General features: G+C 59.7%; 5 protein-coding genes across 17 annotated transcripts in view; 3 read left to right on the top strand and 2 right to left on the bottom strand.

The window, feature by feature from the left end:
* Positions 1–14,809: 14,809 nt before the first annotated feature.
* HRAS (HRas proto-oncogene, GTPase) lies at positions 14,810–19,597 on the bottom strand. Of its 4 annotated transcripts, XR_637010.4 has the most exons (7): positions 17,978–18,145; positions 16,796–16,954; positions 16,335–16,513; positions 16,024–16,183; positions 15,847–15,928; positions 15,201–15,325; positions 14,810–15,090 (listed from the first exon to the last, which is right to left on the bottom strand). XR_637010.4 is itself a non-coding variant. In XM_017948116.3 (6 exons), exons 2-5 carry the CDS (start codon positions 16,904–16,906, stop codon positions 15,206–15,208), a joined length of 570 nt encoding a protein of 189 aa, XP_017803605.1. In that variant the 5' UTR covers positions 16,907–16,954; positions 19,488–19,597; the 3' UTR covers positions 14,810–15,090; positions 15,201–15,205. The 4 variants fall into 4 exon arrangements, 3 of the variants coding, with proteins under 3 accessions (XP_017803605.1, XP_003909368.1, XP_009183458.1); XM_017948116.3 differs by lacking the exons at positions 15,847–15,928; positions 17,978–18,145 and adding an exon at positions 19,488–19,597; XM_003909319.5 differs by having other exon boundaries at positions 14,810–15,325.
* Positions 19,598–20,065: 468 nt separating this feature from the next.
* Positions 20,066–37,702, top strand: LRRC56 (leucine rich repeat containing 56). Of its 5 annotated transcripts, none has more exons than XM_009185207.4 (14): positions 20,066–20,216; positions 21,141–21,478; positions 21,897–22,038; positions 22,993–23,183; positions 23,856–23,943; positions 27,436–27,496; positions 32,882–32,978; positions 33,047–33,247; positions 34,092–34,263; positions 34,626–34,802; positions 34,877–34,941; positions 35,064–35,206; positions 35,394–35,527; positions 36,738–37,702. In XM_009185207.4, exons 4-14 carry the CDS (start codon positions 23,007–23,009, stop codon positions 37,049–37,051), a joined length of 1,629 nt encoding a protein of 542 aa, XP_009183471.2. In that variant the 5' UTR covers positions 20,066–20,216; positions 21,141–21,478; positions 21,897–22,038; positions 22,993–23,006; the 3' UTR covers positions 37,052–37,702. The 5 variants fall into 5 exon arrangements, with proteins under 5 accessions (XP_009183471.2, XP_003909369.2, XP_009183472.2 ...); XM_003909320.5 differs by having other exon boundaries at positions 21,892–22,038; positions 22,996–23,183; XM_009185208.4 differs by having other exon boundaries at positions 21,892–22,038; positions 33,047–33,154.
* Positions 37,624–41,858, bottom strand: LMNTD2 (lamin tail domain containing 2). 3 transcript variants are annotated; one of them, XM_031653853.1, is made up of 13 exons: positions 41,645–41,858; positions 41,396–41,548; positions 40,965–41,052; positions 40,717–40,872; positions 40,393–40,461; positions 40,220–40,308; positions 39,656–39,918; positions 39,309–39,405; positions 39,011–39,194; positions 38,815–38,934; positions 38,553–38,749; positions 38,125–38,323; positions 37,624–37,879 (listed from the first exon to the last, which is right to left on the bottom strand). In XM_031653853.1, the coding sequence occupies exons 1-13, from the start codon at positions 41,830–41,832 to the stop codon at positions 37,748–37,750; spliced, it is 1,935 nt and encodes a 644-aa protein (XP_031509713.1). In that variant the 5' UTR covers positions 41,833–41,858; the 3' UTR covers positions 37,624–37,747. The 3 variants fall into 3 exon arrangements, with proteins under 3 accessions (XP_031509713.1, XP_021781051.2, XP_021781052.2); XM_021925359.2 differs by lacking the exon at positions 38,815–38,934; XM_021925360.2 differs by lacking the exon at positions 40,717–40,872.
* Positions 41,859–43,266: 1,408 nt separating this feature from the next.
* RASSF7 (Ras association domain family member 7) lies at positions 43,267–46,913 on the top strand. Of its 4 annotated transcripts, XM_017948114.2 has the most exons (6): positions 43,798–43,887; positions 44,617–44,747; positions 44,969–45,666; positions 46,075–46,203; positions 46,282–46,363; positions 46,443–46,913. In XM_017948114.2, exons 2-6 carry the CDS (start codon positions 44,624–44,626, stop codon positions 46,469–46,471), a joined length of 1,062 nt encoding a protein of 353 aa, XP_017803603.1. In that variant the 5' UTR covers positions 43,798–43,887; positions 44,617–44,623; the 3' UTR covers positions 46,472–46,913. The 4 variants fall into 4 exon arrangements, with proteins under 4 accessions (XP_009183459.1, XP_017803603.1, XP_017803604.1 ...); XM_009185195.3 differs by lacking the exon at positions 43,798–43,887 and adding an exon at positions 43,267–43,371 and having other exon boundaries at positions 46,282–46,913; XM_017948115.2 differs by lacking the exon at positions 46,282–46,363.
* Positions 46,914–51,582: 4,669 nt separating this feature from the next.
* Positions 51,583–58,985, top strand: part of PHRF1 (PHD and ring finger domains 1) — a 46,900-nt gene continuing 39,497 nt past the window's right edge. Inside the window, exon 1 of the mRNA XM_031653980.1 lies at positions 51,583–51,824. Coding sequence (XP_031509840.1) covers positions 51,583–51,824 — 242 coding nt within the window. The remainder of the gene's footprint in view (positions 51,825–58,985) is intronic.

The raw sequence follows: 58,985 nt of genomic DNA, 5'->3' as shown, positions 1-58,985 counted from the left end.
TCGGGTCTGTGGGCTGAGGAGGGCATCGGTAGGGGACTTTGAGCAGTGCTGCTCCGGGGACACGAATTACGGGATGGGAGGCTCTCCCGCATCTGCCGAGAGCACAGCACCCCATGACTCCTGGGAGCTCGTTGTAGATGCTGAGATGAGTCCTTCCTCAGACGGGATATTTGCTAATGCCTCCGCCAGCCCGGGCTTGTCTTTCTTCTCAGAGCCTTTCAAAATGCACACACCCTCCATTCCCATGAAGTCCAGTGGATCAGGTTTTCCTTTATGCATCATGCTTTTAGTGTTTACCTAAGAATCATTTCCCTAACCTAAGGCACACTGACATCCTCCTTTTCATTCTTACACACATTTTACAGTTGTAGGCCTTACATTTTGGCTTATAACAAGTTCTAAGGCTGGGCACAGTGGCTCACACCTGTAATCCTGGCACTTTGGGAGGCCGAGGCGGGTGGATCACCTGAGGTCAGGAGTTTGACACAAGCCTGACCAACATGGTGAAACGCCGTCTCTACTAAAAATACAGAAAGTAGCCAGGCGTGGTGGCAGGCACCTGTAATCCCAGCTACTCAGGAGGCTGAGGCAGGAGAATCACTTGAACCTGGGAGACGGAGGTTGCAGTGAGCCGAGATCGTGCCACTGCACTCCAACCTGGGCGGCAAAGTGACACTCCATCTCAAAAAAATTAATAGTAAGTTTTGAATGGATTTTTTTATGTACTGTCATGTATAGATTGAAGCTTCTGTTCATATGTGTAGCCCCGTCGTTCTAGTACCATTTGTTGCTAAGATTCTCCTTTCTCTGCTGAATTTGCTTACGCTTATTTCAAAATCAGTTGAGCATATATGTGAGGGTCTACTCTGGATCCTCTGTTCTGTTCCACTGATCTATTTGTCTATCCTATTACCGATGCCACACTGTCTGGATTTCTGAACCTTTATGACACATCTTGGGCCAGGTGCAAAGGTTCACGCCTGTAATCCCAGCACTTTGGGAGGCCGAGGCGGATGGATCACTTGAGGCCAGGAGTTCAAGACCAGCCTGGCCAACATGGTGAAACCCGTCTCTACCAAAACTACAAAAACTAGCCGGGCATGGTGGTACACGCCTGTAATCCCAGCTACTCGGGAGGCTGAGGTACAAGAATCACTTGATTCCCAGAGGCAGAGGTTGCAGTGAGCTGAGATCGCACCACTGCACTCCAGCCTGAGTGACAGAACGAGACTCCATCTCAAAAAAAAAAAAAAAAAAAAACCCACATCTTGAAGTCAGGCATAGAACGCCCTCTCACTTGACTATTCTTTTCCAGAGCTATTCTGATGATTGTAGGTGCACTGCATTGCCACACACTGAAACACAGGCCCATGAGCCCACATACATGTACAATACAAATACAAGTAACTGCACACCATGACCCAGTGAAATTTATCCCAGGAATGCAAGACTGGTTCAACATGAAATATGAGCCAATGGAATTCACCATATAAACAGATTGAAAGACAAAAACACGGCCGGACATGGTGGCTCACGTTTGTGATCCCAGCACTTTGGGAGTCTGAAGCAGGAGGATTCTCAGGGTCAAGGCCAGCCTGAGCAACATGGTGAGACCTGGTCTCTAAATAAAATAAGACAAAAATACATCATCATTTCAGTAGACTTAGAAAAGGCATTTGACAGAATCCAGCAGCCTTATGAAGCTTTTTTAATTTTACTCTTTTTTTTCTTTTTCTTTTTCTTTTTTTTTGGAGACGGAGTCTCGCTCTGTCGCCCAGGCTGGAGTGCAGTGGCCAGATCTCGGCTCACTGCAAGCTCCGCCTCCCGGGTTTACGCCATTCTCCTGCCTCAGCCTCCCGAGCAGCTGGGACTACAGGCGCCCGCCACCTCGCCCGGCTAATTTTTTGCATTTTTCGTAGAGACGGGGTTTCACCGTGTTAGCCAGGATGGTCTCGATCTCGTGACCTCGTGATCCGCCCGCCTCGGCCTCCCAAAGTGCTGGGATTACAGGCGTGAGTCACCGCGCCCGGCCGCCGGGTCGTTTTATTACTTGGGGACTGTATTCCATTCCCATAACCCGGGGGAGGCGGCACGCACGAGCCGACACTGGCAGGTGGGGCGGGAAACGCAGCCAGCGCGGAACCCGACGCCCAGGAGCCGGCCCGGGGCTGCCCGCGGCGGGGCCGCCGGACAGGACTCGCGGCGCCCCCTCCTGGACGCGGCCGGCGGCGCGCGAGGAAGGAGCCGCCCCGAACGCACGAGCGAGGCCGGGGACTCGGGCGCCCTCTGCCGGCCGCTTCCGCCTGCCGCTGGGGGGGCGGGGTCTCCCTGTCATGTGACCTGGAACCCCCGCCCCAAGCGGAGGGGAACTGCGGCCCGAAGACGCCGCGCGCTAACGAGGGCGCGGGAGGCGCTGCACCGGGGAGGCTTCTCCGAAAGCCGCGCGGGCCGCTGCCGTGTGCCACGCGGTGTGTAAACCGGTCCTTCCGCCAAAAGCCTGCTGTCTGGCTTTTCTCAGGTAAGAACGACCCAAAAGCTAGACGACGTTTTCAGAACATACAAGTACAAATGAGAAGAGGGAGAATCGGCCGCACGCATTCCTTAGATCTCGGTGTTTCTTCATAAAGGGACGTGGGCAGATACACATATGAGCTTTATTATTGGATTTTTTTTTTTTTTTTTGAGAGGGAGTCTCGGTCTGTGGCCCAGGCTGGACTGCAGTGGCGCGATCTCAGCTCACTGCAACCTCCGCCTCCCGGGTTCAAGCGACTCTCCCGCCTCAGCCTCCCGAGTAGCTGGGACTACAGGCGCTCGCCACCACGCCCGGCTAATTTTTTTGTGTTTTTAGTAGAGACTGGGTTTCATCATGTTGGCCAGGCTGGTCTCGAACTCCTGGCCTCAAATGATCCACCCACCTTGGCCTCCCAAAGTCCTGGGATTACAGGCATGAGCCACCGCGCCCGGCCTAGTATTGAATATTTCAAACATACAAACAGGTTTTTAAAAAATAATGAGCCCCAGGCCTGACCTTTCCCCCTAAACACATGCCCGGTGCCCCCCCGAGTCGCCCTCTCTCCTCCATCCAGGGCCTCCCGGAGGCCTCCGCCGCCTGAGTTGGGTCTCCATCCTTCCCGTCCCTCAGGCCGTCCTCACCCCTGCGCCTTCCCAGCCTCTCCTGGGCCTCTGAACGCCAGTCGCTGGTTCCATTCAACAGAATTGAGGTGGGAATTGTCCATATTGAGAGGGCGTTGGTTATTCATCTTAGCTGCTGTTGACTGCTCCGCTGCCTGAACACCGGCATTTACTCACCAGTGCTCCCGTTCTGTCGGACTTTATGCAAACACTGCCAACGCCAGCGCACTCCGGACCTGTGTATGCCCGGGCGCGGGGCAGACGCCCTGCCAGGCCCAATCGCCCCCCAGCAGTGGCTCTCAGAATTTACACTCCCGCCCCAGAGCACAGGCTCCCTCCCTGCTCCAGACCTACACCAGGCACTGGTTCGACTGCTTCAGGCCTCCCTGTCCCCACCCCAGTCATGAGAATATGAACTGGTAACTCACCGTGGATCTAGCTGGCATTTCACCAAGTACTAGTCAGGCGTATTTCCACTTGGTCTTGCCTGTTCCTACCCTTTGCTTTATTGTGTGTGCGTTTTGAGACAGGGTCTCGCCCAGGCATGTGGAGTGCAGTGTCGTGATCGCAGGTCACTGCAGCCTCGACCACCTGGGCTCAAGCAAGCCTCCTGCCTCAGCCTCCTGAGAAGCTAATTTTTGTATTTTGGGCAGAGACAGAGTTTTGCCATGTTGTCCAAGGTGGTCTTGAACTCCTAGCTCAAGCAATCAGCCAACCTCAACCTCTCAAAGTGCTAGGATTACAGGTGTGAGCCCCTGCACCCAGCCAGGAGATATTTTCTTTTTTTTTTTTTTTTTGAGACAGAGTCTTGCTCTGTCACCCAGGCTGGGGTGCAGTGGCTGGATCTCAGCCCACTGCAAGCTCCGCCTTTCGGGTTCACGCCATTCTCCTGCCTCAGCCTCCCGAGTAGCTGGGACTACAGGCGCCCGCCACCTCGCCCGGCTAGTTTTTTGTATTTTTTAGTAGAGACGGGGTTTCACCGTGTTAGCCAGGATGGGCCAGGAGATATTTTCAAAAACACAATTACAGCCTGGTGCAGTGGCTTGAGCCTGTAATCCCAGCACTTTGGGAGGCCGAGGCCAGCAGATCATGAGGTCAGCATATCGAGACCATCCTGGCTAACACGACAAAACCCCCCGTCTCTACTAAAAATACAAAAAATTAGCTGGGCGTGGTGGCAGCGCCTGTAGTCCCAGCTACTCAGGAGGCTGAGGCAAGAGAATTGCTTGAACCCGGGAGGCAGAGGTTGTAGTGAGCCGAGATCACGCCACTGCCCTCCAGCCTGGGTGACAGAGCAAGACTCCATCTCAAAAATAAAACACAATTAAAATCAGCTGCCAAAAACAGCACACATAACGTAAATGAAGGCAGAAAAGGGAACACAGATACAGGAAACAAATAGCGTGAATGGAAAAATTAAAAAATCTAAATCCAAATATATCAATAATTACATTAAATGCAAATAGTCAAAGCATATTAATCAATGCTTTTTCTTTTTTGAGACAGTGTCTTGTTCTGTCAGGCAGGCTGCAGTGCCGTGGTGCAATCATGGCTCACTGCAGTCTCAACCTCCTGGGTTCAGGTGATTCTCACTTTATCCTCCAGAGTAGCTGACACTACAGGCACCCACCACAATGGCTGGCTAATTTCTGTATTTTTTGTAGAGACGGAGTTTCACCATGTTGCCCAGGCTGGTCTCAACTCCTGAGCTCAAGCAATCCGCCCACCTTGGCCTCCCAAAATGCTGGGATTACAGGAGTGAGCCCCCTCACCTGGCCTTTTTTTGTTTTGTTTTGTTAGGTAAATTCTGACATTTTCTGTATACATTTTCTTTTCTTTTTTGAGACAGAGTTTCACCCTTGTCGCAAAGCGCAAAGGCTGGAGTGCATTGGCACTATCGTCGGCTCACTGCAACCTCCACTTCTCGGGTTCAAGCAATTCTCCTGCGTCAGCCTCCCAAGTAGCTGGGATTACAGGCATGCACCACCATGCCTGGCAAATTTTTGTATTTTTAGTAGAGATGGAGTTTCACCACGTTGACCAGGCCGGTCTCGAACTCCCGACCTCAAGGTGATTTGTTCGCTTTGACCTCCCAAAGTGCTGGGATTACAGGCATGAGCCACCGCGCCCAGCAATATATAGTTTTAAAAAGCAATCTGGGGGCCAGGCGTGGTGGTTTATGCCTGTAATCCCAGCACTTTGGGAGGCTGAGGCAGGCAGATCATGAAGTCAGGAGTTTGAGACCAGCCTGACCATCATGGTGAAACCCCATGTCTACTACAAATACAAAAATTAGCCAAGTGTGGTGGCGTGCGCCCATAATCCCAGCTACTCAGGAGGCTGACGAAGGAGAATCACTTGAACCCAGGAGGTGGAGGCTGCAGTGAGCCAAGATCACACCACTGCACTCCAGCCTGGGTGACAGTGAGACTCCATCTAAAAAAGAAAAAAAAGGTGTTGGCGGGTGCCGGGCGCGATGGCTCACACCTATAATCCCAGCACTTGGGAGGCCCAGGCGGGCGGATCATGAGATCAGGAGTTCAAGACCAGCCTGGCAGCCGGGCGCGGTGGCTCAAGCCTGTAATCCCAGCACTTTGGGAGGCCGGTAGACGGCGGATCACGAGGTCAGAGATCGACCATCCTGGCTAACACTGAAACCCCGCCTCTACTAAAAATACAAAACTTAGTCAAGGCGGGCGGTGGGCTCTCAGGGTCCCAGCACGAGGCTGAGGTGGCAGGAGAATGGCTGAAACCCGGAGGTGGAGCTTGCAGTGAGCCGAGATCCGGCCACCGCACTCCAGTATCTGGTGACAGAGGAGACTGCCTCCAAAAAAAAAAAAAAAAAAAAAAAAGACCAGCCTGGCCAATATGGTGAAACCCTGTCTCTAAAAATACAAAAATTAGCTGGGTGTGGTGGCGCGTGCCTGTAGTCCCAGCTACTCGGAGGCTGAGACAGAAGAAACACTTGAACCCGGGAGGCAGAAGTTGCAGTGAGCTGAGATTGTGCCACTGCACTCCAGCCTGGGCAACAGAACGAGACCCTGTCTCAAAAAAGAATAATAAATAAAATAAAAATAAAACTACATGATCTGAAGAAAAAAATTTAAGAGACCTAAATAAATGGAGAGACATACCACATTCTTAGATGGAGACATTATATCATACAGGTATCAGTTCTCAGTAATTGATCTATGGATTCATGGCAATTCCAATCAAAGTCCCAGCAGGACTTTCTGTAGATATAGACAAACTGATTCTAAATGTACCACGCGTGGAAAAATGAAAGAAGACTCATATAACCAATGTTACACTGACTCTGGAGTGACAGCGTGAAGCTAGCTTGGTGTTGGAGAAGGGGCAGACACACACCAAAGGAAGGTGACTTGGGTCATGGATTACTGACCAAGGTACACAAGCAATTCAATAAAGGAGGATCTTTTCAACAAGCAGCGTGGGAACAACCGTACATTCTTATGCAGAAAAAATGAATCTTGACCTAAACCTCATAACTTAGACCTATGATCCATTTTGAGACCATCTTGTGTAAGTATAAAATATAAAAATTGGTGGGGCATAGTGGCTCATGCCTGTAATCCCAGCACTCTGGGAGGCCAAGGTGGGTGGATCACAAGGTCAGGAGATCAGGACCATCCTGGCCAACATGGTGAAACCCTATCTCTACTAAAATACAAAAACAAAAATTAGCTGGGCGTGGTGGTGTGTGCCTGTAGTCCCAGCTACTCAGGAAGCTGAGGCAGGGGAATCGCTTGAACCCGGGAGGTGGAGGTTGCAGTGATCTGAGATCTTGCCACTGCACTCCAGCCTAGCGACAGAGCTGCGGCGGGCAAATCACCTGAGGTTGGGAGTTTGAGACCAGCCTGGCCAACATGGCAAAACCCTGTCTCCACTAAAAATATAAAAATCAGCTGGGCTGGGCGCGGTGGCTCACGCCTGTAATCACAGCACTTTGGGAGGCCGAGGTGGGTGGATCACCTGAGGTCAGGAGTTTAAGACCAGCCTGGCCAACATGGAGAAACCCTGTCTCTACTAAAAATACAAAAGTTAGCTGGGTGTGGTGGCGAGCGCCTGTAATCTCAGCTACTTGAGAGAATGAGGTAAGAGAATCAGAGGTTGCAGTGAGCTGAGATACTCCACTGCACTCCAGCCTGGGAGACAGAGTAAGACTCCATCTTAAAAAGAAAAAAAAAATTTTATATATGTATGTATATGTATGTATATGTGTGTATATATGCGTGTATATATGTATGTGTATATATATGTATATATGTGTATATAGATGCGTGTGTGTATGCATATGTGTATACTGTATATATGTGTGTGTATATATGTATATGACTTGGGTTTTTTCCTTTGTTTAAACAGAGACAGGATCTTGCTCTGTTGCCCATGCTGGTCTCAAACTCCTGGCCTCAAGTGATCCTGCTGCCTCAGGCTCCCAAGTAACTGGGATTACAGGTGTGAGCCACTGCACCCAGCTAACTTTATTTTAGAGATGGGGTCTCCTGTGTTACCCAGGCTGGTCTGGAACCCCTGGGCTCACACAATCCTCCTGCCTTGGCCTCCCAATGTGCAGGGATTACAGGTGTGAGCCAACAAGCCCAGCCAATTTACAATTTTTACATAACAACATAGGAGAAGGTGGGCATAGTGGCTCAAGCCTATAATCCCAGCACTTTGGGAATCTAAGGTGGGCAGATCATTTGAGGTCAGGAGTTCGAGACCAGCCTGGCCAACATGGTGAAACCCCGTCTTTGTATCATCTACCAAAAATAGGGGAAAAAAATTTAGCTGGGTGCAGTGGCACACACCTATGGTCCTAGCTACTCGCTTGAGCCTGGGAGGCAAAGGTTGCAGTCAGCCAAGATTGCACCACTGTACTCCAGCCTGGGCAACAGAACAAGACCCCGTTTGAAAAATAAAACAACAACCAAAAAACCTGACACATTGGACTTCATTAAAATTTAACGTTTTGTCCTGTGAAAGGCCTTAATAAAAGAAAGAAAAGAACTACAGATACGGAAAAATATTTTTTTTCTTTTGAGACGGAATTTCACTGTTGTCACCCAGGCTGGAGTGCAGTGACACAATCTGAGCTCACTGCAACCTCCCCCTCTTGGGTTCAAGCAACTCTCCTGCCTCAGCCTTCCAAGCATCTGGGATTACAGGTGCCCACGACCACGTCCAGCTAACTTTTGTGTTTTTAATAGAGACAGAATTTCACCATGTTGGCCAGCTGGTCTTGAACTCCTGACCTCAGGTGATCCACCCACCTTGGCCTCCCAAAGTGCTGGGATTATAGGCCTGAGCCACTGCGCCTGGCCAACGGGAGAATATTCTCAAATCACACCTCTGACAAGGACTCATTCAGAATATGTAAAGAAGTGTTGGCCAGGCGCAGTGGTTCACACCCCTAATCCCAGCACTTTGGGAGGCCAAGGCGGGTGGGTCACTTGAGGTCAGGAGTTTGAGACCAGCCTGGCCAGTATGGCGAAACCCCATCTCTACAAAAAATAGAAAAATAAGCCAGGTGTGGTGCGTGCCTGTCGTCCCAGCTACTCAGGAGGCTGAGACACGAGAATCGCTTGCACCCGTGAGGCACAGGTTGCAGTGAGCTGGGATCGCGCCACTGCACTCCAGCCTGGGTGACAGAGGTGACAGCGTGAGACCCTGTCTCAAATAAAAAAAAAAAAGAATCTCAAAAACATAACCAAATAAAAAACCAGTTTCAAAAATGAACAAAAGGTTAGGTGAAGTGGCTCATACCTATAATCTCAACACTTACAGAGGCTGAGGCAGAAGGATCACTTGAGGCCAGGAGTTTGAGACCAGCCTGGCCAACACAGTGAGACCTGGTCTGTAGAAAAAATAAACAAACATTTAGCCAGGCATGCTGGTGCACGCTGTAGTCCCAGCTACTCAGGAGACTGAAGCAGAAGGACCATTTAAGCCAGGGAGGTCGAGGCTGCAGTGAGCTACCATCACACCACTGCACTCCAGCCTGGGGGACAGAGCCAGACCCTGTCTCCAATAAATAAATAAATAGGCCAGATATGATGGCTCACACCTGTAATCCTAGCACTGTGGGAGGCCAAGGCATATGGATCACACTGAGCTCGAGGCTCAGGAGTTCAAGACCAGCCTGGACAACATGGCGAGACCATGTCTCCAGGAAAGAAAAAAAAAAAAATTTAAATTAGCTTGGGAGGTCGAGGTTGCTGTGAGCCATGATCACTGCACTCCAGCCTGTCCGATATAAATAAAATGAAATAATAAAAAATAGGCCAGGCGGGTGGCTCATACCTGTAATCCCGTCATGATCCTTCCCTTTGGGAGGCCAAGGCAGGCAGATCACCTGAGGTCAGGAGTTCAAGACCAGTTTGGGCAACGTGGTGAAACCCCGTCTCTAATAAAAGTACAAAAAATTAGCCAGGCATGGTGGCGGATGCCTGTAGTCCCAGCTACTCGGGAGGCTGAGGCAGGAGAATCGCTTGAACCTGTGAGGCGGAGGCTACAGTGAGCCAAGATGTGCGCCACTGCACTCCAGCCTGGGCAACAGGGAGACTCCATCTCAAAAATAATAATGAAATAAAAACAAACAAAACTGGGCCGGGCATGGTGGCTCAAGCCTGTAATCCCAGCACTTTGGGAGGCCGAGACAGGTGGATCACGAGGTCAGGAGATCGAGACCATCCTGGCTAACCCGGTGAAACCCCGTCTCTACTAAAAAATACAAAAAAATAGCCGGGCGAGATGGCGGACGCCTGTAGTCCCAGCTACTCGGGAGGCTGAGGCAGGAGAATGGCGTGGACCCGGGAGGCAGAGCTTGCAGTGAGCTGAGATCCGGCCACTGCACTCCAGCCTGGGAGACAGCGAGACTCCGTCTCAAAAAAAAAAAAAAAACCAAAAATAAGATGAAGACTTGAACAAAAACTTCAGCAAAGGGGACCTGCAGCACACACAGCAGTGCTAAGGAGATGCCCAGGCTGTGGCCACCAGCAGACTGCAAACTGAAACCATAATGAGATCCCCCAACACACCCAAGATGAAAATCACGGGGGCAGGACTCCGATGCATCCTGGCTGAGAAGGCAAGGGGCCCGGCAAGCTGGAGAGTCAGGTGCAGAGTCAGGCATGCACCACAGGACCCAGCAACCCTGCCCCTGGTGTCTTCCCTAACAAACTGAAAGTCTATGTCCTCAGGGGCACGGTACGCAAATGCCTATGGAGGCTCCAGTCGTAACAGGCAAGACCTGGCAGCGAACTATTCTTTAGCAGGTAAACAACCTGTGCTACATCCCTACAAAGAAATACTACTCAGTAGTTGGGTGCAGTGGCTCACACCTGTAATCCCACACTTCGGGAGGCCAAGGTGGGTGGATCACCTGAGGTCAGGAGTTCAAGACCAACCTGGCCAACATGGCAAAACCCCATCTCTACTAAAAATTCAAAAATTAGCCGGGTGTGGTGGCAGGCGCCTGTAGTCCCAGCTACTGGGGAGGCTGAGACAGGAGAATCACTTGAACCTGGGAGGCAGAGGTTGCAGTGAACCGAGATTGTACCACTGCACTCCAGCCTGCGCAACAAAGCGAGACTCTGTCTCAAAAACAATTTTTTTTTGCAATGTGTGATGTGCCATTGCTAACCACAGGCACCATGCACAGTGAACTCCGGGACTCACGCATCTTCCCAGACTGAAATCTGTTACCAGTTGAACAGCAACTCCCAGCTCCGCTCCCCAGCCCCTGACCACGGCCACCCTACTTTCTGCTTCTGAGTTTGATTATTGCCTCACAGCAGAGGAATCATGCAGAATTTCTCGCTTAGCAAAACGGTAGGGTAAGGTTTTTGTTTGTTTTGTTTTGTTTTTGAGATGGAGTCTCGCTGTGTCGCTCAGGCTGGAGTGCAGGGGAACCATCTCGGCTCACTGCAAACTCCGCCTCCCAGGTTCACGCCATTCTCCTGCCTCAGTCTCCCCAGTAGCTGGGACTACAGGCGCCCGCCACCACGCCCAGTTAATTTTTGTATTTTTAGTAGAGACGGGGTTTCACTGTGTTAGCCAGGATGGTCTTCATCTCCTGACCTCATGATCCGCCCGCCTCAGCCTCCCAAAGTGCTGGGATTACAGGCGTGAGCCACTGCGCCTGGCCTGTTTTTTGTTTTTGAGACAAGTCTTGCTTTGTTGCCCAGGCTGGAGTGCAGTGGTGCTATCTCAGCTCACGGCAACCTCCACCTACCGGGTTCAAGCGATTCCCCTGCCTCAGCCTCCCGAGTAGCTGGGATTATAGGCGCCTGCTACTACGCCCGGCTAATTTTCGTATTTTTATTAGAGACGGGGTTTCACCATGATGGCCAGGCTGGTCTTGAACTCCTGACCTCAGGTGATTCACCCACCTCCGCCTTCCAAAGTGCTGGGATTGCAGGTGTGAGCCACCGCGCCCGGCCTGAAACCCTGCATCTTTATCCAGGCCTCCCTGGATGGATGTTGGGAGAGTTTACGCGTGGCTGTGGGGGATGGCTGTGGGAGGCTCTCAGCTATCAGAGGGCTCCATTGCGAGGAGGCAGCTGGTGGCGAATCCTGAGCAGCGATGTGATCCGAGGGGCAGGCGGCAGGTGGGACGGAAGCTGATGTCACACAGGTGAGTCCCCCATCTCCCGCCAGGCTTCCTCCACCCCCTTGGCAGCCCAGCAGGGTCAATCAGTGGGACCTGGTCAGTGGGCTGCTGGGGGACCTCAGGCAGGGGGCTTGTCCTTGGGACCTTGCGGCCTCCAGCAAGGGGGACATTCACGGCACCCAGGAGGGCTCCTCCAGAAGGTGAGACACGGGCACTGAACCCAGCCCTTTACACAAGACCTGAGTCCACCGAGGGAGGGGGCGCGTCTGCATCCCCATGACCACCCCAGGTGGAGAGGGCTGAGTGTGGTGCCCCTGCGGATGCTCTGACGATCGCCTCAGGCCACGGGGGTGACAGTGACTTAGACCTGTGTGCATGTGAGTGGGACAGCCAGGCCTAGCTGGAGAACACACACACACACGTTCACCCACATACATGTGCACTCACACGCTGACAGTTCAGGGGGTGGACACTGACTCCAGGCCCAGTTGACCTGGGCAGGGCGCTGTTGTGACGTCTGCAGCCACCCCACAATGTCACCGGTGCCAAGTGCCCAGCATGTGTGGAGCAGGTGGGGACACAGCGGGTGTCTGAGAGGGGCTCTGCATCCAAAGGTGAGAGGTGGGTCTCAGCACAGCTGCCCTCCCCCATGGTATGGCGACGGTCACTACCAGGTGGCCTGCGCTGGCCTCCATGTGGCTGCCAAGGGTCATCCCTGAGCACTCAGCGGGTGCCCGTTCCACGCGGACTGTGCAAACGACTGTCTCATTCACCTCATGGCAACCCCATGGGGTGGATACGAACGCACGCATTTGACAGGTGAGACATCCGAGGTCAGGGGGGAGGAGATAGACCCAACCTTGGCCGTGCTCTCCAGCCCTGCCCTGCGCTGGACCCAACCTAACCTCTGCAGCCTCCCTGCCCTGGACACAAATCTGGCTGAGACCCCAGACCCTGATGGGGCAGAGCCTGGCACTGCAAGAGCCACCAGGATGGGCCCCCTGGGTGTGGGCAGAGGGTGGTCCTCAGTCTAGGTTTTTGCCAGAAGATGGGTCCCTGCAGGAGGGGGTCTCAGCAGCTCAGACTTCAGATGCAGTCACTGCTGCTTGCTGGGGGACGGCCAGACACGGAGCCCTCTGTTCTCCGGCAGTTGTGGACAATGAGAGATCCGTGGATTTGCGGGTCAGGGTGCAGGGACGGGCTCTCCCCACACAGCCCTCCCACAGTCTTGTTCTCTGGGATTGGCAATTTGCAGGGGCGTCCCCAGCATCAGACCAGGGGGGGCTACACAGGGACCCAGATCCATGGGGCCCAGCCTCCGCAGGTAACCCCAGACATCAAGACCCTCCTTAAGGGGATGAGCTGGCTCTCCGCTGCCCATCAGCGCAGCTCCGGAATGCCAGGGGGCAGGGCTGGAGAGCACGGCCAAGGCAATGTCCGCTCCCACATGGGGGCCTGGTCCTCCCACACACTGGCCTGGCCGGGCTGTCCCCGAGGCCAAGGCCTAGTGGCATGAGGGGGCTTCGTGGAGCCCAGGGCAGTGGGCTGCTCTCTGGAGTCCCCAGGACCCTAGCTGTGGCTGGCCAGAGTCCCTGGACCCTGGGTATCAGGACAGACGCCAGGTTGTCCAGTGGTTCCCGTGCTGGAACTCCTGTCGAAGCCACCCAGGGACCTGGTGCTTTCCACAGTTCAGCATGGAGCATCGGTGCTGGGCCCTGTCCCCTCCGCGTCTGTCCTGGATACCCCAGGACCACAGCACGGGTCAAGCCCTGCAACCCCAGTGGGGACCTGACACCAGGCCCTGCCCAGCCCCATAATGACCAAGAGGCAGGTCCAGAGACACCCCCTGCACAGGGTCACCTGCATCTGACCCCCTCGGCAGGCAGTGACCGGCACGGTGTGGAAGGAGCCAGGGCGGTACCTGGCAGCCCCAAAGGGCTCCTGGCCTCAGGAAGTCTGTATCGATGGGGAAGCTGGTCACTTGGAGGCTGCTGGAGAGAAGGGCAAGTGTGGCATCTCCTGGACAGAAGGGTGAGTGTGGCGTCCCTGCAGCCCTGGCCGGCCAGCAGCACGCCCTGCAGTCTCTTGCCCAACCTCTGCGACGGGGACCCCTGACAGGGCACAAGTCCCCATCCCAGAGAGGCCTGGCCCAGCCTCAACCCGAGCCCTGGGAGGGGAGGGGCACCAGGGGTGCCGTGGGCCTCCAACAGCAGCCAGAATGACCACACGGGTGACTGAGCACTCCGTAGCTGTGGCCAGACCTAGAACTTGGCCCAAGGCAGGGCAAGCCCCTTGGAGCAGAGTGGATGGCTGAGCCTGTGCGTACCCAGCAAGGCCGAACCAGTGACGCTACCAGGCTCCAAGAGCAGCCAGCCATGAGGCAGGGGCGGGGTGAGGGTGGGGTGAGGGCAGGGGCGGGGGAGGGCGGGGCGAGAGCAGGCGGACCAGCTGCCAACCTCGTCCACTCCAGGAGGCAGGGATGGCCAGGCTCCCACGCCCTAGTGGCCGCCACCCGACCACCAATAAGGCAGAGGCCTGAGGCCAGTCGGTGCTGGAGCCCTAATTCCAAGGTCCACAGACTGCTCCAGGCCAGAGAGATGAAGAAAACTGGGCATGTGAAGGCCCAGGAGGCAGAGTCCCTATGTCTGCCATTCTTGGCAAGTGCATTTCACCATGGGAAAAAGTCAGGAAAAGCGATGCCTCTCACTGCCAAGGCTCCCAGGTAGAGACCAGAGGCGCCGGCACAGATCCCCAACCCCTAAAATCACCTCCCTCTGGAGGACCATGATGCCCTCCTAGTTGGTAGCAGCACAGTAAGCTCTCCTTATGATCTGCCTGCTTGTCCAGAGCTCTCTGCCGGAATCCATGGACACTCTGGGGCAGGCAGGAGGAGACAGCAGCACAGCCCAGACCCCTGACCAGCCTCTCCCAACCTCCCCCTCCCAAAGGCTGTGGAGAGCCCAAGGCTAGACAGGCCCGAGGTTCCGACATACCTCACGCCAGGCCACACGTGCACCGTGTCCCACCCTCAGCCAAAATCCAAGGTCAAGACCATCCAATAATTTACTGCGATCCCATCTGCGCCTGACAAGGGCCCACAGAGGCCTGGGAGGGGAGCTAAGGGCTGGGGTTCTGGTAGCATCTGGGATGCTCAAGACAGTCTGTGCAAAGCATCCCTGGGAGGGTCTGCGGTCACTTCAGCCCATGGTCCCTGGGTGGCTGGGCTCCAGCAGCCCTTCCTTCCTTCCTCGCTTCCGTCCTTCCTTCCTCCTCTTTCCGTCTGTACCTCCTCCCTGCATCCGGCACCTCCATGTCCTGAGCTTGTGCTGGGCGGGGCACAAAAGAGGCTGCTGATCGCAGGCGAGGAGACCGGCAGGGGTGGGGAGCCCGGGGTCATCCGGTGGGCGTGGCGGCCGCCTTGGGAGCCCCCCCTCACCTGCGTCAGGAGAGCACACACTTGCAGCTCATGCAGCCGGGGCCACTCTCATCAGGAGGGTTCAGCTTCCGCAGCTTATGCTGTCGAATCTCACGCACCAATGTGTAGAAGGCATCCTCTACTCCCTGGAAAAGGAGGAATGGGATCAGGAGGGACAGGCCTGTGGCCCCCTGCCTGGGTGAGGGGTTCCCTGCTGTGCGATCAAGCCGTGCCTGGCCCAAGGCTCCTGACTCCACCAGCCACTTCCCCAGGCCCACCACACACACAGGAAGCTGGGCTCTGGTCATCTCGAAGAGCCCAGGGCCACCTGCACCACGCTACAGCAGCCCCTCAAAGGTCAGGGTGGCCCAGGACCCTCCTGAACTCCAGATCTGGCCAGGGTTTGACCACCCTGCACCCAGCTCTCATCTGAGCTATGGCCAGTGTCCCTGGCAGCCTCACTAAGACTCAGAACCAACAGGTGCCCGTGGGACACTCTGGGGACAAGAGGGGCTGGGCCCCAGGGTCACCGCTCCGGCCTGGCTCAGGGCAGCTCTCCCCAAGGACCTCCGCCTTCCCCGGAGCTGTGTCGGCCCAGGACTGCAGGGCGTGAGCCCAGACCCCGGCCCTTGCCTCCCTCACTGCCCTGCCGTCCCGGGAGACTTACAGCGCGAGGGGCCGCTGGGTCACATGGGTCCCGGGGGGTCCCAGAGGGTCCCGGAGCTGGAGCCAGAGCCAGAGCGGCTGCCCTGTGTCAAGGGAGAGGGGTGAGTGAGTGCTGCTCCCTGGCTGGGGCGGGGCGGGGCGAGTCCCTGGCTAGCTGTGGGCTGGAGAGCTGCCTCACCTGTCGCGTCTTGGCCGAGGTCTCGATGTAGGGGATACCATAGCTTCGGGCGAGGTCCTGAGCCTGCCGAGACTCCACGGTGCGTGCAGCCAGGTCACACTTGTTCCCCACCAGCACCATGGGCACGTCGTCTGAGTCCTTCACCCGCTTGATCTGCTCCCTGGGAGGAAAAGTGAGAGCTGGCTACAGGGGCTGCAGGCACGACTGCATCCAAGACATGCACAGAGAGGACAGGAGGCCCCTGTGTGGGCACAGCCGGCCTGACCCCACTTGTGCCTTGTGGGCTCCCGGGCCAGCCTCACGGGGTTCACCTGTACTGGTGGATGTCCTCAAAGGACTTGGTGTTGTTGATGGCAAACACACACAGGAAGCCTTCCCCCGTGCGCATGTACTGGTCCCGCATGGCGCTGTACTCCTCTTGGCCAGCCGTGTCCAGGATGTCCAACAGGCACGTCTCCCCATCAATGACCACCTGCTTCCGGTAGGAGTCCTGCAGGAGGACAGAGCTCAGGGACCCCTCAGGACCCTCCATGCGGGGAGTTCACAATGCCAGCCTCTCCCTGTACCTCTCATGCCCCTCTCATGCCCCCTCATGCCCCTCTCATGCCCCTCTCCTGGGGTGCTGAGACGAGGGGCTCCCCTTCTCTGGAGGAAGCAGGAGACAGGCCCAGAGCACCATGCAGGGCCAGGGGCCACAGCCACCCCTATCCTGGCTGTGTCCTGGGCTCGCCCACAGCAGCTGCCGGGACCTGGACGGCGGCGCCAGGCTCACCTCTATCGTGGGGTCGTATTCGTCCACGAAGTGGTTCTGGATCAGCTGGATGGTCAGCGCACTCTTGCCCACACCGCCGGCGCCCACCACCACGAGCTTATATTCCGTCATTGCTCCTCAGGGGCCTGGCCCGGGGTCCTACAGGGTCTCCTGCCCCACCTGCCAAGGATGGCCCTGCTCAGCCAGGCCCAGGCCCCACAGGGCAGCTGCTGGCAGAGCCATCTGAAGAGCAAACCCATAGCGGGCCCTGGGTCCCAACGCCAGGCAGCAAGGACTGCAGCGTGCCTACCTGTGCAGCTGCAAACCAGCGCGGGGGAGGGCTGTCGCCTCGCCCCCACTTGCTGTTAAGGACCCAGTGAGGGGAAAAGGGAGCCAGCCTCCAAAGGCAGGGCTGACAGCTGAGCGCTCTCAACCAAATTAGAAGCTGCTGGGTCGGCAGAAAGACTAAAGGGAGGCGCCCGAGGGCTGAGGTTACCGTCCTCCTAAACAGGTCTGGCCACGGCGGAGCGCGCCACGGCGTGCCCGGGCAGGCCAGTGCCAGCCTGCAGGCCCCGTGGCGCTGGTGCCTCCGACAAGTATTTGCTGAGCGCCTACTGCGTGCTAGGCGCCGCTAAGGGGAGGGCAGACCCGGGCAGCGCCCCGCGCCCCCGGCGGGGAACCGGGGGCATCTTTCAGCCACAGAAAGCTGGAGAAGACAGAGGGGCTCCTGGGAAGCAGGGGCTGAGCCACAGGAAGGGGCCGAGAGGCGGCGCGGGAGACCCGGAGAGGGGAAGGGCCCTGGGGCTGAGGCCCCCGGCCTCGTCCGCGACCTGTGATGCTGAATCGGGGGTGCCCGGGCGTGCCGTGGCCGCCTCCGCCCAGACGCGCCTGGTTACGAGGGCGCCGGGCCCGAGGCTCCCGGGGACGCCGGCGTGAGGACCGTGCCCAGAGCGAGGCCACGGGCGGGGCCCGGATTCCCGCAGGCCCCAGGGACTAAGGGGCCTCAGCCCGCCAGCCGCAGCCCCCGACGCCGGCTCACCTGTGCCCGGGGGCCCCGCCCGGCCCGGCCCCACCCACCCACTACCGCCGCCGCCGCTGCCGCTCACGCCCGCCGACCCCGCGCCCCCGGCCCGCGCCCCGCGTATGGCTGCCGCCTGGGGGCGGGGAGGGCGCGCGGCCCGGCCGACCCCGGCCCGCACTCACCGCTCACTGGCGCGACTGCCCCCGGGGCCGGGGCCGAGGCCGGGGCGGGGCGGGGGCGGGGGCGCGCGGTTCTCCCCGCGCATGGGCTCCGTCCGCGGCGGGTGCGGCTGGGGGTGCAGGCGCAGGGAGCGGGCGGCGGAGACTCGGCCGGGCCCGCGCACGCCCCACCCCGCGCCCGTCCGTCAGCCCGGCGCGACCTACCATTGGCCGCGCTCCACCAGGCCCCGCCCCGCCCCGGTTGGCTGAGCGGCCCGTCTGTCAGGAGCCGCGGTCGGGCAGGGCTTCCGGGAGCAACGCGGGAGGCGGAGCCAGAAGGGCCGCGGCCTCGGGGGGCTGGGCTCGGCCGGCGAGCGGAGGCAAGCTCGGGGTTGCTCGAGGAGGGCGAGGGAGCAGGTGTCTGGGGGCCTGCGGCGGCATATCCGAGCAGGGCCGTGGACTCTCCCGGGAACAGGCCGGCGAGAGAACCCGACTCAGCGGCGCCCGTGCACTCGAGGCCCTCCCTGCGCCCGCAGCGCGGCGCCGCCCACCGCGGAGGTCCCGGGGCTCCGGGCTGAGGAAAGGCTGGGATCCGTCGGGACCAAGGCGGGCCGCTCGGAGCTGGGGGCCCCCGGGTGGCCGCGGGGTCCGGTTGCCCGGCTCCCCTTCCGCGCAGGTGGAGTGGCCCCGCACCCGGACGGTGCGCACCCCGCCTCCTCCGCGCACCCCACCTACCATACGCACCCCAGCTCCCCTACTCCCACCTCAGCCCACTCCGAGGACGCTTTGCAGCCCCGGTGGGGTTTCAAGCGGCGGGCGCAGCCGTGCGCCCTGGGGCCAGGCGTGAGAACGCCCCCTCCACTACTTCTCTTACTTGGGCCTGCGTGGCAGGCGATTCTCCCGCTCAGTCCCCCCAGACTTGAGGTTCCAACCATGCAGAAGCTCAGCGTGGTGCAGTTAAACGGTACCTACAGGTTGCCACAGGAGAGCGAAGTGCCCAGGGCTCACCCCAAGCACAAAGACCACATCCTAGCTCTTTCAAACCCCAAAAGACGTGGTTTTTTTTTTTTTTTTTTTAACATTTTTTTAAATTGCAAAGGAATCAGAAATACGTTCTCATTAAAAAGCAAAAGGGGCCGGCCGCGGTGGCTCACGCCTATAATCCCAGCACTTTGGGAGGCCTAGGCGGGTGGATTACTTGAGGTCAGGAGTTCAAGACCGGCCTGGCCAACATGATGAAATCCCGTCTCTACTAAAAATGCAAAAAATTAGTCGGCTGCACTGGCGCGAGCCTGTAGGCCCAACTACTCAGGAGGCTGAGGCAGGAGAATCGCTGGAACCCGGGTGGCGAATGTTGCGGTGAGCCGAGATCGCGCCACTGCACTCCGGCCTGGGCGACAGAGCGCAACTTCGTCTCAAAAAAAAGATGTTTAAAAAAAAAAAAAAAAGGCGTTTTACGGTCAGGCAAACCCTGCCTCTGCCCAACCCAGTGCCCGCCCCGCCGCCACGCCCTCCTGCGCCGGTCGCCGCTGACCCGGGGCTCCACCCACGTGCGGTCCCGGGGGTCCCGCCTGCCGTCCGTCCACCGCGCGGTCGCAGTCAGAGCCCGGCTCGGGGCGGACGCGCATGAACGCAGGTGAGAGGCGGCGACTGAACGGCGGGCGGCGGCGTGTCCCACGGGCCGGGCACTCGGGCGCGCTCCGGCATCCGGTCTGTGTTTCCTGGTCCTCCGGGGCGCTTGCCCCGGTGCTTCCTTTTGCTGTCGGCCTCACTTCCAATCGAAGGTCAGGGCGTCAGGCCTCGACCCCAGGGGCGACCCTTCCACGTGGGAAAGGTGGGCGCGAGCCTCCAGCAGAGACCGCCCTTGCCGGCCCCGCGTGGGAAGCGCCGGGATCGCGAGGAAACGCGACACGTGCACCGCGACGGCCCGGGCACGGAGCCGCAGGGAGCTGGCACCTGACGCGCCTGCGCCCACCCGACTTGGTGGCGCGTCACCTCCCCCGGGATCGCCCATCCAAGTGCCAACTCACGTGGCCCCGCCCTAGCGACCGTTGCTAAGGGGCGTGGCTCAGCCCCTCAGAACCCGAGCCTCCTGCGGCTTATAAATATTTGCGTATTCAAATGAGGACCCGCCCACGTTGCCATGGGGCCCAGGCCGCAACCCCGCAGCCGGAAGAACAGCTTGGAGTAGGAGACAGCGCCTGGCGGCGGAGGGCGCCCAGGGCCGAGCTGCCAGGGCCGGACACCTGGGCTGAGCCCTCAGGTGAGAGCCGAGCACACCCTTGGGGTGGGAGCCACAGGCCTCGCCCTATGCCTGGTGGCAGGAGGGAGCCTGCGCCGAGGCGAGGGCGCGGGGACTAAGCAGCACAGCCAACGGGGACCCAGTGAAGGCCCCGCACGTCAGATCTGGTCCCCTGGGGACCCTTGCCTCCACCACCCCCTGGCCCTGCACTGAAGGGGCTCCCTGTCAGGAGGCAGGAGGGGCCCCAAGCCTTGCCCCTGAGGGAGATGCAGAGGCAAGGACCCAGGGTGCTCGGAGTTCCAGGGTGGGGCTCAGAAGGGGAGCGGGCTCTGCCCTCCCAGCGTCCATGGTGAAGGGGCAAGGGCTGCAGGGGACCAGAGGTGATGAGCTACCCACCAGGGAATGGCACTAGCTGGGGTGTGGAGACAGAATTCCTCCAGTTTCCAATTTGGGGAGCATGGGGGCTCGCAGAGGGGACACAGGGTAGGAGCAGGACTGCGAAGTGTGCGGATGGGTTCAGGCCTGGGCGAGAACACCAGGAGCAGTGTCTGAGGTGGGAGTCCAGTGGGGGCTTCGGACTCCACAACCTCCAACCCCTGGTCCTTGCACCCCTAGGCCTTGCGGCTCAGACCAGCCTGATACTCGGGCTCTTGGGCACAGAGGAGACAGGGGTGGCTGACTCAGCCCTTAGTGCCACCCATAGATGTTCTGGGGCTGCGCATGACCCGGCCAGCTCACGCACTCCATGAGGCTCAAGACTGGCAGGCCTGGGATGGAGGTGGCCAGAGTCTTTGGGGGAACGCAGTGGTGGGGTCCTGCTGTGAGGCCTGGGACCTTCCACCGTCTGGAGAAAGGCAGGCAGTGGGGGAGATTCTGGCTGGAAACTCCTTGAGACTCTAGTTTGAGCTTACCTTCTTTGATTCTTGGTGCATGGTCACCTTCCAGACCAGGCCACTGAGGCACCCGGAGCCTGAGCCGCTGCCCTGCTCCAACACTCCCGCCCACCACCTCTGTCAAGGGCCGGCCAACTCGCCTGGCGCAGGGGCAGCTGTAGACAGGATGGAGAGGATACATCTTCAATGTCCATATGTGGTCAACAGATGAAAGCCACGGCCAGAAAGTTCTAAGTGGCTACATGTGCATCTGCCTGTTCACGGATTCCTTCGACAAATATTTGAGCGTCGTCTCCTGCGGCTGTGGATAGCAGAGGAGCACCCAGGCCACGTGCAGGCCACGTGCAGCCCACAGCGCTGGGGCGAGGCAGGCCCTCAACCGAACACATAGTAAGACACACAGGGCTCCAAAGAGAATTTGTCTCATCAGGAAGATAAATCTGGGAAGGCTGGGTGGGGAGAGGCTGGGTGAGGAGTGCTGTCAAGGAGTCAGTCCAGGTCCAGACTGAACAGAGGAAGGTGGTCAGGGAGGAGGATGCTGGACGCTCCAAGCACATTTCTCACTGCACCCCTGGAGCTCGTGATTCCAGGGTCTGCGGCCGAGGCAGATGTCTGCTTTTTTTTTTTTTTTTTTTTTTGAGACAGAGTCTCGCTCTGTCGCCCAGGCTGGAGTGCAGTGGCCGGATCTCGGCTCACGGCAAACTCTGCCTCCTGGGTTCACGCCATTCTCCTGCCTCAGCCTCCCAAGTAGCTGGGACTACAGGCGCCTGCCACCACTCCCCGCTAATTTTTTGTATTTTTAGTACAGTCGGGGTTTCACCGTGTTAGCCAGGATGGTCTCCATCTCCTGACCTCGTGATCTGCCCGCCTCAGCTTCCCAGAGTGCTGGGATTACAGGCGTGAACCACTGCACCCTGCCAGACGTCTGCATCTTTAAGGGGCAACACTAGGTAAGCCTGGTGCAGGTGGTCGAGGGATACACTGGGCTTAGAAAGAACGGGGTACAGGAGAGGGACACACTGGGCCAACACCCTCAGAGGCCTGGAGAGGGGCTCAGGAAGAACGGGGTGCAAGAGAGGACCCCTGTGGAGAAGGAGGGAAGTGGGATTTGGAATAGCAGCAGGCATCGCGTTGGGGAACCCAGAGGTAACCTAGCATCGGTCACACACCTGACTCTGTCTTCCTCCTCGCCAGCTGGGCCTGTGGATGGTCAGGTCCTGGGCTGACCTGCTCACCTCAGGGTGCTGTGACCTCAGCCCGGCCCATTCCAGGTTCCCCTGGGCACAGTAAACTGGCCAGGAAGCCACCCTGACTCTTGCAGGTACTGCCTGAGGGCACGTGCCGCCTCCTTGCCTGGATGTTTGACCCACAGCAGAAGAAAGCAGCTGCCTGCAGGAGAAGGGGTTTGGCTGGCACAGGGGTGGGGTAGGGGAAGGCCTGGGACCTGATCCTGGACCCCAGGCTCAGAGACCATCAGGTGGAGAAGGACCCATAGCCCACAGATTGAGGCAGCCCCGGGAGCCCCATAGCCACAGGCAGCTGGCCTGGCACCATCAGGCTCACAGCCCTCATGGTCCTCAGGTGGGGAGGCATGGAGTCAGCACTCCCTGCATGGACCCTGAGGATGGGCAGAAACATAGGGAGGGCGTCCTACGGAGCAGAGGGGGTCGAGCCAAGGCTGGGGGAGGGGAGCGTGAGGCCCTCCAGGCTGAAACTAAGCAGACTAGGGCTCCATGAGGCCCAGCCAAGCTAGGAGCCTTCTCTAGGCTCGGGGTGGGGGTGGGTGCCAAGGGCTTGCTGTGTGTGTTGGCGGGGGCAGGGAGTTGAGGGCTGTGCCAGGGTCTCAGCCAGGCTACAGAGGAGGAGGAGCAACAGCTTGGAGCTTTGCGCTCTGCCTCTGTCAGCAGGTTACATGTGAATGGACCCAGGCTGGGACAGATCCCGTGGGCCTCGGCCGAGCACCTCCAGCTTCCGGGTGCGGGAGCTGAGCTGGCAAGGCCTGCACAACCCCTGCCCACAGAGCAAGGGCCCTGGCAGCCAGAGGGACAGCCTTGGAGAGCAGCTGGTGGAAGAGTACCTGTCCCCTGCCCGACTGGTGAGTGTGGGCACTGGGGGCTGTGGCCACAGAGGCCTGCGTGGGGTGACATCCCAGGGCTCCTTTCTGCTGATGGTCCAGCCTGCCCTCTGTCCCCCTCTTGCTGGTCTTGCCTGCTGATGGTTGGCCTCAGCCTGGCCCCTGCAGCTGAGTCCACTCCGCCCACTCTGCCCTTGGGACCCCTACCAGACCCCAAAACACCAGCAACACCAGGTGCTCGGTGACACAGATGTCCCCAAGCATTTGGGTCACAGACAGGACTGAGCCAGGCCAGAACCCACAAGTAGGGGCTGAGTGTCCATTATCCTCCAACCAAAGAGGGGGTTGGTCCTTCACTCAAGCAGGAGACCAGACGGCTCAAAGCTCAGGGCAGGGCCAGGCGCGGTCCGGGCTCTGGGTGCCGGATGTGGTGTGTCTGCCCTGGGAGTCTCTTTGGAGATGGGCAGCCCCCAAGGCAGGTCCTTCTCTGGCAGTGGCCCTCCAGTCAAGTGCAGCATTGCTCATGTCACGTCCATTTCCATCCCACCACCCAGACCAGGGCCAACATGGCCAAGGCAGGGAAAAGTCGGTGCCCACTCCAGCGGGAACCCCAGAGTCCTGCAGCCAGAAGCAAGGATGGAACTAAAGTGGGGAGAGCCAGGATCAGCACTGAGTCCCAGTTGGTTTCTACAGCAGGCCCTGGCCCAGGTGGATGACCTTCGGCTGGTGAGGGCGCTGGAGATGTGTGTGGACACCCGTGAGGGCAGCCTGGGGAACTTTGGTGAGCCTCATCCCACCCCACCATGGCCATAGCCATGGCCAGGCCTCTCCGTAAACAACGCACATTTCCTGGTTATAACAAAGCTGTTCTCACCTCTTGGCTGCCTATCGGCTTCCTTAGGGTTGATCTCTGACCTGAGGTCTGTGTCAGGTACAGGCAGAGGGCAATGCACTTAGGACCCCGCACACCACGCCAGTACCCCCAGCACGCTCAGTACCCCACACACCCACAATACCCCAGCACTCTCAGTACCCCACATACCCATGCCAGTACCCCAGCACGCTCAGTACTCCACACACCCACGCAGTACCCCTAGCATGCTCAGTACCCCACACACCCATGCCAGTACCCCAGCATGCTCAGTACTCCACACACCCACGCAGTACCCCCAGCATGCTCAGTACCCCACACACCCATGCCAGTACCCCCAGCATGCTCAGTACCCCACACACCCATGCCAGTACCCCAGCATGCTCAGTACTCCAGACACCCACACCAGTACCCCCAGCACGCTCAGTACTCCACACACCCACACCAGTACCCCCAGCATGCTCAGTACTCCACATACCCATGCCAGTACCCCCAGCACGCTCAGTACTGCACACACCCACGCCAGTACCCCCAGCACGCTCAGTACTCCACATACCCACACCAGTACCCCCAGCATACACTCCACACACCCACACCAGCATCACAGAGGAGCAGAGGACAAAATGGTGCCGAGTGCCACATGGCGTCTCCTGAAACTCATCTTGAAATAATCTCAGCCAGGCACAGGGGCCACGCCTGTGATCCCAGCACCGTGGGAGGCCAAGGCAGACAGATCACTTGAGCCCAGGAGTTTGAGATCAGCCTGGGCAACATAGCAAGACCCCTGTCTCTAAAAATAAAAAATTAGACAGGCATGGTGGCACCTGTAGTCACAGCTACGCAGAAGGCGGGGAGGTCAAGCTGCAGTGAGCTGAGACTGCACCGCTGCACTCCAGACTGGGCGACAGAGCAAGACCCTGTCGCAAAAAAAAAAGGAAAAAAAAAAACCGCTCCCTCCCCACCCCCACCAAGTTCCTTCTCCTTCGCCGTGTTCACGGTGCTGCTCGCCCCTGCTCGCTCCCATGTGTGCACAGCACATCAGGCCGCTGTTCTTTTTCCTGAACTAGTTGAGAGTTGCACATGCAGCGCCCCTTTATCTACTGACACTCCAGTGCGTGTTTCCTGAGAGGAATAGACGTTCTCTCAAATGCAGTACAATGGCCAAAGTCAGGAATTACACCTGTATGTGAATCTCAGCTGTGCTGAAGACCACGTCCAAACGTCACCAGCTGTCCCAACAGGCCGGAGGGCAGCGGCGCGATCTCAGTCCCAACAGGCCGGAGGGCAGCGGCGCGATCTCAGTCCCAACAGGCCGGAGGGCAGCGGCGCGATCTCAGTCCCAACAGGCTGGAGGGCAGCGGTGCGATCTCAGCTCCCTGCAACCTCTGCCTCCCAGGTTCCGTTTTCCTACCTCAGCCTCCCGAGTAGCTGGAATTACAGGTGTGCACCACCACGCCCAGCTAATTTTTGTATTTTTAGTAGAGACGGGGTTTCACCACGTTGGCCAAGATGGTCTCAAACTCCTGACCTCAAGTGATCCACCCAACTCAGCCTCCCAAAGTGCTGGGATTACAGGAATGGGCCACCGCGCCTGGCCTGTTTTTCTGTTTTTTGTTGTTGTTGTTGTTGTTTTGAGACGGAGTCTTGCTCTGTCGCCCAGGCTGGGGTGCAGTGGCCGGATCTCAGCTCACTGCAAGCTCTGCCTCCCGGGTTTACGCCATTCTCCTGCCTCAGCCTCCGGAGTAGCTGGGACTACAGGCGCCCGCCACCTCGCCCTGCAAGTTTTTTGTATTTTTTAGTAGAGACAGGGTTTCACCGTGTTAGCCAGGATGGTCTCGATCTCCTGACCTCGTGATCCGCCCGTCTCGGCCTCCCAAAGTGCTGGGATTACAGGCTTGAGCCACCGTGCCCGGCCAGTTTTGTTTTTTTTTTAAGACAGAGTCTCTTTCTTGTTGCCCAGGCTGGAGTGCAGTGGGACGATCTTGGCTCACTGCAACCTCCGCCTCTTGGATTCAAGCAATTCTCCTGCCTCAGCCTCTTGAGTAGCTGGGATTACAGGCAGGAGCCACCACGCCTGGGTAATTTTTGTATTTTTAGTAGAGATGCGGTTTCACCATGTTGGCCAGGCTGGTCTTGAACTCCTGACCTCGTGATCCACCCACCTCGGCCTCCCAAAGTGCTGGGATTCCAGGCCTGAGCCACCGCGCCCGGCCCCACGGTGACCTTTAGAGCAGGGAAGGGTCTTCCCACCCAGGATCACTGGTTGTCTGCATTTCTCCGACCGACTGAGGTGAAACAGGCCCATCTCCATTGGTCTTGTTTTCTGTTTTGCAATGGCCTGTGAGGTCCCTGACCACTGTGTGTGGCCACCCCGCGGCCATCTGCACTCACTCGAGCCCTGTCTATAGGCACGGTCTTAGAGCGCCTGTGCCCACACACTCTGCACCCCTTATTTTATTTTATTTTATTTTTTTTGAGATGGAGTCTCACTCTGTCACCCAGGCTGGAGTGCAGTGGTGCGATCTCAGCTCACTGCAAGCTCCGCCTCCTGGGTTCACGCCATTCTCCTGCCTCATCCTCCCGAGTACCTGGGACCACAGGCGCCGCCACCACGCCCGGCTGATTTTTTGTATTTTTAGTAGAAACGGGGTTTCACCGTGTTAGCCAGGATGGTCTCGATCTCCTGACCTCGTGATCCGCCTGCCTTGGCCTCCCAAAGTGCTGGGATTACAGGCGTGAGCCACCGCGCCTGGCCACTCTGCACCCCTTCTCACGATGCAGGGATTCTGTCTGCCTCACAGGAGCATGCCCCATCCTACAAAAGACTCCGAACGCAGAGCCTTTTCCTGGGGCGGGGGCGTGTCATGGTCTGGTCCTGTGCTGTGTGTGCGGCTGTGCATGATGGTCCGAGATGCCAGGGGAAGGGTGTGGAGGCAGCTCGGGGGTGGGGCCCAGACATTGAGTCAAGGGAGCACCACCCAGCCACGCCAGCCTGGCCCCAGTTTTCTGAGCCAACTCTTGGAGCCCAGTGGCCTCGTGCAGTCCAGGGACAATGGTCTGAGCTTCCCTGCTGTGTGGACACCCCTCCATGCTGTGCTGCGTTCAGGCTGTCTACAGATGGGGGCCGCAGAGCTATGAAGCTTTGGGGGCTCAGGGCCGCTGGGCCAGACCCTCTACCAGGCCCCATAGAATCAGCAGAGCCCTTTGGTGGCCAGAGGAGCCCGCAGCCCTGGAGCAGCTCCTGGGTGCCACACAACCCCTCCTGTGGTGTGGGGAGCGGCTTGTGAGGCTGGCCCACTAGCAACGAGGGACCAGGGGGGCTGATGCCTCGGGGTGAAGGAGGGTGCAGACGTGGGCAGGGGTGAGGGGCCCAGCCAACCTCCTCCTCCTGTGGCCCTACAGGAGTGCACCTGCCCATCCTGGACCAGTTGAAGCTGAACGGCAGCCACCTGGGCTCCCTCAGGTGAGCGCCTGGGTGGGGTGGGCTGGGGCCCTGCCATGAGGGTGTCCCATGGGGCAGGCCCTGCAGGGATGGCAGGAGAACTTGGTGGGAGTAGAGGGACTTGGGCTGGGACAAGGGACCCAGGGGTCTAGAGAACTCCATCCTGCTGGCTGCCTGACTGTGAGTGACCCTGTGGAGGGTGGATGGGCAGTTGGGGGGAGCCTGGGACATTCAGGCAGGTGTGAGGGGGTCTCTGAGAGGGTCTTTGTTGAAAGGACGAGGTCCTGGGCCAGCCTGACTTCCGGGGGTCCTGCCTATGCCCTGCAGCCTCTGGCTCAGCCCAGATGCACCCCCCTTGCCGCGTGACCCCTGCACATGGATCTCTTGTGTCTACAATGGGTGGGAGCCCCCTGCGGCAGGTATCACCTCACTCAGAGCTGGGGCCAGGGTCAGGGCAGTCATGCCAGGTCGTGTGGCAAACTCCCCGAAGGTGCCCCTGACCTGGGCCCAGAGCCCCCACTGTGAGGTGTCCCTGGTGAACACCCAAAGCCAACCAAGGACTAGGGGCCAGGCCCCCGCACTGCTCATTGCAGCCCAGGACTTTGGCTGCACCATGCGGCCACCAGCTTGGGGTCTGGGCAAGAACAGCAACCACCTGCCAGAACCTGCGCATAGAACCCAGACCAGATGGCAGCCGCCGGGAGAACCTCCAGCCAGAACCTGTGCACAGAACCCGGATCGGCCCCCAAGAGAAGCACCGGAAGCTCCGTGCCCCGCAGCAACTCACAGCATTCGGAGCTGAAGACCTCAGCAGCTCTCACGTCATCAGAAGGGAAAGAACGAGGCTGAAGGAACATCCAACTTTATTCTGGGGGTTTGGGCAAAGTGGGTTTTGTGAAAATGCTGCTGGTTTTATGTAGCCTGTTCCCAGCAGCATAAGGCAGGGGAATTCCAGGGAGAATTCTAGAACATTCTCCAGCTGTGTGAACTGGGCTCCAAGGGCCACATCTCGTTATTTCCAGATGAGAAACAAATATCAAAATGGGCTGGGCACGGTGTCTCACGCCTGTAATCCAGAACTTTGGGAGGCTGAGGTGGGCAGATCACCTGAGGTCAGTAGTTCGAGACCAGCCTGGCCAACATAGAGAAATCCCATCTCTACTAAAATACAAAATTAGCTGTGCATGGTGGCGCATGCCTGTAATCCCAGCTACTCGGGAGGCTGAGGCAGGAGAATCGCTTGAACCCGGGAGGCAGATGCTGCAGTGAGCCAAGATCGCGCCACTGCACTCCTGCCTGGGCAACAGAGCGAAACTTGCCTCAAAAAAATAAAGTAGGCTGGGCACAGTGGCTCACGCCTGTAATCCCAGCACTTTGGGAGGCTGAGGTGGATGGATTACAAGGTCAGGAGATCGAGACCATCCTGGCTAACACGGTGAAACCCCGTCTCTACTAAAGATACAAAAAATTAGCCGGGCGAGGTGGCGGGCGCCGGTAGCCCCAGCTACTCGGGAGGCTGAGGCAGGAGAATGGTGTGAACCCGGGAGGTGGAGCTTGCAGTGAGCCGAGATAACGCCAGTGCACTCCAGCCTGGGTGACAGAGCAAGACTCCATCCCCCCCAAAAAAAGTAAAATAAAATAAATATCAAAAGGAATTTAATAAAATACATGAAAATCTGGAAATGGAAGAAAATTGGAAAACACTTAGGGGGCAGACATGGTGGGCAGCCCACAGACTGGAACAGAGAGGCCTGGACACGAAGCCAGGCCTGCAGCAGGCACCAGACGACACCACAAACGAGAAACTAGGATGGGTTTGGAAAATGGACTTCTTAGAAACATGTCCCCCAGCCAGGCGCGGTGGCTCACGCCTGTAATCCCAACATTTTGGGAGGCTGAGGCAGGCAGATCACTTGAGGTCAGGAGTTCAAGACCTGCCTGGCTAACATGGTGAAAACCCGTCTCTACTAAAAATACGAAAAAAAAAAAAATGCGCTTGTAATCCCAGCTACTCAGGAGGCAGAGGCAGGAGAATCGCTTGAACCCAGGAGACGGAGGTTGCGGTGAGCCAAGATCGCGCCACTGCACTCCAGCCTGGACGACAGAGTAAGACTGCCTCAAAAAAAAAAAAAAAGAAATATATATATATATATTCAGGCCAGGCGCAGTGGCTCACACCTATAATCCCAGCACTTTGGGAGGCCAAGGCGGGTAGAACACGAGGTCAGCAGTTCAAGACCAGCCTGGCCAAGATGGTGAAACCCCATCTCTACTAAAATACAAAAATTGGCTGGGCGCAGAAGGCAGGTAATCCCAAAGTTAGCTACTTGGGAGGCTGAGGCAGGAGAACGCTTGCACCCTGGGAGGTGGAGGCTGTAGAGCCGAGATCGCCGGGCCATTGCACTCAGGCTCAGCGACAGAGTGAAACTCTGTCTGAAAAAAAAATATATATATATATATACACACACACACACACACACACATATATATTCAGGCTGGGCAGGGCAGCTCACGCGTGTAATCCCAGGACTTTCGGAGGTCAAGGTGGGCGGATCACGAGGTCAGGAGATCAAGGCCCTCCTGGCTAACATGGTGAAACCCCATCTCTACTAAAAATACAAAAAAAAAAAAAAAAAATTAGCCAGGCGTGGTGGTGGCAGCCTGTAGTCACAGCTACTGGAGGCTGAGGCAGAGAAATCATGGAACCCGGAGGCAGAGCTTGCAGTGAGCTGAGATCACGCCACTGCACTCCAGCCTGGGCGACAGGAGGAGACCTCGGCCTCCAAAAAATAAGAAATAAATAATCGGCCGGGCTGTGGCTCAAGCTCAATCCCAGCACTTTGGGAGGCCGGTATGGGTGGATCACGAGGTCAGGAGATTGAGACCATCTCCCATAATATGGTGAAACCCCTGCCTCTACTAAAAATACAAAAAAAAAAACTAGCCGGCATGGCGGCGGCTCTGTAGTCTCAGCTACTTGGGAGGCTGAGGCGGGAGAATGGCGTGAACCCGGGAGGCGGAGCTTGCAGTGAGCTGAGATCACGCCACTGCACTCCAGCCTGGGAGACACAGCGAGACTCCATCTCAAAAAAAAGGCCGGGCGCCGGTGGCTCAAGCCTGTAATCCCAGCACTTTGGGAGGCCGGTGATTTGCTGATCAATGCAGGTCAGAGATCGAGACCATCCTGGTTAATATGGTGAAACCCCGCCTCTACTAAAAAAAAAGTACAAAAAAACTAGCCGGGCGAGGTGGTAATGTTTCGTAGTCCCAGCTACTCGGGAGGCTGAGGCAGGAGAATGGCGTGAACCCGGGAGGCGGAGCTTGCAGTGAGCTGAGATCCGCCACTGCACCCAGCCTGGGCTAATAGAGCGACTCCGGCCTCAAAAAAAAAAAAAAAAAAAAAAAAAAAAAAAAAGAAATAAATCAGGCTGGGCGTGGTGGCTCACACCTATATTCCCAGAACTTTGGGAGGCCGAGGTGGTTGGATCACCTGAGGTCAGGAGTTCGAGACCAGCCTGGCCAACAAGGCAAAACACCGTCTCTACTAAAACTACAAAAATTAGCCAGGTGCGGTGGTACATGCCTGTAATCCCAGCTACTCGGGAGGCTGAGGCAGGACAGCCACTTGAACCTGGGAAGTAGAGCTTGCAGTGAGCCAAGATCGCGCCACTGCACTCCAGCCTGGGTGACAGAGTGAGACTCTATCTAAAAAAAAAAAAATTCAAAGGAACTTGTCAGAAATAAAACACTGAAAGGAAAAACAAACTGAATCGTTGGCACTCAAACATATCCTAATAAAGTTACTGGCTTGAAGACAAAGGTAAAAATTTCGAGCAGCCAGGAAAAGAGATCAAGTTGTCTTTTTTTCTTTGAGACAGGGTCTCACTCTGTCGCCCAGGCTGGAGTGCAGTGGTGTGACCATGGCTTACGACAGCCTCGACCTCCTGGGCTCAAGTGCTCCTCCCACCTCAGCCTCCTGAAGTGCCGGAATTACAGGCATGAACCACTGTGCCCAGCCTCAAGTTTTTTTTTTTTTCCCAAGACGGAGTCTCGCTCTGTTGCCCAGGCTGGAGTGCAGTGGCATGATCTCGGCTCACTGCAAGCTCCACCTCCCGGGTTCAAGCGATTCTCCTGCCTCAGCCTCCCGAGTGGCTGCGACTACGGGCACCTGCCACCAGACCTGGCTAATGTTTTTGTATTTTTAGTAGAGACGGGTTTCACTGTGTTAACCAGGCTGGTCTCGATCTCCTGACCTCGTGATCCACCCACCTCAGCCTCCCGAAGTGCTGGGACTACAGGCGTGAGCCGCCGCACCCAGCCTCAAGTGGTTTTTTTAAGGTCAGAAAAAGCAAAGTGCTCCTCAGCTGTCACCACAGTGGACACCGGAACAAAAGCTTTTGCAGTCTCCTGGGAAGCGGCGTGAACTGAGAATCCGACACCCAGCCTAATGGCTGCATAAGCGCACAGCCAGCAGACGTCTGTGAGTGACTCAGAGATCAAGGGGTTTCCATTAGCCGCTCTTGAAGAAATCTCTAGACACAAATCCCAGCCAATTAAGAGCTGAGTGGAAAAGCCGTTGAAGGCAGTAGGCTGAGGACAGACACTGACTCCGCAGCGCCGAAGGACAGACCACCGGGAATGCACCTGGGGGAGCCACAGAAGGAAGCTGAAAACGCAATGGGCGGAATGAAGCCCAGGTGAGACGCAGCCTACGGGTGCTGTGAGCTGGAGAGAAAGATTTCCGAAGAAGTCACCCAACCCTGGAGGAATCTGTGACTGCTCGGGGAAAGCCTGAGAGCTCAGGTGGCCCTTTCCTAAGGAGAGGTGTGGAGACGGCAAGGCGGCGTTGAAGGGACGGCCTCCTAGCCGAGAGGGGCAGGTGCAGGGTCCCTGGGGACACTGCATGGTGTAGTCAGTGTGGCTACAGTGGGGACAGGGCGGGCCTGGCAGGAAGCAACGTGTCCCTGCACACGTCAAGCCGCCCTGACCCACCGCCACCTCCAGCAGCTGGTCCCCACCAAACCTGCCAGTTCAGCACGGGGTCAGCCATCAGTGTCCAGGGCCTCAGGCTCCCAGGCAGCATTCCAGACCCTTACTCCGAATTCGAGTGCCCCAAACGCTATTGAGGGAACAATTAGAGAAGTGTGATGCCTGCAGCCTGCCATGGAAGAAGCTGAGCCACCCGCCGTGAGAGCAGCTTCCCAGGCCAGGTTCCGGGGCTTGGAGAAAGTGGGGGACATTGTACCCACACCAGAGCCAGGAGGCCGAGGCAGAGAGCCCCTTCCTCAGCCTTGAGGCCACCACAGGCGGTCACACCTGCGCCTACCCCTGGAGGCAGCCAAAGGCAGGTGGTGGCTGGGCAGAGGGCTAGGCACCGTGTCACCCACCAAACCCTGCCTTCTGCAGGGACCTGGGCACGTCTCTGGGCCACCTGCGGGTGCTATGGCTGGCTCGCTGTGGCCTCACTGACCTGGATGGCATTGCCTCTTTGCCAGCACTTAAGGTGAGTCTGGGCACCCTGGGCTGGGGAGGGCTGGGCTGGGCCCTGGCTCAGAGCCCCGCGCTGTCCAGGAACTCTACGCCTCCTACAACAACATCTCGGACCTGAGCCCACTGTGCCTGCTGGAGCAATTGGAGGTGCTGGACCTGGAGGGCAACAGCGTGGAGGACCTGGGGCAGGTACGCTACTTGCAGCTGTGCCCACGCCTGACCACGCTTACCCTGGAGGGCAACCTGGTGTGCCTACAGCCGGCCCCCGGCCCCACCAACAAGGTGCGTGTCCTGGGCACCCGACCGGCATGTGCATGGCCAGGGGAGGCTCCCTGTGGCTCCAGCCCCGGGGCCTCCGCTCTGGCCAGGGACTTCTGTGCCCACCCGCACTCTGTGGCCTGCTCACCCTGAGTTCATCTCCTCTGTCATCGGAAGTCTGACGGCTTCCAGGACATCCTCCTGGGCCAGCTCTGCCAGATCCCATAGGGTCACCTGCCCACACGTGATGTTCCTTAACCCACGCATGCACTGTGAGGTCCACACATAAGCCACGTGGAAACACAAAGAATCACGTGTACACGGCTGTGCACACACACCTGTGTACGCCCTGTCCAGAGCCACCTCCAGCCCCACAGGCCTCACAGACCACCCTGTGCAGTATCTCAGAGCTGTGTATGCCCTGCTCAGAGCTGGCACACCTGTGTGTGCAGGCCCCGGGGTAGCTAACCCAGCACAGGCCACGTTTGCCCTGAGCTCACAGTGCTAGCCTCATTAGCTGCTGCTTGGTGCTGCCACATGCTGGGGTCAATATCTACCAGTGCCCAATGGCTGCTGCTCTGTGGGCCAGAGCCCTGAGCTGAGGGCAGCTCCATGGGCCAGAGGGCATCCCTGGACGCGGCCTTGGGTCTGGAGAGTGGGGTCCTGTATCCTGAGCGGGTGAGAGCCCAGTCCCTGAAGTCCCTGGGGTCTGAGAGTGACCCAAGCCCACCTCAGCAGGGTAGGGCAGCATCACCACCTCGGGGCCCCTGCCCTGCCCCATGGTGGGTCTGGGAAAGGGAGCCAGGGAAAGAGCCGGCCTGAGGAACCACTGGACCCAGACCTGTGCTCCCTCGCCCTCCCCCTGCAGGTGCCCAGGGGCTACAACTACAGGGCAGAGGTGAGGAAGCTCATCCCCCAGCTGCAGGTCCTGGACGAAGTGCCGGCTGCACACACAGGCCCACCGGCCCCCCCGAGGCTGAGCCAAGACTGGCTTTCGGTGAAGGAGGCCATCAAGAAGGGCAATGGCCTCCCCTGGCTGGGTACGACAGCTGCGCCCGGAGGACCCGCTGCTGAGCCCCAGCTCCCCCCAGGAAGAGGCCCCCACCCCAGGCCTCTCAGAGACGGACAGCCACATCTCATGTCCTTCCCCAGCCTTGACCCCTGGTCCCCAGAGCTAGGCACACCCCGGCCCAGGCCAGGACACTGTCTCTGAGCAGCCCGCAGAGGGAGAGAAGGGTCTGAAGATGAGGGCCTCTCTAGAAGGCTGCAGCGTCAGAGGCCAGCCTCAGGCCATGCAGCGTGGGAATCGGGCCCCCTGGTCTGTGGACAGAGTCTGGGGGGCGCTCCCGGGCTGACCAGCTGGCCTGAGCCTTGGTGACCTCTGCTTCTGAACCTCGGGCAGACTGTCCCCGTGGAGCCCCCATCCGGAGACTCGACCCCGAGCTGTACCTGCCTGAGACGCAGCCCCGGGCCTCCAGGCCCTGGCCCTTCTCCCTGCTGGTCCATGGGGGCCCCCTGCCTGAAGGCCTGCTTTCTGAGGACCTGGCCCCAGAAGATAACACCAGCAGCCTTACCCATGGTAACTACTTGCCCCACAGCTGACCCTGCAGCCCCTCGGCCCCGAACCAGGCCCAGCCGTGCCGTCTCTTGCAGGTGCTGGCCAAGTCCTGTGTGGGAACCCCACCAAGGGCCTGCGGGAGCGTAGGCACCAGTGCCAGGTACACCCCACAGGAACCAGCCCCCCAGGGGAACCAGTGTCCAGGGTTCTGGCCCTGACAGTGCCCCGCCCTGCCGCCATTCCAGGGCCAGAATCCCCAGAGCAGTCCCTTTTCCTCCCCAGGCCAGGGAGCCCGCGGAGCAGCTGCCCCAGCACAGGCCAGGAGATCTGGCCGCCAGCACTTCCTCCCCAGAGCCTGACCCTGCAGACAGCTCTGACTTCCTGGCCTTGGCTGGGCTTAGGGCCTGGAGGGAACTTGGCGTGCGGTGGGTGTCCCCCACCTCTACCACTGTGTGTGTCCTGTCCCATGGGGGGATCAGGGCTGGGGTGATCTACCTTGGCTGAGTCATCACTGGTCCCAAGGCTCATGGATCATCCCTGAGCCTCACATGTACTTGGGATCAACTCCAAGAAGGGACAGGGCTGGAGCTCCTCCTCCTCTCCCCACCCTAGCCCCCTCCCCTATAGGCACCCGGAGTCCCAACAGGAAGGGGCTGTAGCCCCCTGGGGCCCACGGAGGGTCCCTGAAGAGCAAGTGCACCAGGCAGAACCCAAGACTCCCCCCAGCCCCCCGAGCCTGGCCTCAGGTACTGAGCCTGCCCGCCTGCTCCCCAGTGCCTGGGAGTGACCCAACACCCCAACTCTGCAGGGGGCCCTTACCCCAGATTGGACATGTCAGCCTGGCCCTACTTCCTCAGCCGGGCTCTGATAGGGACTGTGACAGGGGGGCCCCCTTCTGGGGGTGGGGGGCTCATGACTGTGGGAGTCCCAACCCAAGTTCTCCCTCTCCCAAGCCATGGTCCAAGCCCTGTGACCTTGTGGGACACCCGGGCTGGATGAAAGAGGGGTTCCACAAAAGGGGATATGAACAGAGTCCAGAGGGGACTGGGCAGAAAGAAGGAGCCACCCCAGGGTACCATGGCCAGGGGCAGTTTTCCGGGGCACAGGCATGTGCCCACCAGAAGACCAAGGCAGGGAGGGTGCTGCTGCTTCACCCCAAAGATGGCACGTGTACTCGGGGACACAGAATTAAGCCATGCCGTGCCCTTTCCGAAGGACACCAGCTTCAGTGTGACCACAGCTGCAAGGCAGAGAGGACCCTCCCTCAGCGGGCAGGCAGGCTGGGCGGGGAGCACTGTGAGCAGGGGCGACCCCCCAGTGGGCAGCTGACCCTCCTCTGTGCAGGAGCCTGGTCAAGGGGGCTGGGATGGGCAGGGAACAGAGCAGGCCAAGCCTCTGCCCTTCCATATGGTGGTGGGTGTCTGTGGAGGGGCAGAGGGGTCAATAGCTGGTTACTTAGTGGCCAGGAGCTGCAGGGGTGGAGGGAGGGCAGGCAGGGCAGTCAGGAGGAGGGGGAGCTGCAGTGGCCTCGAGGAAGGGTCAGGACAAAGGCATGCTAGGGCTCCAGTGGAGGCGGGTGCTGGGGGACCAGAGGCCTGGGAACTGGCCCGAGGCAGTCAGCCAGTGAGCAGACTCTCAGGGTCAGGACACAGATGACCCAGGGTCAGAGCCAGGCCTTGTGGTCTCCTTGTCATTGACAGGACACAGATGACCCAGGGTCAGAGCCAGGCCTTGCGGCCTCCTTGTCTGTCCCAGAGGTGGGCCTGCCCAAGCGAGTCAGGGGTCACAGGGCTGGGAACACAGAAAGTGGGGTGCAGGGGTGCTGCCGCCTGTGGACCCCCAGCCTGGACCACTGCCTCGGGGCTGCAGGGCCATGGGTGGGCTGTGGCCTCCCCACCGGGTGACTCCCTTCCCTGATAGCCTTTCTGATGTGCTGTCACTCTGTTTGCTTTCTAGAGCCCTCCAGGACCTCGAGCCAGCACCTGGTCCCTTCCCCTCCCAAGCACCCAAGGCCACGAGATTCTGGCAGCAGCTCCCCACGGTGGTCAACAGACCTGCAGTCCAGGGGGCGTCGGCTCCGAGCCCTGGGCAGCTGGGGGCCTGGCCTGGATGATGGGGTAGCTGCAGTGCCTGTCCTGAGAGCCCTGGAGGTGGCCTCGAGCCTGAGCCCTCGAGCCCAGGGACATCCTGGCCCAAAGCCAGCACCAGATGCAGCAGCCAGACCTCCCAGGGCAGCTAAACTCTCTCACCCCAGCCCCGTCCCCACTTAGTGTAGCCCCCACTGCCAAGCTCGCCTGTGCTGGGGCCACGACCTGCCCACATATGTGGTCACGGAGCACAGACCATCTGGGCGGGTGTGTTGCGGGGTGGAAGGAGTGCCTGGCCCTGGGGAGGACCCTCTTGGTGGGGGACTGGAACCCGCCAGGAAGGCAGCAGAGGCTGGAACCGTTTAGGCCCACAACTGGGTTTGGCCTGGGGAGGGAGGGTCCCGCTCCCCAGCCCTTCCTTAGGGCCAGGCTTTCCCTCGGGCACGGAGGTGGGGGCACTGGTCACCCGGCAGGCCTGTCAGAGGCCTCTCCTGCTACAGTTGGGCGTGGCCGAGGGGCAGGGGCTGGAGCTGCGAGTCCAGTCCGCCACCCCCTTGCTGGCCCCAGGGTAAGAGCCACCTCCTAGGCCGCTGTGGCCCAGGGTTCCAGCTGCTCGCCCCGAGGCCGCCGGGGGTGCGGCCCAGGCCTCCGGTCTCCTGGGATCTGTAGGACTCCCGCGCCGCGATAGGGCGGCCCGTTCCCTCCTCTTGGCGCAGGACGCCCCGAACCCAAGCGCAACATTTTCAACTCTCAGGTGTACAGAAATGCGGTTTACTTTGTAGGCCACGTTGGTTCAATAAATGATGCTGCGGACACAGCCCGCCCAGCCCCCGAGCCCGCCCGCGCCCTCCCTCGCGGTCCCGGCCCGCTCCTCCGCTCCTAGGCGCCGCGGCAGGTGTCCGCGGTGACCGGCAGGCAGCTGAGGAAGCGGAAGCCGAATCTGCTCTCCGCCGTGCTCTGCACCGACAGGGCCACCAGGGGGCAGCTCCGGTCCACGCTCTTCCGGCACACCTGCGGGGCGCGGGGGCTGAGAGGCGCGCGGGGCGGGGACGGGAGGGGAGGGGAGCGGAGGGGAGGGGAGCTGACGGGAGGGGGAGAGGCGGGGAGGGGAGAAAAGAAGAGGGAATGGGAGGGGCGGGAGGGGGAAGGGCAGGGAGGGGAGAAAAGGAGAGCGGAGGGGCGGGGACGGGGGAGGAGCAGGGAGCGGGCGAGGGGGAGGGACAGGGGAGGGGGCGCACCCGCACGCGCGCTCTCACCCGAACTCGGTGCTCCTTCCGGAGCCGACACTCCCCCAGCCCCAGCCCGGCCTCTGCGGGAGGCGACGGCAGGGTGGGGTCCCCCGGGATGGTGGGCAGGTGCTGCGGCGCGGGGATCTCGGGGTTCTCGGGCCGCGCGGGCCCCTCCCGCGCGTGGAAGAGTTTCCCCGAGCTCACTGGGGGCAGCAGGCCCCGCGTCCTGGTGGGGGGAGGGTCGTGAGGGTGGCGGCCGGCCCGGGAAAGGCGGCCCTAGAGGGCTCCGTGCCTGGGGCTGAGCAGGGGCCGCGGGGCGTCCTGGAGGACTAGGGGGCGGCCGGGGCGAGGCCTGGGGAAGTTGGGGGCCGTCCTAGCGCGGGGATTCGAGGCACCGTTTCTCTGGGGCGGGGCCTGGGGAGGGAGGCCAGATCCCGGGGACCCGCGGTCCCCACCTTGGTCTCCGGCGACTGACCCGGGGCTCCCGCACCCGGCCTTTGCGCAGGGGTGGAGGTGGGCGCTGCGGCTTGCAGGTGTCCGCGCCGGGCCCGACGTCAGGGAGCGGGAAGCGGTCGATGGACAAGTCGGTGCCGTCGTCGAAGACCCTCGGGGCCGGAGTCTCGCGGCGTGGGATCTGGTGCTCACTGAGGACCTGCGGGGCGCGTCGGTCACCCCCACACCCCAGCCCCGGCCGCCCCCCCGGGGGCCCGCACAGACCTCGCCCTTGGGGCTCAGGAGCAGCGTCGCGCAGCCGCGGCTGGAGAGGAGGGGGACGGGCTCCCGGCCCGAGGACGCGCACGGCGGCCTCTTGGCGCTGCGGGTCCCCTCGCCCCAGACCTGGAAGGGCGCGGAGCGGCGGGTGAGGGGCGGCCGGGCTGGGCCGTCGGGGCCGGGCTCCCGGGCCGGGGCGCACCGTGATGTGGTGCCGCGGGGCCAGCAGCGTGCCCGGCGGGAAGCGGTACAGGCGCTCCGGCAAGCCGCGCACCAGCTGCTTCAGCACCATGCCGCTCAGGTCGGCCGTGCTCTCCTGCGACGGGTTGAAGATGCGGACGAACTTCCCCCGGCAGCTCACGGCCACGATCTTCAGGCCTGTCGGGCTGGGACGAGAGGGCGCTGTGAGGAGATGCGGCCGGTCCACCCGCACAGCTGCGCGCCCCGCGGGGAAACCAGCTCCAGCCCGTCGCGGGAGGCCTGGGTCACTCGCCCCTTACCTCTGCAGGTGTTCCGGGCTCCAGTGGTCAGGGTCTGTGCAGGGTTGGGGCGCCAGGAGTGGCTCGCCGTGCCTGGGTGAGTGGATTTTCTGCAGATCTAGAGAGAGCAGCGCTTTTGGGGAGGGGACCCTGGAATGGAGTGCCTCACAGGGACGTTCCCTGTGAGGCCAGAACAGGCCTGCAGCACCTGGGGACGCGGGGAGCAGGGCCAGGGTCAGATGGGGCAGGAAAGGTGGTGGTTGGACCTTGGGGGCTGGAGGACCTCCTTTAGGGCTCTGGGTGATATCACAGCTCTGAGGGGGCAAAGGATGGCTGAAGGGTACCGGGGGAGACCTGCCCCACTGCACCTTCCAGGTCCCTGCTGGAGCTCCTGGCCTGCACCAGCGCCTGCTTGGAGGAGGCGCGGTGGTCCCGGGGTGGGTGCCCTACCACCGGCACGAGGGAAGGCAGCCCCGGCCGGCAGCTGCTGGAGTCGGAGTCAGCGCCCCCTGAGCTGCTGGTGTTCAGACAGGGCAGGCAGCCCCACTCCACGGTCTTGTGATGCCGCTCAGAGTGCTTTCCAGAGGACTCTGAGCTCCCTGTGTCCAGCTGTGGCAAGGGCCGGGGCTGCCTGTGGACCACACTCTGCTTGATGGCCACTCCAGCTCCAGACCCCAGCCCTGCCCCCATCCAGCCCCACAAGACAGTGCAGCAGGGAGCCCCTCTTGCCTCCCAGGACCCAGGCCCAGCTCATGGCAGGACAGTGACGGTCCCTCAACCCTAACGCATCCTACAGGTCAGAGAACTGAGCACTGGAAGGTTGAAGGGACTTATCCAGGGACACTAAGGGGTCCTTTAGTGTTCTGGGTCTTCACCTGCCAAGGTGAGCCCTCCCTTCTGGCCCCTGGGGAGTCCCTGCTCTGTGCAGTTACTTTTGCTTTGAGTTGGGCTCCAGGCTGATGAAGAGGTTGGGGTACCGGTGGGCAATGCTGTTCCAGTCCACGTCCTCCAGCCGAAAGCCCTGGCCAGGAAGCAACAGGCACGTGGTCCTCCCCTCCCGCAGGGCTCCAGGTCCCAGACCACACACGTGGGAGGCCCAGCTCACCTCCCCAGTGGGGGCCTGAATGTTTTCAGAGAGGTCACTTGGGTCCATCAGAGTCTCTGCCGTCACCACCTGCAAGAGGGGACCAGAGGCCAGTGGGCAGGGGCTGGGGTGAAGGGTACCCCTCCCCTACAGCACCTCTTCTCTTTGACCTCACCTGTGCTTTGAGGCCTCCTGATTCCTCCCTGCTGGAGCCCAGAGTTCCAGAGGCAACCTGAGCAGGGCAGGCTTCCAGGCAGGCCAGGGCACCCCAGCAGAGGCACCCGATGAGAGGGGGAGGGCTGAGGAGGGCAGCCTGGGGCAGGAGGGCTTGGGGGACAGGCTCACCTCCACACTGCCAGTCTGGGATCGTAGCATGCGGCCCACCCACGAGGAGCGGGCCAGCTGCAGGAGGCAGGACTTCTGCAAGTTCTGCAGCTCGGCCTCCACCTCCTGGAGCGTGCGGGTGGTCTGCAACAGCCGCTCCTCCAGGTGCTCCTTCTCCTGCTCCGGGAGGGCCCGTGGGTGGTGGTGGCCAGCCCCAGCCTGGCTCTCCAACACCAGGACCCTGCCCACTCCCTGTGCCCCCGCCTCACCCACTGGGCTCGCTCTTTCTGTTCCTTCAACTCCAGGGTCAGCTTCTGGACCTGGTTCTGCAGGAACTTCTCCTGAGTGTGGGAGCTCCTGGAGGAGGGGCGACCTCAGCAGCCCTCACCCCGCTCAGGCAGGGGGTTCCTAATGTCAGGTCAGGGGCTCCACTGCCACCTCGGCCCCAAGGGCACACAGTACAGCCCCACTGGGGCCGGCCAGCCTCTGGCTGGTCTGGGCAGGGGTCTAGCACCCATCCACATGCGCAGGGTTAGGGTTGAGGCTATAGCGTGTTAACTTAGGATCAGGGTGGAGGGTCAGTGTGGGCGAGGATGAGGGTAAGGATCTGACTCAGCGGTTGGGATTGGGGTCAGACAGAAACCAGGAGTCTGGGCGAGGACAGGGCAGGGTTGGGTTGGTTGGGGACTGTGCTGCAGACCTCTTGGGTGGAATCCCCGCCACTTCCTCTAGGATGTGGCAGAGCCGGGTGTCCTTGCCATTCTGGACGGCCCACCGCAAGGCCTGGATCTCCAGTTCTCGCTGCTTCCACAGCAGCCGCAGTGTGCGAGGGTCCAGGGACTCAAGAGCCAACCTGCAGCAGCAGCAACAGCAGCCCCTGCTGCTTACTCAGGCTGGGCCCCTGGCCACCTGGCCCAGGAGGCTCACCACTCCTCCCTCCCCTCCTTACTGCAGGTCAGCAGAGCAGGCCGCCCGTGTGGGGTGGGGCGTGGTGTCTGGCAGGCATGTGGGGGTCTCGGGGGCTGCAGGTGCGCCTGCTGGAGGTCCCAGGTGACCACTGACAGACTCTCGCTCTGTGGGGGACAGGAGAGCCTCTTCCTCGGCTTCTTCAACCCCCTGGCCAGACTTGGGGGCCATTCTCAATGTTCTTCAGGAGCGGAGGGGTGGGGGTCCCAAGCTGGCTATGTGTGCCTCCTGTGGCCACACAGGTTGGAGCAGCCCAGGCGGCACCACTGCTCACAGAGCGTCGCTCTCTGAAGAGACTCACATGTGGATGTCCACACCCGTGTGTTTCTGACCAGGATGGGGCAGCAGGTCACCACCTGACATGTCCCTGGTATGTCCCCCTGCCACCCAGGTGCTGGCCCTTTGCCTGTGATGTGGTGTCCCTCTTTCTCTCTCTTGTACCCCCAGTTTAGGGCTCTACCCCCAGCACTCACCTGAGGCCAGACCTCCAAGCAGGCCTGGAAGGGAAGGGTTCTATACCGTTGCCATGGATACCAGCACCCAGAAAGGGAGGGGCTGTTTGTTACCAGGAGCCTCCAGGGAGACCCCAGACCAGGCCCCTGGGTGAGTTCTGGGCTGGGCCAGCCCAGCTTGGAAGTGTGAGAGGCTGAGCCACTGCTCAGCTTAGCGGGGGGACCACTTAGTGGCCAGCACCCTGAGGGAGGCCCCAGCATCCCCTACCTAGCCTGGCAGCACCTGCGGGATAAATATGGGGGCACTGCTGCCTGTGGGCCAGCCCAGCATAGCCAGGGGTGTGTGGGGGAAGCAGACAGGTAACAGTGACAAGCTGGGGACTGTGCTGAACGCTAACTGGGAATAGTATGCTCCTGCCCACAGCCTCTTTTTAAATTAATAATTAATTTTTTAGAGACAGGGTCTTGCTCTGGTGCCCAGGCTAAGGTGCCTTGGTGTGATCACAGCTCACGGTAACCTCGAATTCCTGGGCTTAAGTGATCTTCCCACTTCCATCTCTTGAATTGCTGAGACTACAGGCACCTGCCTCCACCACCAGGCCCAGCCCACAGCTCCTTTGACCTCAGTGACAGGCCCTCACCTACCTGAACCCCCAAACTGAAGCCTCACCTTTCCCAGCCATCTCCACACACTCTGGGCTACCCTCAGGGGGCCCTGTGGGCATTCTCATTACCATGGCACGTATTCCCTCTGCTCCAGGACAAAAACGAGGTCCCAGACCTGACCCACAAGACCCAAGCATTCCAGCCTTCGCCCTCCACCTCGCCCTCACTCATTCACTCTTCACCTCTGCAACTTTCGACTATGTAAGGGCTCCCTAGCGGAGCACAGGAGACAGCCGGACAGGAGACCCCTCCACGCCCATAACTCGTTCTGAGCTGGGCGGAACTGGCAATCAATGCTCCACAATGGCAATCAATGACCGCGAGGCTGCGGGGCCCTGGGCGGGACAGTAGGGTAGGGGGTGGAGGAGCGGCTTCCAGCCAGCTTCACTGTGCGTAAGGCCTGGCACTGGGTCCAAAAGCGGCAGGAAGGTGTAGGAGAAGAGCCTCAGCCAGAGTCCGGGCCTTCCCCTGAGCGGGCACCTCCCGCACCAGGGCTCGGCGCCCGCCAGCTCCGCAGAGTTCTACCTCCCTTGCCGCGACTGGTGATCCTGCGACCCCGCGACCCCCGTGCGTCCAGGCTACTGCCGCTGCGGTAGGCTCCAAAGGCTGGCCCGGGAAGCGAGGGGAGGGGCTGGCCCCTCTGCCCCTCAACGCAGGCGGGGGTTGCGGGATCCCAGGCCAGAGACCCTCCCTGGGCGGGAACCCGCCACACTAGAAGGCTGCTGACGAAGTCGGCCCAGGAGCAGGGTCGGACACCTGCCTCGACGCGCCGCCCGCGGGTCGCAGCCGCCGCGTTTCCGCGTTGTTAGCGGGGTGGAGGTGGGGGCGGGGACCGCGGCTCGGCCCCTCCCTGCGACCCGCCCACACCTGGAGTCTCTGGGGGCGGGGCGCGGCGGCAGGCCAATGGGTCGGGGAGGGGCGTGACAGAGACAGCCAATGGGTGCGGGGGAGGGGGCGGAACACCCGCGCTGAGCAGCCAATAGAGGCTCTGGGGGCGGGGCGTGCGGGCCGCGGGCCAATGGGGGCGCGGGTCCGGGGCGCGCCGCGGCGCTGGGGGCGGCAGGTTGCGGCGGCGCCTGAGCGGGTACAGAGGCTGGCGAGCGCCCAGGTGAGCCGCGCGGGGTCCCGGGGCCTCTCGAGTGCGGGGCGCGCCTCTAGCCGGCAGGGCGCCGACTCCAACTGGGGAGAGTTTTCCGCGATGCCGGGACGGAGGGCGGGGGCGGTGCCGCACCTGCGCCCGCCCTGCGGAGCGGGGACGCCCTGGCTCCCGCCAGGCTGGGGTCGCGGCGCGGGCATCCCTGCCTGCCGCGGGGACCGGGACCTTCGGGGCGAGTGCAGCGATTGGGCGGCAGCGCCGGGGCTCCCCGGGCTGGCTGGGGCTGCTCAGACCCGGAGTCCGCTCGATCTGCAGGGTCGAGGTCTTGGTCGCGACCCCGAGCGCCTCTGCGGCCTGAGCAGGTCCGGGTGGGGCGTTCCCATGGCGGCGGCCGCGGGGCCTGGCGTGCGGGCGCCTTCGCGCCGCCCGGGGAGGGGGCAGTGCCCTCCGAGCCAGGTGAGGCGGGCAGGAAATCCTGGATCTGGTTAATGATTCTCCTTGTTCCGGGAGTGCGGGCGTGGCAAGAGTAGGCTGGTGAAGTGGGGGAGGATGCGTGCTCCGGAGGGCCGCCACCCTAGGAATGTGTGGCCAGCGGGTGGGGCTGGCACAGGAGGGTTGGGCCCATGCGGAGGGGTCGCAGCCCAGCCCTTTCTAGGGCAGGCCAGGAGAAGGAAGAGAGGAGGACCAGGCTTTGATAGGGGTAGGTAGGTCCTGACCCTGTGGCCTGCACCCTCCCCACAGAACAGGGATGTTGTTGGGGCTGGCGGCCATGGAGCTGAAGGTGTGGGTGGATGGCATCCAGCGTGTGGTCTGTGGGGTCTCGGAGCAGACCACCTGCCAGGAAGTGGTCATCGCACTGGCCCAAGCAATAGGTGAGTCCTCTTGGGGTTAGGCAGGCTGGGCAGGTAGAGCTGAAGTGGGACATGGTGGTCCGGCCCCATGGTCCCCCGGAAGGAGAGTGGTCCAGCCCCGTGGCACTCCCGGGAGGAGAGTGGGACTGGTTGCTGATCCTTTTGGTCCTCCCCAATTCCTTAAACCAGGTGGACAGAGAGTCGGGGGGGGACATAGGCTGATCTTCTCCTCTCCCCCCCAGGCCAGACTGGCCGCTTTGTGCTTGTGCAGCGGCTTAGGGAGAAGGAGCGGCAGCTGCTGCCAGAGGAGTGTCCAGTGGGCGCCCAGGCCACCTGCGGACAGTTCGCCAGTGATGTCCAGTTTGTCCTGAGGCGCACAGGGCCCAGCCTGGCTGGGAGGCCCTCCTCAGACAACTGTCCACCCCCGGAACGCTGCCCAATTCGTGCCAGCCTCCCTGCAAAGCCACGGGCAGCACTGGGCTGTGAGCCCCGCAAAACACTGACCCCCGGGCCAGCCCCCAGCCTCTCACACCCTGGGCCTGCGGCCCCTGTGACACCCACACCAGGTTGCTGCACAGACCTGCGGGGCCTGGAGCTCAGGGTGCAGAGGAACGCTGAGGAGCTGGGCCACGAGGCCTTCTGGGAACAGGAACTGCGTCGGGAGCAAGCCCGGGAGCGAGAGGGACAGGCACGCCTGCAGGCGCTAAGTGCGGCCACTGCTGAGCATGCCGCCCGGCTGCAGGCCCTGGATGCTCAGGCCCGTGCCCTGGAGGCTGAGCTGCAGCTGGCAGCAGAGGCCCCTGGGCCCCCCTCACCTATGGCATCTGCCACTGAGCGCCTGCGCCAGGACCTGGCTGTTCAGGAGCGGCAGAGTGCGGAGGTGCAGGGTAGCCTGGCTCTGGTGAGCCGGGCCCTGGAGGCTGCAGAGCGAGCCCTACAGGTGAGCCTGGGGACCTGTTCCTCTGTCACTTCCCCACCCCTTACACCGGCAGATTCGGGGGTCACAGGGTCTGACTTGGGGGGCAGCTGAGCCTGGGGACCTGATCCCCTGTCACTCCCCTACCCCTGATACGGGCAAATATAGGGGTCACAGGGTCCGACTGGGGAGGCAGGTGAACCTGTGGACCCGATCCCTGTCACTCCCCCATCCTTGACACAGGCAGACATGGGGGTCACAGGGTCCTACTCGGGAGGCAGGTGAGCCTGGGGACCTGATCCCCTGTCATTCCCCCACCCCTGACACCGGCAGATATGGGGGTCACAGGGTCCGACTCAGGAGAGCACTCCCTCTGGGGCCTGAGCATGGAGCCCTGTGGCTATACCTCCTGAGGGTCCCATGTGCCCCCAGGCTCAGGCTCAGGAGCTGGAGGAACTGAACCGGGAACTCCGTCAGTGCAACCTGCAACAGTTCATCCAGCAGACCGGGGCTGCGCTGCCACCGCCCCCACGGCCTGACAGGGGCCCTCCTGGCACTCAGGTCGGAGTGGTTCTTGGGGGAGGCTGGGAGGTGAGGACCTGGCCCAGCCCCACTCCAAGCTGACTTCCCAACCCACAGGGCCCTCTGCCTTCAGCCAGAGAGGAGTCCCTCCTGGGCACCCCCCCGAGTCCCATGCTGGTGCCCAGCCTAGGCCCCGAGGGTATGTCTGTGCTCCACCTCCCCCTGGGGCACTGGGCCCTCCTGTGGCCGCAGCCACCTCAGCCTGTGTCCTCCCGCAGTGGCCCCCATGAAGCAGAACTGGAGGTAGCAGCAGCTCCTGCCCCAGAGTGGTGTCCTCTGGCCGCCCAACCCCAGCCTCTGTGACAGCCTAGTGAGGGCTTCGAGACCAGCCTGCCCAGACCACAGAAGGAGAGTTGGCGGTCACAGAGGGCTCCTCCCCCACACAGTGGGAAGCCCTGGGTTTGGCCTCAGGAGCTGGGGTACGGGGGGGACTGCCCTAGTCCTTGCCGGTCTGCCAGCACCCTGGAAAAGCATGGGGCGTAGCCAGCTCAGAACCTGCCAGGCCCCAAAGGCCATGACTGCCTGTTGGGGACAGGAGATGCATGGACAGTGTGCTCAAGCTGTGAGCATGTGCTTGCCTATGGGAGGGGTCCTTCACTGTGTGTACACGGCAAAAGCACGTGTGTGCCACTTCCCCTACCCCAACGTGAAAACCTCAATAAACTGCCGGAAGCGGCTTGTGTGCCGAAGCTGCGCCGGGCAGGGTCTGAGGTCTTGAACTTGAGCCTCCACGGGGTGCCACTGAGCAGTACCGTGAGACACCTGGGGCATGCCACAGCTGGAGTGTCTGAGAATTGGGTCCCTCAGGCACCAGTGCTCAGTAGGGCCCCGGGCTGGGGCTTCCTGGGCTCCACATTCCACCTGCTCTGCCTCACCTAACCCCAGGGGCTCTCCTGTGAGGCCCCAGCCTGGTGGGCCTGCTGGTTCAGCCCAGCCTGACTGTCCTGGGCTTGTCTGCACCCCCTCCCACCTGACTTCCGTCATCCTGTTGCCTGGGCCCCACCAGCAGCAGGAACTGAGGACACCAGGACAAGCTAGACCCGCCCGTCAGGTTTACTGAGAACTTGTGGGGGCGGGTCCCAGACTCAGGTCAGCCAGGCCCAGTCCACTTCACCACCCCAGGGAGGGCATGGGTACTAGTGGGCAGGGGCTCCCCCCTCCTCCCCAGGTGGGTGTGAAATGTCTGCTATGAGCTTGAAGCTTTGAAATTGGGGCAGGGGCCGGGCACGGTGGCCCACACCTATAATCCCAGCACTTTGGGAAGCTGAAGGGGGTGGATCAACTGAGATCAGGAGTTAGAGACCAGCCTGGCCAACGTGATGAAACCTCATCTCTACTAAAAATACAAAAAATTGGCCAGGCGCGGTGGCTCACACCTGTAATCCCAGCACTTTGGGAGGCTGAGGTGGATGGATTATGAGGTTAGGAGATCGAAACCATCCTGGCTAACATGGTGAAACCCTGTCTCTACTAAAAATACAAAAAATTAACTGGGCATGATGGTGGGCACCTGTAGTCCCAGCTACTCGGGAGGCTGAGGCAGGAGAATGGCATGAACCCGGGGTGTGGACGTTGCGGTGAGCCGAGATCGCGCCACTGCACTCCAGCCTGGGTGACAGAGCAAGACTCTGTCTCCAAAATAAAAAAAAATCGTGTCCACATCCCAGCCCAGCCCCTGCCTGGGCCCTTGGGCTAGCTGTCACCTCTCCTGGTCCTCAGGGTAAGCCATACACCCCCAACTCCAGGGGCCATGGTTAGAGTTAGAGAAGAATGTGGGGGACCCCTACACCTGGGTACAGCCATGGGTAGGATTGGGACAGAGGATGGGGATGCCCTAGGTCAGGGGTGTCCAATCTTTTGGCTTCCCTGGGCCACACTGGAAGAATTGTCTTGGGCCACACATGGAATACACTAATAGCTGATGAGCTTAAAGAAAAAATCGTAAAAAAAAATATTGCAATGTTGGCCAGGCACAGTGGCTCATGCCTGTAATCCCAGCACTTTGGGAGGCCGAGGTGGGCGGATCACGAGGTCAGGAGATCGAGACCATCCTGGCTAACACGGTGAAACCCTGTCTCTACTAAAAATATAAAAAATTAGCTGGACGTGGTGGCAGGTACCTGTAGTCCCAGCTACTCAGGAGGCTGAGGCAGGAGAGTGGCGTGAACCCAGGAGGCAGAGCTTGCAGTGAACCCAAACTGGACCTCTGCACTCCAGCCTGGGTGACAGATGGAGACTCAGTCTCAAAAAAAAAAAAAAAAAAAAAACAACCTCACAGTGTTTCAGAAAGTTTAGATTTGCGTTGGGCTGCATTCAAAGCCACTCCATGGGCTGACAGTTGGACAAGCTTGCCCTAGATCATGGGGTCTTTGTGCTCTGAGAGTGGGCGAGTTTGGGATGGACTCAGCTTTCTCTTGGGTGGCCCTGGATCTGGGTCTGGTGCTGCCCCCTTTCTCTGGAGCAGACAAAGGGAACGAGGAAGTCCTGAACTTGGGCAGGGAAGCCATCCACAGGGCTTCCTAGAGGCCAGGACCACCAGGAGCTCACTGCTGTGCAGGTGCAACTCAGCTTGGTTATTTCCTGCCTGAGGCAGGGAACAGGGAATGCAGGGAGGCCAGGCAGCAGCGGAAGCCTCCAAACACTGGCGTCAGCAAGCCGGAACCCCCACCTGACCTCACTCCTGTCTGCCCGGCTCACAGTCGCCTGTCCCTGGGAGGTCCTTGGGGGCCTGGACCTGCCTGACCTGTGGCCCCAGATGGAGCTAAGCCCAGGGTCACAAGGGGTGGAGCCTGGAATGCATAGGCCAAGTGAGTTGTGCCTGGGCAGCAGGCCTGGGGTCTGAGGGGCCTAATCCTCCATCCACAGCCCCCACTGACATTCTGGAGGGATGGTTGTACCTCTGTGACCAGCCCTCCACACCGTCACACAGGCTAGCAGGGGGCAATACCAGGTGCCATCCGGAGCCCACCCCCATGTCCTCCTGGGGGTCATGAGCTCTGCCCCACATGCCCCAGCCCCCCAATGGGAAGCAGGCATGGAGCTGGCAGAGAATGCAACACGCTATTCCTTTGTGTTTTTGAGGAACACCTGTTCCTTTTGAGGCCACTGCCTAGGTGCCCGTCCCTGGTCTGCTGCTGCTAGCTCTGATGAAGCTAACCGGCCTTCTTCCCCACCAAGAGGGTGTCCCAGCAGCCGCTGTGTTCCGGGGTAGGTAAGGCGGGGAGCCTTCCTCCTCACTGGCTGTTTCATTTTTTATTTTTTGAGACAGAGTCTCTGCCACTCAGACTGAGTGTGCATAATTCAGTCTCTGGCTGCACCACCTCCCCAGGTTCAAGTGATTCCTTGCCCCCAGCTCTTCCCAGTAGCTGCTGATTACAGGTGCCCACCACCATGCCCAGCTAATTTTTTGAGACGGAGTCTCGCTTGTCGCCTCAGGTTGGAGTGCAGTGGCCGGATCTCAGCTCACTGCAAGCCCTCCCGGGTTCACGCTATTCTCCGCCTCAGCCTCCCCGTAGCTGGGATCTACAGGAGCCGCCACCGCCAGCCTCGGGCTAGGTTTTTGTATTTTAGTAGAGACGGGTTTCACCTGTTAGCCAGGATGGTCTCGACCCTCCTGGACTGCGGATCCTACCTGCCTGCCTCCCAAAGTGCTGGGATTATGGCTTGAGCCACTGCCACGCCCCATGCCCAGCTAATTTTTGTATTTTAGTAGACGGGGTTTCACCACGCTGCCCAGGCTGGTCTTTGGAAACCCTGATCTCAAGTGATCGATCACCCGCCTTCCCGGCCCCTGAAGCACTGGGATGCATGCGAGCCACCACGTCTCACTGGCTGTTTCAGGTGAACCAAATCCCATGGCCCCAAAAAGTTGCCAGAATGCTTCAGATCACTCAGCAAACCTTTGAGTTGCTGAAAAGTTTACTTTTGAGTTTTAAACTATACTTTGAAAACTATATTGTGAACTGTGCTGATGTGAGGAAAGGCTGGGCTCCCTAAAATCATACAGTTCCACAGCAGGGCGGACCCAAGCCCAGCCAATCCCCAGGCGATGCAGGGCAGAGATCCCACCTGGTATAAGTATGGGCAGAGGGCAGAGCCAGGCTGTATCGAGGGGCAGTGCTGGCGCCCTTCTCGCCCAGAGTTCCTACTCATCCCCAGCACAGAAGTGCTTTGTAGGGCCGGCTGAGGACACCCCGGTTCACTGAGCGTGGCCCACAGTAAGTCACCGTCTGGCAGTAAGTCAGCTCTGCAGGTGTGGACCCCAAGACCACACACAGCCTTTCCCAGGTGCAGATCCTGGCAAGTCTCGGTACGCAGTGGTGACAGGCAACCCCGTCAGGACAGGGAGCTTCCAAAGACCAGTTTGAGTCCATGCCAGGCATCCACTAAATCTGCCTCTCCCTCTCCAGCGAGCAGGTGCAGCCCTCAACTCCTGCAGACCTGGGGAGGGGGGACAGGGCCTGTAGGCTCGGACTCGCCCTGGTCCTGATTTTCACAGTGGACTTCAGAAGGCAGGCTCAGCAGACAGGCCGCTGGAGGGTCCATGCGCCGATTCCTGCAGTGGCCCCACTGAAGCAGCAGAAACACAGAAGCACCAAATCCGTCACTCTCTTCCAGGAGGAAGTCCCCAGGGGTGGCCCTCAGGAGGATGGTCCTGTTGGTTCAAGATATGACCACAACACCTGTGCCTGCCCAGGGCCACCTTCGGCTTGGCAACAGGAACTCCGCACACCGGTACCCTGGACACACAAGGAAAACAAAGTTCCCTCCAAGAGGGTATCTGGCCCAGCCTCAGCCCCAGTAAGCGGAGGGCAGCAAAGCCCCCCAATGATTCCGCTTCCCCCCACCCGCCGTCCCTGGTGGCCACACAGGCACACCCCGTCCACAGGGCACCCCCTCCCCACAGTGTCCAGCTGCCCTCGCGTCCCCGTGTGGCCGGTCGCCTGCCCGCCAGACCCGGGTCACGGGGCCAGGAGGGTCGCGCTGCCCAGGCACAGATCAGCCGCTGTCACACGCACAGTGGGTCTGGGGCAGCGCAGTGTGCGGTGGGCAGGGGCTGCCCTGCGCCTGGAGGGACTGCCGGGTGGGCGGGCGGAGGGATCGACCCCACCCCCGTCCCCTCCAACTTGGGCGTCCGAGCCCCGCCGCCCCTGCCCAGCCCGATCCCCCGCAGCCCCTGCGGGAGGGCGGCCTCTGAGGGGCGCCCCACCCGCTAACCTGGGATCCCTCGCGCGTCACCTGCGACCCCGGCGCGGGGTCGTCGCCGGCTCTCGGTCCAACTTCAGCTGCGGCCGCGGGCACCCTCGCGCCCCCTGCCCGCCCCGGGCCCAGCCGCCCCACGCCCAGCCCTGTATGCAAATGACATGGTCCCATAGCCAATGGCCGGCCGAGCCGGGCCCGCCCTACCGCAACGCAGCCAGTGGGCGCGAGGGGGATTCGCGACGCCCCGCCCACCGCCGCGCGGCCCTTCGCGGGCGAGGCTGGCGCGTTCTTTTCTGCACGTCGGCCCGGGGAGGGGCGGCACCTGCCGGGCGGGGCCTGCGGGGCGCCAGCTGCGAGGGCGCGGCGGGGCCAGGGCGCGTCCCCCAGCCTGGCGGATGGTACGGCCCGAGGTGGCCCTCCTCCCGCCTCGCGGTGGTACGGCCCGGGCTCGCGGGGCTTCTGGGCTGGGCGTAGGGCACAGCCTGGCGCCGGGTCCTCCGCCCGCGGTTGTGTGTGGGGCGGCAGGGCCGGGTGGGAGCTGCCCCCTCCCAGCGGCGCGGTGGTATGACCCGGCCGCCTCCGTGCCCCGCACCCGCGTCCCGCGGGCCGCCCCCCCCCGACGCCGCTGGGTGCCCGGCTCACGTATCCCGGGCCGTGACCCGGGAGGGGCCTGCGCGAGCCCGAACACGGCGTCCTCGGGACGCACGCGCCATCCCCCGGGCGACCTGGGGTCCCCATACTATGCCCGGGATCGTCCGGCTGGCGAGGAGGGGGCTCTGGCTCTGCCTGGTTTGCCTGGCGACCCCCACGGGGCGCCCTTGGGGACTCTGGGTCCCTCCTGCGCGCTCTGTCTCCGCGGAAGCCTCTGGAGCCTGGAGCGGGTGCTGCAGGGGGCTCGGGGGTCCTCGCAGCCCCGTGCCGGTCTTTTGCAGGGACGAGGCGAGAGTAGCCTGTCTGTGCCCTGAAAAGGTGTAAAATCGAAGGAGCCTTGACAGTTTGACCTTCGTTAGGACGCGCAGGGCCAGCTTCAGACCTGGAAGTATCGGACTCCGGGGTGAGGCCCCAAAGTGGCAGCCAAGGGAGATTTGGCCGCTGGTCCCCCTTGGCACTGTCACCCTGGTCCTCGGCCCGGGCCGCCCCCCTTCGGCTCCCTGGCCCTAAACTCACCGCCCTGCTCTTTGTCCTCCCCTGGCCCCATGACCTCCCTGCGTTGGCATCCGTGCAGGCCTAGGCCGCAGTCTGCTTGCTTCCCCAACCCCAGCTGAAGGGGTGGCCTGCCCCTCCACACCTGTGGGTGTTTCTCGTTAGGTGGAACGAGAGACTCGAGAAAAGAAATAAGACACAGAGACAAAGTATAGAGAAAGAAAAGCAGGGGCCCAGGGGACCGGGGCTCAGCTTACAGAGGACCCACGCCGGCACCGGTCTCTGAGTTCCCTTAGTATTTATTGATAATTATTTTTACCATCTTAAGGATAAGGGAGTGGCAGGACAATAGGATCATTGTGGGGAGGAAATCGGCAGTAAGACATATGAACAAAAACCTCTGTGACATGAATAAGTTTAAAGGAAAATGCTGTGCCTTGAGATGCATATGCAAACATCTCCATAAACCTTTTAGCATTATTGTTTCAGCCTATCACATGGGGAGAAACCTTGGACAACACCTAGCTTTCCTAGGCAGAGGTCCCTGCGACCTTTGGCCGTGTACTTGTCCCTGGGTAGTTGAAATTAAGAGAATGGTGATGACTTTTAACCAGCAAGCTGCCTTCAGGCACTTGTTTAACAAAGACACATCCTGCACAGCCCAAAATCCATTAAACCTTGAGTCACCGCAGCACATGTCTCTTGCAAGGACAAGGTTGGGGGTAGGGTCACAGATTAACAGCATCTCAAATACAGAACAAAATGGAGTCTCTTATGTCTACTTCTTTCTATATAGACACAGTAACAGGCTGATCTCTCTTTCTTTTCCCCACACCCAGCCCCGTTGGAGATGTGCTGGTGCCCCAGGGAGGCTCTGACCCAGCCCATGTCCTCAGGGGCTTGAAGGCTGGGAACATAAATTCAGGTGCAGAGTCTGGGGTGACTGAGACATGATCAGCAAGACATGACCGAGGTCTTTCTGACTCCTTGACCCCTGGCCCCCAATAGAACCCAGTGGCTCCTTGCACCTTTAGCCGCCTGTGGATGGGGAAGGTGCCCAGAAGAGCCTGGAGCCACTCTGTTCTATTGGGGGTCAGCGGTCAGCAAGATCTCGATCGTGTGGGTCATGAAGGAGCCCCCAAGAGTGGGTGGGAGCCCTGAGAAGGCCCGTGTCTTCATGGCAGGGCAGAAGCTCCCAGGGCAGTCAGACTAGGGGACAAGAAGGGGCAAGAGGACAGGGCAGCTCTGTGTTCCTGTCGTGCCCTGCTGACATGAACCCACTTCTGCCTCAGTCCTGCCAATTTCACAGGCACCTTTTTTCACCATCTGTAGTGAGTGGGATGGTGCCCCCCGAAAAAGAGGATATATCCACATCCTAATACCCAGGCCCCCCAAATGTGCCCTCACTGGGAGAAAGCGTCTTTGCAGATGTCATTAAGGGAAGCATCTTGAAACGAGATCATCCTGGACTACCTAGGTGGGTCCTAAATCCAATGATCAGTGTGCTTAGAAGAGGGAAAACAGCCTGGGCACAGTGGCTCAAGCCTGTAATCCCAGCACTCTGGGAGGCTGAGGTGGGCAGATCACCTGAGGTCAAGAGTTTGAGACCAGCCTGGCCAACATAGTGAAACCCCATCTCTGCTAAAAATACCAAAAAATTAGCCAGGCGTGGTGGTGTGCGCTTGTAATCTCAGCTATTTGGGAGGCTGAGGCAGGAGAATCGCTGGAACCCGGGAGGCTGGCAGTGAGCTGAGATCACGCCACTGCACTCCAGCTTAGGCAACAGAGTAAGACTGTCTCAAACAAACAAACAAAAAACAAAAAAAGAGAGAAGGCTGGGTGCGGTGGCTCACGCCTATAATCCCAGCACTTTGGGAGGCCAAGGCAGGTGGATCACCTGAGATCAGGAGTTCAAGACCAGCCTGATCAACATGGAGAAACCCTGTCTCTACTAAAAATACAAAATTAGCCGGGTGTGGCGGCACATGCCTGTAATCCCAGCTACTTGGGAAGCTGAGACAGGAGAATCGCTTGAACCTGGGAGGCGGAGTTCGTGGTGAGCTGAGATTGCGCCATTGCACTCTAGCCTGGGCAACAGAACAAGACTCCATCACAAAAAAAAAAAAAAAAGAAAGAAAGGCCGGGCACAGTGGCTCACGCCTGTAATCCCAGCATTTTGGAGGCCGAGTATGGTGGATCACGAGGTCAGGAGATCGAGACCATCCTGGCTAACACACGGTGGTGTCCCTGTCTCTACTAAAAATACAAAAAAAAAATTAGCCAGGCATGGTGGCAGGTGCCTGTAGTCCCAGCTACTCAGGAGGCTCAGGCGGGAGAATGGTGTGAACCCAGGAGGCGGAGCTTACAGTGAGCCAAGATGGTGCCACTGCACTCCAGCCTGGGCGACAGAGCCCGCAGACCTGTTCTCTAAAAGAATAAAAAGGAGCGCTGAGCTCATCCCTGTATCCTCAGTTACAGGAGGCTCAGAGGCTGCGGATCAGAAAACAGCAGAGTCATCTCCTGAAGTTAACCTGGAGAAACTGCTCTCATTGGCTGGGGCCACAGCAGATGGCGCCAGTCTCAGGCGCCACTGGAGGCTGAGGCAGGAGAGGTAGTCTCTGAGGCGAGGGCTGGTGAGCTGAGATCTCGGTCGCTGCATCTCCAGTGCTCGGCGCATGAGCCAGACTACCAAAAAGAAAGAAAACAGAAAAAAAGAGACACAGACACAGAGGGAGGCCAGAGGAAGCTATAGCCAAGGAACGCCTGGAGACGAAGCTGGAAGAGGAAGGACCTCCCAGATCCTCAACAGGGAGTATGGCCCTTCCGGCCTGGATCTCAGACTTCTGGCTTCCAGACTGAGAGAATGCCTTTCTGTTGTCTAAGGCCCCTGGTTTGTGGCCGTTTGATATGACAGCCCTGGGACACACAGACATCTGCCTTCACTAGATACAAAATGCAGCCCTGCCCATCCCTCCCCCAGCTCTGAGAGGTTTGACTCTTTGTTCTCACCCCACCCACCTCCTCCAGCCACCCCTGCCCCCGCCTCCCCCAGGCATCCACCTGGCTCTGGGGCCGCCTGTTGCGGGGCGGGGTAGGATGGGTCTCGGTAGGAGCGATGATGGAGCTCACTGCCCACCAAGCCCTGTATGTGCACACAGACCTGATGGCGGGGTGGGGGGCAGGGGTGGGAAAGGGCTGGACTGGGCTCTCCAGGAGAAGCTGGCCTGGGCTGGACAGAAGCCAGGGAGCTCCCAGCCCAGCTCCATCCTCCCTGGGCACACCAGGAGCATGCACGCCATGCTTGTGTCTGCAAGGGGCACGGGCAGCACATGGCAGCATTGACTAGCAATCCGGCCAGAGCCTCAGTGTGCGGGTCTGTGTGAGGCTGTGTGGGCAGAATGCACATGTGTGCACACTGACACTAGCAGGTGATGGGGTGGTTGGGGGTGACCTGTCAGTGTGCAGGGGAGGTGCTGTACACGGGAGGTGTCTGCCTGCTGGTGTGTGAGGCATCTATCCATGTATGAGCAGGTAAGAAGTCATTTTGTGTCAGGAGAGTGTGTGTGTGTGTGTGTGTGGTGGGAATCAGTAGGTTGGAGGTATAGGTATGTGCCCGTGCTCTCAAGAAGCACCACCTATGCACAGTTTGGGCCTAGTTTGGCTCTGGGCAGCTGCCTGGGGATACTTCTCACACCTGAGCCTGAGTGTTATCTGGCATACCTGGGTTGGTTGTGCACTGACCAAGGATTATGCTGAGGACGTCCTTCGTGTCTCCGTGTGGATGCATGTGTTTATTTATTTATTTATTTTATTTTTTATTTTATTTTTTGAGACGGAGTCTCGCTCTGTCGCCCAGGCTGGAATGCAGTGGCCGGATCTCAGCTCACTGCAAGCTCCGCCTCCCGGGTTTACGCCATTCTCCTGCCTCAGCCTCCCGAGTAGCTGGGACTACAGGCGCCCGCCACCTCGCCCGGCTAATTTTTTTGTATTTCTTAATAGAGACGGGGTTTCACTGTGTTAGCCAGGATGGTCTCGATCTGCTGACCTTGTGATCCGCCCGTCTCGGCCTCCCAAAGTGCTGGGATTACAGGCTTGAGCCACCGCGCCCGGCCGTTTATTTATTTTTGAGACAGAGTCTCGCTCTATCGCCCAGGCTGGAGTGCAGTGGCGTGATCTTGGCTCACTGTAACCCCTGCCTCCCAGGTTCACAGCATTCTCCTGCCTCATCCTCCCAAGTAGCTCGGACTATAGGCACACATAACCATGCCCAGCTAATTTTTGTATTTTTAGTAGAGACGGGGTTTCACTGCGTTAGCCAGGTTGTCTCCAACTCCTGACCTCAGGTGGTCCTCCTGCCTCAGCCTCCCAAAGTGCTGGGATTGAAGGTGTGAGCCATCCTCCTGCCTCAGCCTCCCAAAGTGCTGGGATTGCAGGTGTGAGCCACTGCACCTGGCCCTATTGTTTTTTTTGAGGCCGAGGTCTGCGGCTCTGGCCAAAGCCCAGGCTGGGTGAGTGGCGGATCTCAGCTCACTGCAAGCTCCGCCTCCTGGGTTTATGCCATTCTCCTGCCTCAGCCTCCCGGTAGCAGGACTGCAGAAGCCCGCCACCTCACCCAGCTAGTTTTGTATTTTTTTAGCCCCGAGTAGAGGCGGGGTTTCACCATGTTAGCCAAGACGGTCAGTCTGCAGCCCTGTGATCCGCTGCGTCTGACCTCCCCTAAAAGTGCTGGGATTACCGAAATTGAGCCACAGCCCGGCCTACAGGCTAATTTTTAAAAATGTTTTGGGCGAGCAGTGAACCAACCCTGTAATCCCAGCAGCACTTTGGGAGGCCCGAGGCGGGTGGATCCGCGAGGTCAGGAGATCAGAGACCATCCTGGCTAACACGGTGAAACCCGTCTCTACTAAAAATACAAACTAGCGAGGCGTGGTGGCTGACCACCAGTCCCAGCTACTCGAGCTGAGGCAAGGCGTAAGCCGAGGAGGCCGAGGCTTGCAGTGAGCGAGATCGGCCACACACTCCAGCCTGGGTGACACAGCCGAGACTCCATCTCAAAAAAAAAAAAAAAAAAAAAAAAAAATTTTTTGCTTAGAGAGGAAATCTCACCACATTGCCCATATTGGAACTCCTGGGCTCAAGTGATCCTCCCTCTGTGGCCTCCCAAAGTGCTGGGATAACAGGGTGAGTGCCACAGTGCCTGGCCTGGGTGCATGTGTTTATTATGACAATTACCAGCAGTCCCCCAGGTGGCCTGTCCTCCTTCCCAGGAGCCTCGGCGTGTCTGTGGTTACCCCTGCATCTAGTGTCCAGCAGGCAGACACATGGCACATGCAAAGGTAGGGGAGGTGCCTGGTGCAAGGCAGAGGGCGGTCCCTCAGCCCGCTGACCACGCGGGACCCCACCTGAGGCGTACCCATCTTGTCCTCACAATGACCGAAGAGGTAGCCATGAGCACCCACATTCCTGTTTCACAGCCAAGGACACAGAGGCACACAGAGGTTGAGAAACTGAGACTGAAGCGTGTGAGTTCAGGAGGCTGGCCTGGGTGACATGAGCACCCAGCCCCTCACAACCCACCAAGTAGGTGCTCCAGGTCCTCATGGTCTCTTGGCACCATCCACTCCTCCTTCCTTCAGAGGCATTTTCAGAACCCATAAGTGCCTGGTATTTCTCTCATTGCAAACAGAAAACTGTGGGCGAAATATTACTTAGGTGCCAAGGCAAGAGACTGAAGGCACAAACTGTTTCAGTATAATAAAGAAAATAGAATAAGAATAGTCATAATACAAATTACATATAAGATGATTATGGACAATTATCAATCATTATTATAAACATTAGCAACCATTAGCTTTTAATATTACTTTTGTTATGCATTAATATAACCTAGGAATGACTGACGGCCTCAGGGCCAGGTGCCATGACATCCTGAGAAGCGACCTAGAAGGTACAGATGAGCTCCCCTCTATCAAGATGGCGGTCAGTGATGAGGGCTCCTTGGTCAAGCGGTAACGCTTCAGTACCTGGGAAGACACCAAGCTATTTAGCAGACCGCAAAAAGAGTCTCCCTTTCCTTGGAGGAGTCGGGGAACACTGCTCCACCGGGCTTGTGAAGGCTGGATATTATCCAGGAATGCCCACAATACCTGGAGGTCAAACCCTCCGCAGGTGTGGTGGTGTGCTTCAACGTCAACACACTCCTTGTCCACCTTTCGTTCTTCCGCATCTCGGTTCCTCTTGAAGTTCAGAGGCAGATAGATAGAACATAGTGAAAGCCCAAAGTCTTTGATCTTTCTATAAGCGCATTGAAAACTTTACGAGGAACCTCTCTCTGGTTCTGGAACCCCCGGACAACGTTTCTTAATTGATGTTTTGACGCTGCCGCCAGCAATACGTAACTGAACGAAGTACAACAG

This window comes from Papio anubis, chromosome 12 (assembly GCF_008728515.1).
Source record: "Papio anubis isolate 15944 chromosome 12, Panubis1.0, whole genome shotgun sequence".
In the NCBI taxonomy this organism is placed as follows: Eukaryota; Metazoa; Chordata; class Mammalia; order Primates; family Cercopithecidae; genus Papio; species Papio anubis.
Note: the sequence above shows the minus strand (reverse complement) of the source record. Positions and strands in the feature narration are given on the sequence as shown.

Coding starts and splice junctions, on each gene's coding strand:
- HRAS (XM_017948116.3), bottom strand. CDS start 16,906: ATGACGGAATATAAGCTCGTGGTGGTGGGCGCCGGCGGTGTGGGCAAG. Junction 16,514..16,795: donor AATACGACCCCACGATAGAG/GTGAGCCTGGCG, acceptor GTCCTCCTGCAG/GACTCCTACCGGAAGCAGGT. Junction 16,184..16,334: donor GAGGACATCCACCAGTACAG/GTGAACCCCGTG, acceptor TTTTCCTCCCAG/GGAGCAGATCAAGCGGGTGA.
- RASSF7 (XM_009185195.3), top strand. CDS start 44,624: ATGTTGTTGGGGCTGGCGGCCATGGAGCTGAAGGTGTGGGTGGATGGC. Junction 44,748..44,968: donor CGCACTGGCCCAAGCAATAG/GTGAGTCCTCTT, acceptor TCTCCCCCCCAG/GCCAGACTGGCCGCTTTGTG. Junction 46,204..46,281: donor GGGGCCCTCCTGGCACTCAG/GTCGGAGTGGTT, acceptor CCCAACCCACAG/GGCCCTCTGCCTTCAGCCAG.
- LRRC56 (XM_009185207.4), top strand. CDS start 23,007: ATGGACCCAGGCTGGGACAGATCCCGTGGGCCTCGGCCGAGCACCTCC. Junction 23,184..23,855: donor ACCTGTCCCCTGCCCGACTG/GTGAGTGTGGGC, acceptor TGGTTTCTACAG/CAGGCCCTGGCCCAGGTGGA. Junction 27,497..32,881: donor AGCCACCTGGGCTCCCTCAG/GTGAGCGCCTGG, acceptor TGCCTTCTGCAG/GGACCTGGGCACGTCTCTGG.
- LMNTD2 (XM_031653853.1), bottom strand. CDS start 41,832: ATGGCCCCCAAGTCTGGCCAGGGGGTTGAAGAAGCCGAGGAAGAGGCT. Junction 40,462..40,716: donor CCCAGACTGGCAGTGTGGAG/GTGAGCCTGTCC, acceptor CCCCTCTTGCAG/GTGGTGACGGCAGAGACTCT. Junction 38,750..38,814: donor TCCTGAGCCCCAAGGGCGAG/GTCTGTGCGGGC, acceptor CGCGCCCCGCAG/GTCCTCAGTGAGCACCAGAT.